The sequence below is a fragment of the Mustela nigripes genome, chromosome 7 (assembly GCF_022355385.1).
Source record: "Mustela nigripes isolate SB6536 chromosome 7, MUSNIG.SB6536, whole genome shotgun sequence".
In the NCBI taxonomy this organism is placed as follows: Eukaryota; Metazoa; Chordata; class Mammalia; order Carnivora; family Mustelidae; genus Mustela; species Mustela nigripes.
The window spans coordinates 13,207,131-13,279,219 of NC_081563.1; the positions used below are offsets into that span (position 1 = coordinate 13,207,131).

The 72,089-nt window shown below is 40.3% G+C and overlaps 1 long non-coding RNA gene across 1 annotated transcript; it reads left to right on the top strand.

Moving 5' to 3' along the window:
- The first annotated feature begins 23,630 nt into the window (after positions 1-23,630).
- On the top strand, positions 23,631-40,848 carry LOC132022220 (uncharacterized). Its single transcript, XR_009405547.1, has 3 exons — positions 23,631-23,695; positions 38,269-38,389; positions 40,333-40,848. It is a non-coding gene; the product is annotated as an uncharacterized LOC132022220 (long non-coding RNA).
- Positions 40,849-72,089: the final 31,241 nt, after the last annotated feature.

Here is a 72,089-nt window from a genome sequence, read left to right on the forward strand (position 1 = left end):
TACAGAAATGTATGATTTTCCAGATCAAAACTTGATAGGGCTAGATAGAACAAGGGCTGGGTCTTTCTAATACCACTTCAGTGTAAAATACTGAGTCACTATTGGAGGAATATGTATGGTAACTCAATTAAGACCATTTATTTGATAGTGATATTTTCTTTCAGTTGGAGGATTAGAGTATAATTTAAACTTTGGAAAGTTTAAATTCCAACTGCTCTATCATTATATGACTTATTTCCTTCCCAAATAATTTTAATTAGAAAATTTCTAAAATTCATCATATAATATCTAGGTTTTTCCCTGTGCCCATCCCATTCTTTCAATACAAGATTGGATCTGCTTTGAAAAAAAAGGGGGGGGGCTCTTTCAGGCCACATTATCACTAGTAAGAACATTTTTAAACAATATAAAGCAATAACAATATAAGGATTATTTAGTGCAAGAATCCAGGCTTGCAATCTTGAAAAGAGCAAGGTCCAACAAGCTATTGAGTTATTTTAAAAATGTTAAATTATATGAGTATCTCTTCCTTATGAAGGAACAAATGCACATAAAGTATTTTCAGATTTAAGTTTGAAGTAATGATTTTTTAAGTTTAAGTGCTTAAAAAGACAAACCCTTAGCTACTGCTTTTTAAATATTTATTCACTTAAGTCCTTTATATATATGATATCATTAAATATGATTTCTATTTTACCAGTTTAGAAATTGAGGCTCAGAGAGGTTAAGAAATTTCCCGAAAAACATATAGCTGGGAAGTGGTAAGAATGATATCTAAAAAATATGCACATCCCCACTATTCTATATTGCTTTTTTTAATCTTTTTTTTTCTTTTTTTCATTCCATTGCCAACATGAATCCTTTAGGACCATAGTGATTGACTCTGTACTTTAGGGGAAATTGCTTTTTCTTGAGGAAGGTGTTTAAATTTTAAAGCAATGAAATTGAATCAAAGAGTTCAGGGGTGCCTGGGTGGCTCAGTTGGTTAAGTGTCTGATCTTGATTTTAGTTTATGTCAGGTCATGATCATCAGGGTCAAGGGACTGAATCCCGCTTCTGGCTCCACACTCAGAGTGAGGGTGTACTTGTCCCTTTCCCTCTGCTCCTCCCCTGCTCTCTCTCTTTCTCTCTCTCTTCCTCCCTACCTCTAAAATAAACATATAAATGATTTAAAAAAAAATAGAGTTTTAATTACTACCCCCCTCCCCACTTTTTAGCTTACTTTTCAATTAGCTTGTCCAGTTTGGTAATCACACAAATGTGTAGATGTGTAGTCTATACTAGAAAAATCTGACTAATCTCTCTCTTCTTTAGAGGAGCATTTCCAGTTCATCATTTTAAAAAGTTAATACATGCTTTTGTTTTACGTTAAAAAATATTTCTGTTTCAAGATATATTGACTTTTCTAATGCAGCTTTGAGCCCTGCTTGAAACAGTCATTGCCTGGAAGCCTTAAGAAGTTTTAATGCAACTTCCAAATGGGTCTCACCCTACTAGGGAGTAGTTTTGGCACTGGGAGAATTTGGCTCAGCAGATTTCATCAGAGTCCCAGCTCAGGAAGTCAATTAGCTTGGAAAGACGAAACATCTGAAAATGTAAATTATTAGTTCAGTTGCAACTCTATGTGTTACATGTGTAGAAATGCAAAAAAAAAAAAAAAAAACATTTGTTCAAAAGATTTATCGTGAGCTGCCACACTGGACAGCATGAACACTTAGATATGCTTACATAAACACATGAGTCACCTTTTATAAAATACAACTTTCCATGTAAGCAAGCTATTGATGAATGTGGAGTCTAAGACACTTTCTCTTTGGCTGTTGTAAAATTTTCTACAAATGATAAGAAAGAACATCTTTAAATGCAATAAGTTCAAGAAAATAACTTGTCACCGAGGGGAGTGGAAGCCAAGGGGTCCCAACATTCTCACTCCCATGTCCTAATGCAGGCACGTTTGCCAGAAAGCCTTCACTGTCTGAGGTGAGTCAAGGGTCTTGAGGGCTGCCTCCAGTTTAGTGAAAGAAAGGCATAGCCTTCTTCCTGACGCCTTCTGAGGTTGGCAGTGTTTAAATATCTTTTATCTTAGAATTTGGAGATTTTTTTTCCCCCCTAAATCAGAATAGATAATGAGATGCAAAGTAGCTGGTGTTTTGGGAATGTCCACTCTGTGGGTCTAATTCCAGGTGACTCATGTTTCTGCCTCTTTCAAAACAAGTTATTAGCTGTACGTATTAGTTGAATTAAGAAAGTTGTTTTTCAAAACCTTTAATCTATGGTTCTTTCTGGAAATTTCTGGAACTAAGGACTCTCCAACAAATATCACTCAAAGCCTGATATCAATTGCAGCTTAAGCGAAAAGCTCTCCGGCCCCACCCTATCCTCTAACCCCTGGAATAATTTATTTTATTTTTTATTTTTTTAAGATTGTATTTATTTATTTGACAGAGAGAGATCACAAGTAGGCAGAGAGGCAGGCAGAGAGAGAGGAGGAAGCAGGCTCCCTGCTGAGCAGAGGGCCCAATGCAGGGCTCAATTTCAGGACCCTGGGATCATAACCCGGGGAAGGCAGAGGCTTTAACCCACTGAGCCACCAGGTGCCCCACCCTGGAATAATTTCTTTACAGTTCTCTCCTCCCCCAAGCTCCGCCCTGCTTGCTTCTTTGTTCCTTCTCTAGTCTCTGTTTAGTATATATTTGCATTTGAGCGTAGTAGTTTGTAATTATTTGTCATTTTATCTGCCCCTTTCCCCCACTGGGCTATGAGGTCCCCAAAGGCATGGACTTTGTCTTAATACATTTTTAAAAAGCCAATCCCTAGTACTAGGATTGCCACAGAGATAGTCACTTAATAAATATTGGTGGAATATTGAAAACCTGAATTAATTAACTAATTAAACATCTAAGGATAACATTAGGGTAATTTATTATACGAATTTGATGATTCTAGACTTCTTTTAGAGTTGAGAATTCTGTATTTTGTTTAGGTAGAATATTTCTAATAAAGATTATCTCCTGGCTAAATGCAATTACCTTTCCAAACACAGACAGTCCTGGACTTAATGGTGGTCCAACTTACTATTTCTTGGCTTCACAGTAGTGTGAAAGCTATACGCATTCGGGAGAAATCGTGTTTTGAATTTTGAATTCGGATCTTTTCCATGGCTGGAGATACATGGTGTAATCCTCTCTCGCGAACCAGGATGGTGGTGGTGGCCGCAGGTCCTGTTGACTATACGATCACAGGGGTGAACAACATATATACTTGCCAATCATTCTGGGCCCATACAACTACTCTGTTCTTCATTTTCAGCACAGTGTTCAATAAACTACACTTTATCATGAATTAGACATTATCTTAGATGATTTTGCCTAACTATGGGCTAATGGAAGTGTTCTGAGCACATTTAAGTTAGTGCCAGGCTAAGCTATGATGTTTAGTAGGTTAGGTATAGGAAAAGCATTTTTTCCACTGATTTATTTTCAACTTATGAAAGGCTTATCCAGACATAAATCCCATCATAAGTCAAGGAAGATCTGTTTTACCATTTTTTTTCCAAATAAAATTTGACTCATTGTAAATGCACAACAACATATAATAAGAATTTTTTAAATAGAGAAAAAGTCACATAATTCAACAACCTAACAGCATTTCTACCAATATCCTTATGGGATATATTCTTGCATTTTTGTCATAAAAATATTTTTATTGAATTACTGCAGACACAAATAACTATAACCATAATTGAATAAATGGTGAGAAAAATGCTAAGCAGTAATTAATAACATTGCCAGAATTGTCCTTTACCATATGGAAATTAACAGTTAAATGTTGACTTTAGTTGATATATGTGTACTTAAGATACACTATTAGGAAATTCTTATTTTTTTTTTAAGCATTGTATTTTTTCCATTCTAAAAGAAATTCATCATTGAAAATGTGAAATGCAACAAATTAGTATAAAAGAAACCAGAAGACACAGAAATGAGTAAGCATGTAGACAGAGACAATTACAATTAATATTGTATAACTTTTCTCCCATACTGTATATGTTTTAAAATAAAAATTGGTATTGTATGGAAAACAAATTTTTTTGTCAGTTAACAGTAAATACTAAACCTTTTTACCATATCATTAAAGATTCTTAGAAAAAACTATGGTTTCATACTATTTTATTATTTTAAAATATTTGTAGTTTTACTACCCTTCTAGTTTAGTCTTTTTTTCAGATCTGAATTTTTACTATACATAAATAGTTTGTAATATATCTTCTATCCTACATAAACCCTTGAATAGATTTGTGACTATTTCCATTATCAATATCCATATATTCCCCAATCTGCCTGATTCTCCACTCTTAGTCTGAAGTTTCAGAGCTGGACATTGTCAGTGCTTATTGATAACAGGTTCTCCTTCCTCTCTGAGCCCATGGAATTCTGGGCTTCTCTGCCTCTATGCAGTTAGGTGGAGCCCTGTGGCCATATCTAGCCAATAACATGGAAGCGAAAGATTTGATTTAGCTTTGCATAGTTCTCTCTTTCTCTTTTTACTCTGCTGTGGCAAATCTTGGAGACTTGTCCTAAAGGAGGGACCGTTTAAGAGAGGGGAGCCTCTGTTACTCTTGTTTCTGAATCACTGTGAGAAGCAGAGCCTTCTGCTAGATCATGCTAAACCTAATATAATGAGAGAGAAATACCCTGGCATTTTCACTGCAGTGTAATTTAGTTTATACTGGTTTATTGTATTTACCAGAAACAGACTCATAAAAATACAACTGTTGAATGAAATAAATAATAATTTGAAAAAGGTTAAAAAGTTGAAGTGATTGATTTTTTTTTTTTTTTAAATGTTGTAGAATACCTTGAAAGAAAGCATAGTAATGGCTGAGGCTTCATTTTATCCAGTGGAGAAATATCTCGAGTATAAGCCAAAGATACACAAAGAAGCTATGCAGGAAAAGACAAGTTTTAAAACAAATCAAAAGCATTAATGTGTGAATATCAGAATTCCTGGAGGGTAATAAATGATGGATAGAAGGAAAAAGTAATTAAACAAAAAAATGGGGAAATCCTTATAGTAAAAATGTTCTTACATCACAGATTAAAAAGAATTAGGGAAAACCATACATGCACAAATAACCATATATATTTTGGTAAAAATGCTGAATTCCAAAATTAAGGATGACGGCCTCAAAAAATTAAAAATAAGATTACTATATAATCCAGAAATTTCACTTCTAGGTAGATTGAAAAGAATTGAGAGCAGAGTCTCAAAGAGATATTTGTACAGCCATGTTCAGAACAGCGTTATTCACAATTGCAAAATGGGGAAGCAACCAAAGTGTCCATCAACAGATGAATGGATGAGGAAAATGTGATATATACATACAATGGAATGTTATTCAGCCTTACAAAGGAAGGAAATTCTGACATATGTTGTAACATGATGAACCTTGAGGACCTTATGCTAAGAGAAGTAAGTCAGTCACAGAAAAACTCAAAAAACAAAAAGCAAATACTCATGATTTCACATATGTGCAATATTTAGAGGAGTCAAAATCATAGAGGCCCAGAGTAGAATAGTGGTTGCCATGGGCAACGGGGAGCTTGGAGGGAGAAATTATTGTTTGATGAGTACAAAGTTTTAGTTTTATAAGATGGAACTTGTCCAGCAGATGGATGGTGATGATGGTTGTGTAGCAATAAGAGTGTACTTATTGTACTGAGCTATATGTACACTTAAACATGGCGAGATAGTAAATTTTAGGCTATACATATTTTATCACAATAAATGAAATGAACATATGGAAATGGTGCCATTCATATAAAATGCATGTATATGTAAAAATTCTAGAAAAAAGTAGCAGTTCTATATTACTGACTTGTAGGAGTAGTTTTGATATATTGTCAAGCAGAAAAAGTAATTGGCTGACTAATACATATAATATAATTGAATTTTAACAAAAAACAATTGGGAGTATTTTAATATATCTATAAATATTAAGGTGGTAAAGGATTGATTTATGTTGCATTTGTATATGTATATAGCATAAGTTTCTTCAACAACAACTAATTACTATCATAATTTTATAAACTAAATACAGAAAGTGTAAAAAATTAATTTGGTAAGGCCATATTACATATTACAGTAAGAGCTGTAAACCACTGCCATTCCCATTTGGTGAATATATTTCCCCAGTTTGAATTATATCTTTTAATTGTGTGATGGTATAGAAGTTATTTAATAAAATTATATGTACTACATATATGTATACATATATCTTAAGTATATATTATTATTGAAAGTCACTTCTATTATGTTACTTCTGTTATTATGTATTATATTAATGTATATAGTAGCACACAGTTGCACAACACACACACACACACGCACACACACACATATATACACACACATATCTTTTTACATTAAGTATTGTCATGTTATCTATGACATTCAGGATTTTTTGGTTTCTTTAAAATGGAACAAGAAATTAAAAAACACCTGTATAATGACTTAAGTGAAGAACTCTTATGATTCTTGCTCTTATGGTGGGATAATTGTGGTTCTATCCCAGATTCATTCTCATTTTTTCAATATTCATGTCTCAAGCTGATGAAAGGCCTAAAATGTATGATTTGGATTGCCCAATGGCACAATAAGCAACGAACATGTGAACAGACTTGAAAGGCACTTGTGCATTAAGGCTTATCTTCCTGATGTTTTTGGTACCCCGAAGCCTCATGTAATACCTTGGGCTAGCACGTGGAGGATAAAAGATCAAGACCATCCAGGGAGGGGATCCCGTCATTTGGACTGTCTTCAGTCAACTCACCAGCAAATTGTGGCTATATAAACAAGCCCACCCATGATCGGTCAGCCTGACCCAGAAGAAATGTTACTTAGACCAAATCAAATTATTGACTTGCAGAATAATTTGCTAAATAATTGGTTGTTGTTTTAATGTATAGCATCTTTGTTGGTCTATTACACAGGGAAATTTAAATGATATAATTCCACCCAACAGACACACCCATGGAGACATACACACATTCTCTTTGACATTTGCCTTAAAGATACCAAATTCAACTAAAGTTTTTTTCAGTAACTTTCTTTTATCTAGTTTTCATTGAAACAAAAATTTGCTTTTTCTATTGCTATTTTACCCTTTTATATAACCCTTAATTACATTATATAATAGTAGCTGTACCTGCTATTACTATTCACAATATAAACAGGTTTGAGAAAAGAAACAACTGATTCGTGGTAATCATAGAACTCATTGAGGGAGGAGAGAAGTATAAGATGAACTACAGAGTCACCTAGGTGTGAGCTTCCCTCATGTTGCTGGCATCAGTATGTGGATGTATCCTGGACTATGGTAACCCTTTAGGAGGTCTAGCGGGCTAGGACAGCATTTCCTGTCCATCTTCACTGTATGCCTTACTTCTTAAAATCTTAAAGTCATTATCTCCCTTTCTCCAACCAGGGAATGGATTTTCTTCATGACTTTAAGGTGATCAGGATCCCATTCATAATATATGTTAAATCAATATGGACTTATGCATATAATGTTAAAATATTAAATTAAAAATTTGAGAGATAACATAATCTTACTGTATTCCAAAACATTTAACAACATGGTTCATTAAGTTGCTATTACTCATAATAATAAGACACTTTCATTGATAATTCTCAATATATCCTGAAATAAAAATATCCATAATCCTAAACACTGAACAGAATCAACCCAAGGAATCCTATTAAGTCCCTTTATTTATATTATTAAGAACATGTACCATAAAGCTGCTATAACAAACAATACCAAAATGTCAGTGACTCAAAATAGTAGAAGTAACTTTAATAATAGAATAATAATATTAGTAGTAATAATAGTATAATAATATTGATAATGGAAGTATTTTTCTTGCCGATGTGAAATAGTCTAATGCTTTTTGGCCTTAGTTTCTGTTCCATGAAGTCATTTTGGGGCCCAGATATCTTCCAACTTAAGGAATGGCAACCATCCACACTTGGTTTCTAAAATCCCTATGGAAAAAAGAAGTAGGAGAGAAGATTTTGCAAAGTCCTTGACTGTCTCAATCTAGAAGTGACACATGACACTTCTACTCACATTCTATGGTCAAAAACTAGTACTGGGGACTGATCTTTTCTAAATTAGAGCCAGGAAATGTGATTTGCCTGTGTGCCCAGAAGGGGAAGCAAGAATGGTGACCATCCATCCAGTCAGTCACATTTTTGTTATTTTTTCATTCTACAAACTTGAGTATATCAAATTTGTCTTCTAATTGAATGGAGAATTGAAACAAAGGATTGAAGTCAGTAGCAAAGTAGTGGTTCTCACAGAAGTTAAAGTGGCCTGGGGATATGGCTACAGCATATGGTCTTATCTTCAATCTGGTGCTTTAAGATATTTGAACATATTGATGGCCTTCTCTAGAGTTCAGATTCCTTTTTATACTAGAAATAAGGAATTAATCAATTTCCAATTTTAAACAGAGATAGGCAAATTGTTCTAGGAATGCTCCGGGATGATGTTGGTGACTGGGAAAGGACTAAGACAGGACCTCAGTTTGGCTCTGTGACCCTCCAGATCACTTTCTCACATATCTCCTGACACCCTGGGCAAAAATTCAATATTCTGGTTTATTAAGAACAGATTTTTTTCCTTTCTGTTCATATTTCTTCCCAACTTCAAAGTCATAAAGGAAGAGACTTACAGGCATGAGATATATATATAAAACATGTTCTTAATTTTATTCATTCAACATCCATGCAGTGTTTATTAGTGAGCCTGCTTAATTTATGTGGCTTTTATTGAGAATCTACTTTGTGATAAGCTCTATATTGAGACAGGGGAATACAGATAAATAAGGTTTAAAGGAGTTAGAGACATACCTATCTATTCATTCATTGAACAAAGATTTAATGAGCTTCTACTTATGAATCAGACACTGCTCTTATGAAACTGGTCAGAGGAGACAGTTCATCAAATAAATACATCAATCACATTGGAGAGTAAAAAGTGCTATGAAGGAAAACAAAAGCAAAAAAGTGGTGGGAGGCTTACTGGATTAGGTGAAAAGTATCACTGGTACTTGAGTTAAAAGAGGAAGGCACCCTTGCCAAGTTCAATAGCCAGAGAGATCATTCCATTAAGGAAAAAAATCAGGAATGGGTTAAATAAGTTCAGGAAAGAAAGGAAGCCAGGGAAGCTGGACATGCATGTTTGAGGGAAGCTGGGAAAATGAATGCTTCAATGAGGGGGTAGGTTCTCTCCCGCCCCTAACTGTGATTTCCTATCCTCTTACTCAGGTCTCCATGGAGACCTGAATGCTTCTGGGTAAGAGTTTTTTTGAGTATATTAGTTTGCTAGGGCTGTGTGATAGTTAATTCTATGTGTCAACCTGAGAGAGCTAAGGGATGCCTAGACAGCTTGTCAAATGATTATTGTTGGGTGTGTGTCTATAAAAGTGTCCCTGGAAGAGATTCATATTTCAATCAGTAGACTGAGTAAAGTAGATTGCTCTCACCATCACTAGAGGGTATCATCCAGTATGTTAAGGGCCTGAATACAACAAAAATGTGGAGGAAGAGAGAATTCACTCTCTCTGCTTTAGTGGAGACACCCATCTTCTCCTTCAGATGTGGGTACTCATGGTTCTCGGGCTTTCACACTCAGGACTTAACACCATCAGCCCTTACTCTCTATTCTCCCAGTCTCAGACATTTGGACTTTGAATGGCACCACTGGCTTTCCCAGTTCTTCAGTTTGTATGTGGCAGATCATGGGACTTCTCATCCTCTAAAATCATGTAAGCCAATTCCTATAATAAATCTCCTCTTATCTATCTCATATTGGTTCTCCCTGTGTCCTCACATAGGAGGACATCATCCTACTGTGTGTGTTCTCTGTACCCTAATCTACTCTTCTTGTAGGGATGCCAGTCGTAGAGAATTATGGAGTATTGGTATGGTCTCATTTTACATTCATTTCCTTGCTAAAGGCCCTCTCTCCAAGTACAGTCACATTCTGAGGTACAGGGTGTTAGGACTTCTACACAAGAATTTAAGGGGAGGGCACAATTCACCCATAACACAAACCATAAATAAAATATACCCATTGAAATTGGGAAACTTATTTTCTATTTTGATACATAACATTTAGGTAAGGGCTGGGTCATCAGGGCATCATAGGCTAGGAGACAAAATGTATAAGACAAAATGAGGAACCATTAGGACTTTGTCATAAGATCTTTTAAGGTCAGTTTATTGTGTAGAGAATGAATTTTCTGACTACATCAAGAAGTGTAGGTGGTTTGGATTAGGATCAGAACAGAGGAGATGGTATGAGATGTTTAGATGCAGGATCTATTTTGAGGTAAAAACCAGAAGAAATAAATGATGGATTAGATGCAGAGAAAGTAGGGTGAAAAGAGGAATCAAGCTGGACACAAGTGGCTTATGCCACTGTGGAGATGATGGATCCCAGCATGGGCTAGATATGTGGTCCCTGGGAAGGAACTTTATCTCTATGACTTTCTACCTCTTCATTTGCAAAATGGAGCTAATAGTCTTTCCTCCATAAATTAGTAATAAGGATCAAATTATATAATGCCTATAAAATACCTTGCAAGTGCTTGGTATGCAGTAGGTAGGTAGTGGATGGTATTGTCAAGTGTCAGCCCTTCTCAGATGAGGAGGATGTGTTTACAGACCACTGGAGAAATATCTGATTAAATGTCTAACTGAAAAGAACTGATGAAGGGTGCTCTACCCATGTTATAAAAAAGGAAAATCAATGTGGACCAGGACAAGACAACCTTTCCTGGTAGGGTCAATGATGGGGGTAAATGCGAAAGACTTGAGAAGAACTCATTTCTGAGGTAAAAGCCCTAATGTTTTAACTGGCTTGCCCAAAGTCAGGGAAAATAGTGTGTCCTACAGTAGAGAATCCCAGATCTGCTTTTCCCTAGTGGGCCTTGAATTGTAAAGTAAGCTTTCTGGGCTATGGTTGTCGTTGTCTTACAATCACAATGGAAGCTTTACTAGTTGGTCTGTAACTTGGAGCCAGATACTCAATATTTTTAAAAATACCAGATCATTAATTCGAAAATGTCGATGTTACTTCATAAGATAATAAAACAAAGTTGCAAATTAATGATGCTAAAGTAAATCATACTTTAAAAATTAATGAATTTCTTAGAACACGACTAATGATTCGTTTACAATTTTGAAAGATGTTTAAAAAGAACTAGGATAAGATCACCATGTTAGTAGCCAACAAATATCACATCATTGCATCTGACGGACTTTATCTACAAATTTAAGTATTGTATAATTAATTATCTAGTTACCAGGACACCATTGTTGGAAATGGTATAATATTAATCACAAATATTTAAGGAAACATAATAATGAAGTACTTACATAAGGATCCAGAACTGTGAAAGAATTAAACTTCACCTACTGCACACATCACCCACCAAAGTACTCTGTTATTTTGTCCCTTCGAAAACGATTTGATTTTTAGCTTCCTTGACAACTCTCAAACCTAAGGGTCTGAGTGTTAGTCTACTCTCCCCAAGTGCTAACCTGGACCGGGTCCCCTTTTTCTCACCTGCCCTTGGCCTGATGATCCAATCAGCCTCCAAATGCAGCGCTGCATCTTCTAAACTCCAAGTCCACACCAGGGGTCCCCCTCCATTCACTGCTCCTTGGTCCCGGGCCAAGTGTGAGCTGGAGCTTCTGGGCACCAGGGTGAGGCGGAGACATGTAATACGAACCAGACTGGAGGTCAAGTCTTATTTTCCTCTGACTACACGCTTGCTGCTTCTCTGGAAACTGCCGCAGGGAGGGTTTTCTCCCTCACCTAATCATTGCTCCCCACCCCTCTCAGCCCAGGTCCCCATGGAGACCTGAATGCTCCTGGCTGAAGCTGGGAAAGCATTTTTCACACCTTAAATAAAATGTGCAGATTGAGGGTGGAAGGATTATTTTCCATTACAATATGAAACATTCTGGCCCTTTTCCCAGAGTTTATAATAGCCCTTGGAAAGGGCCTCACCCCAAAAGTATAGTCCTAGAAACCAGCTAGAAATGAACTGGGAAGTCTGGACTATGGGCTTGCTAAGGAGAGAGAGCCCATGTTGATGGGAAGGTTGGAGCACTGGCGTTGTTACTCCCTAGACTGGAGGGCAAAGAGCTGTTTGTGGGTACAGACTCCATCCATGTCATAGTTCCTACCCTCAGAGCCCCCAGGGGCTAATATGTTCACCGAGGTTTAACTTGAGGATCCTGGAGCTCTCAAAAATGCTACACACAATGATGAGAAAGGTCTCCATCCATCGGTCCTATCTTTTTCATTATCTTTGATACCAGTTAAAATTCAATTTCCCTGTAGACTAACTACAGTAATAAGCAAACCAAATCCCAGTGATTAACACTACACAGGTTTATGTCTTCCTCATCCCATAGTGAGACGGTTGTGTAATGGATGTTCTTCCACAAGGTTAGGGACCCAGGATCCCTCCATCTTCCAGGGCCTTGGAGTCTTCCATCAGATCCTTTTTATTCTGTCTGAAAACCATTCTCTCTGAAGGACTTTGCAGGGGACTTTAGGAACCAGGTGTGGAAGTGTACACTTTACTACACCAACAGAACTATCACAAGGCATATACTCCAACTTCTGGGCAGTCCACAAAATTTCTATACCACCTGCCTAGATATAGGGGAGCACATTTCTGACCATATCTTGCTGAAAATAGAAGTGTCACTCTGGGTTGTCATCAATCCTGACATTTCCATTGGAAGTGTCTGAGAAAGGGGTGAGATATAGGGAAAGGAGCCTTTGAGGACAGGGGACAGGAGAGGGAGTCACTGCTCTTTCTTATCTTTCCTGTTCATGGCCATAAGCTTAAAAAAATGGTATAGAATATATCACCCTGCATTGAGATTAAGGGAGAACATTTCTAGTGTCAGTCTTCTAGCAAGACAGAATCTTATGTGAGTGGCATCTCATCACCTTTACCATATTCTATTGTTCAGAAATAAGTCACAGTTCCCACCCACACTCAAGAGAAGGACATTGCACGAGGGTGTGAATATCAGAGGGGCAGGAAACATGGAGGCATCCTTAAGGTTTGTCCTCCATTGGAGCAGATGTCTAATGAGCAGATAGATGGATGAGGAGGAAAGACCACAAAGGAAGAGGCTTGCTGTAAGACAACATGCACTTTGTTCTGAATCTTGTTCTTATCACTTATCAAATGACAACCTCATAGGACTATCAGGAAATTTAAGATAGAAATGTTGGTAAGGGATCGCCAGGTGCTCAGTCATTAAGCCTCTGCCTCCAGCTCAGGTCATAATCCCAGGGTCCCGGGATCAAGTCCGACATAGGGCCCCCTGCTCTGCAGGAAACCTGCTTCTCCCTCTCCCACTCCCCTTGCTTATGTCCCCTTTCTCACTGTGTCTCTCTCTGTCAAATAGATAAATAAAACCTTAAAAAAAAAAAAAAAGAAAAAAGGATTCTTTAAAAAAGATTAAAAGAAAACGTTGATAAAACATGTAATAAAATATGGGCAAAACAGGGTCCAACAAGCCTTCCTTTGTTTAATTGCTGAGGACTTTGGCAAGTCACTTCTTCAGGCCGAGGCTCAATTGCTGCCTCTGTATATGAGCGATTTGGTTCCAGAAGACATTCTGAGGGGTCACTGCCAACTTGAAGACTCACATCACTGGACAAAACTGACTTGTACAAAGTCTCTCCATAAAAACAAGAACTTGAAAAAATAAACAAAAGACAAAAGATAAGGGAATTCCCTCTTCTCACTTAATCATGGACTTGAGGGCAATGGATGTATTTCTTCTTGGTCATCCAGTTGGAGACCTTTTGGAAGTTGGATATGAAAATATTAGCATTGAAGATCGTGTATGAAATAATCAGAGATTAGATCATCTGGTTCGTTTTATGTATTACTGTCTTTGTCTTATGTCTTTTTTTGAGTAGCTGTTAATAAAATACAAATCCCTTCAACTGCAACAATGGCAACTCTAGATCCATTGAAAATTAGAGGAATTTCTAACTTCGTAAAAAAATCTAGAAATATAGACATTGAAGCTTACTTGTCTGGTTAATTGGCATCAATAGGAATCAGTTACTCTATTTCATTGGGGAGCGGTTGGGGGAAAAACAACTCAGGACCAAGTCACCACTTGGACTGATAACCATGCTGGCCGAGGATATCCTGCATTTGCTGGAATCTTGTCTATAAATTTCTCTTTATCCAACACTTTTCTGGGCTTCTCTTTATCACACTCCGAAATTCCTGCATTTTCCCCAGTTTTCCTTCTTGCCATCTGTGTTTGGCACCCCAGGAGAATCGAGGGGAAGGCTAACAGAATTACCATTCAGCCTGAGATTGTTTCTCTTTATTCCTTTCTCAAAATGAGGTGTCTGAATGATTGGGAATTGTAGCCAACCCTCTGAACAGAGTATCCTGGGGGCTTGTTGTCTCTAACGAGTTCTCTATGAACATTTATTTGTAGGGGCATACTGAAGTGTCTTGATTCTCGTCACAATGCCTCAACCGTCTTAAACTGAAAATATACCCGGAACTTTGTCTTGAATTCTAAACGTCAACACCCCTCCCATGCATAATCCCTGAGGCTGCAGGGGTGGCAGACTGGCACATGCTGGAGTGAGTGCCTCCTTAAATTCTGTGGCCTGGGTGCCTCACTCACCCACTGGGTCCTCATCTTAGCCCTGCTAGACAAGACAGGGAAGCTCCCCACTGAATGCTTCACTGAGCTAGATATAAAGATTGTATATTCATTTCCTAGAGTTGGCATAACAAATGATCACAAACTTGGTGGCTTAAAATAATAGAAACTTATTGTTTCATGGTTCTGGAAGAAAAGGTCCAAAACCAAGGTGTCAGCAGGGCCTTGCTTCCTCCAATGGCTCTAGAAGACAAGCCTTCTTTGTTTCTTCCAGCTTTTAGGTATCGTCTGGCTTCTGGTCTTCCTTGGTTTGTGGCAACGTAAGTCCAACCTCTGCTGCTGTTTTCACATGACCCTCCCTGTCTAGGTCTTCTCCTCTTCTTACAAGGATGCTTGTTTTTGGGTTTAGGGACCTCCCAGACAACCCAGGATGATCACATCTTGAGACCCCTAATTTAATCACATCTGTAAGATCCTTTTTACAAATAGGTTCACATTTACAGGTTAGGAAGAGACATATATTTTGGGGAGTTACCAAATGTAACTCCCATTTGGGGAGTTACAACGGATTGGAATCAAGAGGTTGAAATCCAGAAATCCAAACCATTAGACAATCTTAATAGAGTTATTTGTTCAACAAATCTTTGCTGAGTGCTTCCTCTATGCCTAACACTACCAGCTCCAAGTCAGATGAGGACAAAGTTGGCAAAGAGGAAGGTGACATGGCTCTGTCCCATACCTCCCCAAAACAATAGCAAAACAAGCCAAACAAACAAACAAATGAACAAACAAAAAAATCCATATATATGAGTACACAAAAATACATTGGATATGGCAAAAAAAAAAAATCACTATGGCTGAAGTTGGTGAAGTCACACTCTAACATCAGTCTCAGCAACTCATCATTAAATATATATTCAAATTCTTCCCATTCTTAGAGATCCAGCTCAGGTTCACCTCTTCTCCAAAACTCTTCCAAACTCAACTCTGAGTTCACATGGCTTTCCCGAAATATTACATTTCTAAGTCAGTTCCTTCCCACCACTCCTGTCTCATCAGGTGGCCCCACCACCTGATGTTGCAGCAAGTTGGAGGCTTGTGGTCTCCACTGCCTGGACGCCAAAGGCTTCCCTATTATCATCTAGTCCAGACCGTATGACTTCTTGCCCAAGGCATTCACAACCTCCCGGGTTCTTTCCTCCTCCCACCCTTCTTATTTCTACCATCCATTCTCTGCAAGGCAGTAATTGTGATCTCCACACAAAAACTAAGTCACTTATTTCGCTCAGAAGACCTGTACCCCAGGTGAAATAATACAGTATATGTTAATAATAATAATAAATCACCTATGTCACTCCTGGGCTTCAATCTTTCCAGTGGCTTTTGACTGCACCTGAAATAAAATGGAAAGTTCCTACCCTGGCTAATGGTTTTGTTTTGTTTTGTTTTTTTTGTGGGGGGAGAGTTGGGATAGGGCCAGATGGAGAGGGAGAAGAGGGGGAGAGAGAGACTCTCAGGCAGGTGGCAGAGCCTGGGGTGGAGCTCCATCTCAGAACTCTGTGAGATTATGACCTCAGCCAAAATCAAGAGGCAGACACAAGACACAACTGACTGAGCCATCTAGGCACAATGCCCATCCTCTGTTTTTTTCTGTTTGTTTGTTTGTTTTGTTTTGTTTTGTTTTAAGAGCCAAAAGGTCTTAATATAAGCTTATCTCTACACACCTTTCTGAAGTCATCTTCCACCCTCTCTTCCTGGCAACTTAAGCTCCAGGGACTTTATTTCTGTTTCTTGAAGAAGCAAAGCCAGGCCTTGCCATATGATGTTTGCAGGTGGTTTCCCTGCCTACAAACACTCTCCTGCCTCTCTTTAAGGCTCTTTCCAAACAGTCCTGGCTGGCGTATGTCTTCCTTAGTGGGATTTCTTCCCTGATCACTCAGTCTACATGGCTCCATCTTCACTCACCCTCTGCCAAACCACTCTTCTCATTTCCTTCATTGTTCTAAACAACGGAACCAATTTTCATTTGCTGTTATTTATTTATTGCCTGTCTTCTTACACTTTTCATGAGAAAAGTATACACATTTCATGAGAACTGGGATCTTATCTGTGTTTTTACCATTGTCTCTCCATGCCTAGATGAGCCCCAAACATATAGTAGATGCGCAACAAATACTTGCCCAATGATGAGATGCAAATGTTAGTTGTGTTTTTTAAATAACAAGCTGTATGAGAAAAAGCATCATTTTACGGTTTTCCACAGACAACCTAACACAATTTTTAACACATTTAAACATTTATTTAGCTGTTTTGGAAAAGAGAGCAGGGAATGATGTTCTAGGGTTTCTGCTGAATACCCTTTGGGTCTCTCTTGTGTTTTAGAGATTCCATCTCTGTTCTTTGCTTTGCTGGGCTTTCCATAAGATAAGGCAGCATATTGTGGATAGTTTCTGTTTCTACTTCAGAAATCTCAGATGCAGGAACTATCTAAGAATACTAGGATGAGCAGTTAGTTCCCCCTTTTTCCTTTGTCTCACTGTTTCCTTGGGACCACCTCTGCTTCTGAGTCTGCTATGCATTGCAGAGAAATCCATCCCACAAAGAGCTTCCAAGCTCTTACCTATATAAATAAGAAACAAACCAACAAAAACTCCAATGACTGTTATCAGGAAAAGCACACTATACTTTGCTGAAAGACACCCAACCAGAGTGCTTGAATCTTGACTTTCTAGAAACATTGGCCAACTTTCTTTAATAGCCATTATCTTTGCATTTTATGGTACTTTGGGTTCTGTCCCTTATGTCCACAGAGGTCCTCTCCATATCTCTTTTTGCTGTCAGTATATCCCTGAAACCAACAAGATTTGTGAATGATGTACCTCAGGGGGCCCTGCTGGGGAAGCCTGGGTCAGACAGAGTCTGTTCTGTGTGAAGTAATCCTATCTGTGTGTGCTCAAGTTTTAAAGTTGACCCTCATTAATCATGGCTCTGGTTCTCTTAGACATTCCAGAGCTGATCTATCCCCTTTCCCCCCAAGCAACAATCCATATAGACCCCCAAATAAGTTATTTATTCCTGAAATGACTTGATCTGGCATCGGCCAGCCTTCTATAACCTCCTGTGTATGAAAGAGAGAAATGGATGGCTTGGACAACATCAAAGTGTTGTTTTACTTTCCATATAGTCATTAACTTTAAATGTTCCCAAACTAATAGTCCAAGACATTGTAAAGAGGTAATAAGTTCAAAGGAACATGAAACATAAAGCAGAACTCCAGAGTCATTTGAAAGTATTTTCTGTAAATGTGTGCAAGCTTTCAAGGCTGCTAGGCAAAGGAACCTGGATCGGCATTTTGGCCAGTGCTGAAAAGAATTTTCCCCAAGTGGAGTGTGTAAGTGAGTTGCCAGGCCAACCTCTTTGAGAGCAGAAGCATGTCTTCAGAGGATCTGCTGTTCCAGAGAATGCTGCATGGAGCTGGCTCATTCTTCCTTCAATTAAAGGGCAATTTGTCTCTTTTTAAAAATCTCTCTTTCCTTGTTTGGATCTAGGTGCTGCAGGTCACTTAGGAAGGGTTGGTCTACTGCTCTGCAAAATAGGATGTCTCTGTATAAGAGAAAATTACAAACAGATTAAGTTATATAAACTGAATATCAGAGTTCCTGTTATAAAATCTCTAGTCACTGAGTTAAAGAGAGTGGGTTGGGAGGTCAGAGCCCTACATATTGCTCAAAGACATCAGAGCTAAGGCATTGTTATTTTTATTATAGTTATTATTATTTTTAGTAGACGAAACACAACCTTTGAGAAAGCCACCAGAGAATGGAGTTTTCTGTGAGCAGACTTGCTTAGGACGCCATGCACGGAGATGAAGGGCTTCTGTTCTTCATCTTTAAGAGTCTCCATTTTCCATCACACAGGACAACTGTGGGGCTTGCTTTCTAGCCTTCCATCTGGGGCGGAGATTTGCAACCATTAGCCTAGGTTTCTTTTATTTCAAATTAAAAAACAGCAAAATTCAAGACTATTTTGTTAAGCGTTTCTTTACTATCTCCTTTTCCTCTTTCCCCACATGCAGACTTCTATGTGCTTCTAGTCAAGAGAAGCCAGCTCTGTTGTAATCCACTTACTTTTCACTCACTGTTGTGCCATAAACATTTAAATCCTGCTCTGTAACTTTTCTAAGAATTAAAGTTTTCATTGAGTGCCTATCCCAGAATTTAGTTAACCACTACTTATAACTGAATTTTTAAATTGTTTGCAAACTGTTCCCTACTAATGATAACTCAGCAATGGACATTTTGAAGCATGAATACCTTTTTTTCAGTCAAGGGAAGGATGTCATTTGGACAGAACCCTTCTAATGGGATTATTAGCTTAAAATACATAACCATTTTTATGGCTCTTGAGAGTGGTATGTTTGTTGCTTTCCAAATCACTTTTTTTCAGCTACAGTATTTACCTGGCATTAATTACTCAGACACTGTTTCACTATATCCACACCCACATGGGACCTGGTGAAGAGGGAAATATTAAGCATCCCAGAGACCTTGAACTGTAATAGGCACTGACTCAAACCAAAGAAAGTACGACAAGCTAAATTCAGTTAAATTGAAAATTATGTACTGATACAACCTAATATGGGTCTCGCTTTTATTATTATTAATTTTAAAATATTTTATTTATTTATTTGACAGACAGAGATCACAAGTAGGCAGAGAGGAAGGCAGAGAAAGAGAGAGGAGGAAGCAGGCTCCCTGTTGAGCAGAGAACCTGACGCCGGGCTCCATCTCAGGACCCTGGGATCATGACCTGAGCCAAAGGCAGTGACTTAACCCACTGAGCCACCCAGGCACCCCTCACTTTTATTATTTTTTAATCATCATTTTATTTCTTAAAAATATACTAAGTAGGGGGGCGCCTGGGTGGCTCAGTGGTTAAAGCCTCTGCCTGCAGCTCAGGTCATGATCTCAGGGTCCTGGGATCGAGTCCCGCATCGGGCTCTCTGCTCAGCAGGGAGCCTGCTTCCTCCTCTCTCTCTCTCTCTGCCTGCCTCTCTGCCTATTTGTGATCTCTGTCTGTCAAATAAAAAAAAATAAAAATCTTAAAAAAATATATACTAAGTAGGAAATATATGACTCATTACAAAAGAAAAAGAAAATAAATATCTCTCATATTGCTGCCTCTTGGATAAGACATCACTAATATTTTGGAGCAACCCTGATTATTATTCTATGCACATATTTTAAAAACAAAAATAGACAGAACAAGCAAGGTTTCAGTCTTCCATTTTTTTCACTAAATAAAAGAATAGGAACAGTATATATGTGCTAAACATTTTGTCACATATCAATTGTAATGGCTATTTATATATTTATTTATTTTTTAGAGATTTTATTTATTTATTTGAGAGAGATCACAAGCAGACAGAGAGGCAGGCAGAGAGAGAGGAGGAAGCAGGCTCCCTGCTGAGCAAAGAGCCTGATGTGGGGCTCGATCCCAGGACTCCGAGTTCATGACCTGAGCTGAAGGCAGCAGCTTAACCCGCTGAGCCACCCAGGTGCCCCAATTGTAATGGCTATTTAAATTTACCATATGAATATATCAAATATCCTGTGGTTAGTCATGTGATGCATGACTTTTTATCTATCACAATTAATGTTGCAGTGGTAGTTTTCATTCTAATGGACATAGCTTAGTACAAAAACTGTGATAATATCCTAAAGACATTTTTTGAAGAATTTCTAGATAAAAGTGTAACTGCATTTCTAAAGTTTGTGACAAGTATTCCCAAATTGGCCTGCAGAAATGCTACCCTGCACAGGGGTATGAGATGATCTATTTTCTAAATACTCACCAACATGGCCCAGTGTCATTTTACAACCAGTCGTTTTAAATTTGGTGAACTAACATGATGGTGGTAGATATTAATTTGCACATTTTGATCATTTGTGAATTTAGCCTCTGTTTCTCATATTTATTTTAGTATGTATATCTTGTGTGTGTGTGTTTGTGATTTTTCCTGTTTTCCTATTGCTCACTTTTCTGCTATTTAACCTTCTAACTAACCACAGAGCAGGTCGTTATGAACACGTGGTGTCCTACATAATTCGGTTATTGGATATTGGGACACCCCTTCCCTTCTCACATTTTTCCTACTGGGATTCCGGCCCCGAATCCCTCAACTGCTTTGTGATTCTCCACCGGCTTATTGCATTGAATTAGTGCTGGGCTTGAGATGGAATAGACAGGAAATTTTTTTTTATCCTGGGAAGCGGCGCATACTACCCAGGTAAGGAGTGTCAGGACACCTGAAAATAAACTTGTGCTAGATTGTAAAAGGCCTTGAATGCTAGAAATTTGGGGAAGGGGGGGTTGTACACATTTTTTTAAATTTTTTAAATTTATTTATTTTCAGCATAACAGTATCATTATTTTTTCGCCACACCCAGTGTTAGACTTGTTTCTGTCAGCAATGGGGAGCCATTGAGGGGAGAGAAGTGGGAGAGAAGAAAAGCTGTGTTTCAGAGAGTATCCAGAAGATGGCACCATTGTAACACATCTTTTGCCTGAGAGCTTTTTAGCTGCTTGAGCTTTGCAGGTAAAGTCCACATGTGAAACTGTACCTTTTCTGAAGCATTCAGACTAAAATGGTCTAGATTATTCTAGTGGCCTAGACGGGATGGGCTTTCCTAAAAGGTGGAAAAACTCTTACACAGAAGCCCTGTCCTTTTTTTTTTTTTTATATTACATATTCATTTGACACCACCCTCAGCCCACTTTTCGATTATGTATATCCAGATACTCATTTTCTGCCATTAAATTCTTCCAAATGATTCAGTGGCAATGACAGAATATTGATTATTGAGTATCTTGAGGTATATGAGAAAATTCAATAATTCCTCTGTTACTCTAAGAGGCTTTTAATTTTTTTCGTTCTCTTGGTCATTTGATTCAACTTACTTGAAACATCTCTACTTCCATGAAAAAAAAGAAGACTCAGTACAAAATACGAGAGTCCAAATGTTTTTCACTGAAGCCTCAGTGGCTCCCCTCTGAGAGACAGCAAGGCACATGTTTGTAGTTGGGAATCTGGCAGTAAGGAGCTTGAGGGCTGATGGTCAAGATGTTCTGGTTCAGAAGTTAGAAAATAAATAATTCCTGAGAGGAAGGATTCTTAGGCTCTGGGCAGCTGATACGGCAATAAAATAAATAGGCAGTAAAACACACTTCCTGTTTTGAGAGTTCACATTTCATATTGGCAAAGCGCATCTCTTAAATTCAATCTCATGCTTCCATAAATAAACCTGGCACCTTTTTAAACACTTTTCCATCTGCTTCAGAATGAGGAGTGCATTATTGAATACACCTCAGGGAGTCCCAGAAATGGGAATAGACTACTTGTGAGGAACACACCATTGCAGTTGGCCTTGGCCCAGAGAAGCCATCAGGAGATTGTTTGAGTTCAAACCATTGTAACAAGACCCCGAGGGTGTTTCCCCACCCCCTTTGCTTCTACTTGAGGTTGTCAGGTGAGAGCTTCACACCAGGAGGAGGCAGGAACCATCTCAGGTTGAGTCAGGGTTAGGCACATTTGCAGGATTCTTTTCTATAATACCTGGGCTAGTCCTCATTCAGTTCCTGACACCTAGTTTCAACATATTAATCCAGTTTCCTAAGATGCATGGAAAAGCCCATCATCCACCTTTCTTAGAGCCCAGAGGTCGGGTGTACAGAGCCTGGAAGGATTCTGGGAACTCCTAGGGTTTGTGGTAATCAGGCTTGATGTTGGGAAGCATGGATTGCTGTCATAGAGAAAGGATTCAAGTCCTCATTTTGTCATTAACTGTGGGATCTTGGACAGGTAGGTATGATCTTTGATGTTGTATCCTTGGAGCATGGTCAGACAAAGTGAAGCAAAGCCCATAAAATCAACTAGTACGCTCTCTGACACCAAATCAACAGTCCACAGATACTAGCTATTTTTCTTATTTGACTTTCCCAGGTAAGGTTTTGCACCAGAAACTGGGAACAGACCCTGCCTGGCTCAGGCAGCCAACAGTGTTATCATTTAGCATCTACATTTACCATTGAGGCCACTCTTAGATATTGGATACTTTCCTATTTTTTTTTATATCATATAATCTAACCCTTACATTAAACCTCAAATATTAAAATTTTAATTTAATATTATTTTTATCTTACAAACAGAAGATCAGAAATACTACTAAATGTTATCAAATGTGACATGCCACTAGTCGTAAGGTATGCCATTTTTTACTTACCATCACAAAAGGAAATTAAAAACTTTTGTAATTATAACTGTAAGACTCCACCAGTTGCAAGACACATTGGAATTTCAGAGATTTTTAAAATGGGGGGGGAGGTGTTCCTTTAAAACCAATGAACTATAGTAAGGAACTTGCCTGACCTCACGCAGAGTTGGTGGCAGAACCAGAATTTTAGTGCCAGGAACACCAGTGACTTACAGTGTTTTTCTCTAAGTCAGTGCTTGTTCACCCTTATCAGCCACTCTCCACACCCAGCAGGTCTTGGAGCAGCTCTGCCCTCCTCTGGAAGCCCTGCTCTGCTGGTCCTGGGGAAGCCTTTTATGGTCCTCCAACCTGCACCACGGCTCACTTCAGGACGCTCCTGCTCTGAGCTCCTTGAACATGGAAAGGCAGACACATAGGAGTCTGGCTCACTAGTGCCAGTGGCTGGGCATTTCAGAGGTGAGTAGGAGGCAGAAGCTGCAGAGCACATCATCGGTGCTGCCTAAAGTCCTTGCGGGGGGAGACAGGGAGTGTTCAACAAATGATTTCAGTATTGCATCACTGCTATCATCTCCCAAGCCTGCAATTAGATTGGACTGTGATGAGAGTGGGGTTTTGGCACTATGGGATCACCCTACTCGGGAAGACACAGGCCTGTCTTTCTCTTTTGAATATCTGGGACTGTAAGTACTCTTAAATTCAATGTGACTCTAAGTATTCCAACACTTTGACTTTTGTGCTTCAAGGAAATAAGCTGCTTCTGCCTCCTCATTGATTCTGATAAGATGGTGAGAAGAGTATTAGAACTTGGACTGCAAGTTCCAAAATAAGATGTCTAAGATAAAGAAATTGAAAGCTTTATTCATATAAAAATGTCAATACAGAAACAGGTCATTTGCTTGCATTTCATCTCACTCAAATTTTACTAAAATTGAAATGTGAGTATGAAATTATACTGCCTTTCAGAAAAAATATAGTTAGATTAAAACTGACTTCCTGTTCTACCACTAACCAACCATTGCCTTGGCAAGTCAGTTCTTGCTAAGCCTCAGTCTCACTATCTATCATCCAGAGAGTTGAATTAGATACTCTTTCTAATCCTTCTTGGCCCTGACATTCTGATTCTCTGACATGCTTCTCCTTACTGGGTTGAGCACCAATATTATCGATTGCGTTTGTTTCTGTCCACATAAACAGAAATGCCCTGGGGATCACAACACTTTTACACCTTTCATAGTATCACTGGAATCCTGAAATAGCCCATGATCTCTTTTGAAGCAATGTGCCTTAACGTTTGCTTCAGAGAACCTGGTGAACTGAATTTTTCCTAGATGACCACAAGAGCATTCTCCGTCTGTGCCTACGCAGCCTTGACAAGGATTCTGATCCAGCAGCATAAGAACTGTAGACTAAATCCTCACCATGGCACTCTGAACCAGGTTGGACCTCTGGAGGCAGTAAGACACCTTCCCAGGGGCTTCATGCAAAGTTAGACCATGTCCCCAATGTTCATCTTGCCTCGGGGATCCCGTCACACCTTTGCACGCAGTTCTATCCTGGTGTGTTTGGTTGTCGGTTTGCACATTGTTTTCCCCAAATAGGTGTCAGATACTTGTACGTTCAGAATGTGCCTGATGTATCTGGAGCCACAGAATCTGACATGGCGCCTGGCACTTCAGTGTACAATTGAGTCATGACCTAAACATGCGATTTCCTTTGCATGGATGAGGGGAAGGGGCTTCCTCACGGCAGGTATCATGGGAACACTGCTGTGAGGAGAGAGAAGAAATCTCAGAAGCAATTCCTAGATTATTTTCTACCTTGCTTCTGCCTGTTTTTGGGTCATGTGTGTGTGTGTGAATTTGACTGTGAGGTTTACCTTGCATTTGTGCTTCCAGGATGCCATGAGTGCATGTAATCCGCTTCTCTAGAATTAGTTACCCAGACTGGTGTTTATGTTGTAGCTCAGAACTGGCCTTTTGTTTTACAAAGTATTGACATCATGCTTCCCTGCAAGGAATTATCACTCTCTTTGAGGAGTTGTAGCAAAGGTCTTTTTTTTTTTTTTTCCTAATAGCCTTGGATCTTCCTTTACCTCCTTTCAATTGGCTTCTCAAGCAATGCTTAAGTTATCCCACCATCTCCTTCTTTGACCTCTGCTTGCCTTTGTTTAATTTTTCCCTTAGATTTTCTCTGAGGATAAGGAATCCCCTTGTTTTATCATCAACTTCTTTAAAAGATCTTTTTTGATTAACTTGGTTATTTTAATATCTGAGTCATCTTGGCAATTCATCGTTTATCCATGCTGCAAGTTCTTCTGATTTATTACTAGCCTCCATCAAACACATTTTCCCTTGCTCCCCACCTCCAGATTAATCCAAACTCATCTGTGAAGCTTGTTACCAGAGAGTCGGGTCATTCTTATTTACTTGCTCCCTTTGGGGGCTGTAGGCATTAAGCTCTGGTACCCTGCCAACCTCCCCCAGAGTAGCTGGTCAACCTGCTTTAGCCTTCCTCAGATGCTGGCACTGGCAGGTGAGGGAAATATGAAGAGTGGAAACAGTGAGACTTTTGGGTAGCGTGCAGATTCTCCAAGGTCAAGATTGAGGGCAAGTCTCGTGGTCAGAGATATACCTCAGGCTATTGGATGCAAAGCCTGTATTATGCCAGCATCTGTCCTGTTCTGTGAGCACACCCCGTCCACAGCCATAACATATAAAAATCATCAGCCCTTTTGATCCAAGAACTGCATCAAATCATTTTGACCCTTTAAGGAAGATATGTAACCTGGGCCAAGTGGAGCCAGATGACTTTTTTTTATTACCAGAGCATAAAGCAATATTAAATGATTTCATGAGTTGTAGCCAGAACATCTGTTATTAAACATTAGAAATCTGATTTATTCAATTATAACAAATTGGCACTCAGCCCTCTCTAAAGTAATGCCTTGCCCTTGGGGCAAGAGAGTGTTGTTTGTCAGTTTTCTTTGTGAACATACCATCTTTCCACATGTCATACAACAACTCCTCTTTTCTTTGAGAGATGATGGCCCAACCGAGGACAAGAACTTCCCTGGGCAGAGGGGTGCTAGGGGTGTGTAACATGGTCTGTTGTTTCAAGCACCAATGCACTGGATCTAGAACCATCACACCCCCGAAGGCTCCCAGGTTGTCATATGCGGGAAGGGAGCACAGAGGAGACACTCATATGTACAACTTCAAAGGCTATAAAACTGATGCACAGAATTGTAAAGCAGCTGGGTCCTGTGTCAGTGGCTAACTCCTCTAAATTGGCCCAGTTTTTCCTTTAGCTGCTACTTCTGCAGCCTTATGGGGCACATTGTTTTATTCCATTTGAAGCCATCCCCAGACTTCAGGGAAAATTCTGCTCTCGAGTCCTTCATTTATCACAGATAATATAATATTTGTGGGTATCCGGTCCTTTGGGACATGAGGCTTTTGCATTGATCAGAGTAACGAATGGAGATCATGGCATTCTGTTGGTGGGATGGCAGACTTTAGTGACCAGGTAAGTGTGTGTTGGTGGGCACTGGGATGGGCACAAGAGGTAAAAGGAGAAAACCTCTGGGAATATAGAGGCTTTCCCAAGTTTTCCAAACTAATCCAAAGTTAGCCATTCATTTTATGGTTCATTTACACATCACTCAGTAATCAGTTTTGAGATATTTACCTGTGCTAGTCACTGTGTTAGGTATTGGGAAATGGGCAATAAAAAGTTAAAGAAGAGTTGATCCATTTACTCAAGAAGTCCACAGCCCGATAAGGAAAGTACGATGTTGGCACAAACTGAAGGAGAAAGTTATGAGTCATGGGAGAGTCACAGATAAAGGATTGGGGGAAGTTAAAGGGGAAAGAAAGAATACTGGCATGTTCCAGGAAGGGTTTCATGAGGGATGTGGAATTTGGGCTGGGCCTCAAGGCAGGATAGGGTGCTGAAAGAGAGAAAGGAGAGACAGTAGTTCTTGTAAAAAGAACTTGTGGCTTGAAACAAGGCGTGGGTATAGGGAAGCATGGAGTCATGCTCGAGTATTGGCCAATACTTGGCTCCCTGAAACCCACAGTCCATATATAGGGCTAATGGGAGACAAAGGGGGAGAACAGACTGACACCCTATCTTGAAGGTCTTTACGTGCCTTGGCAAAGGCACATTCAACAGGCTGCAGTGTTCCGAGAGTGCAAATAGCACTTGTAATTCAGGAAGATTAATCTAAGACCATGAATAAATTTCTGTAGGGACACCTGAAAAAAATGCAGCTGAGAGAGAATAAAAACTTGCACTGGAATAGTTGTGCTGGAGATGAGGAGAGGCATAGAGACGTGCCCCAGAGGTACTGGGATGTGTGCAGCAGCTATGTGTTGTTAGAAAAGGAGTGTGGCTTTTGGATTCAGACGGACTCTGGCATGACCTTCCCCTTTTTCTCACTCGGAACTAGCTGGAGGAAGCCACAGCTTCTCCAGGCCCCCTGGTCTTCCTCCCCAGCAATGTCCATTCCTATGTGTTATTGAAGGCTCATCTAATCCCTCCTGGTTTGTGGTGAGGCTCAGGTGAGACAACAGATGTGGGGACACTTCCTCAAGTCTGGAAAAAAACAAAACAAACAAAGAAAAAAAAAAAAAAAACAAAAAACACCAGAAGTCTATTGTGGTTATTTAAGTTACTACCTGGATTTGTGGGATGAATACAAGTGAAGGGTCTCAGATGAAGCTTGGGTTTTATACCAAGATGACTCTGAAGGTCGAGAGTCATGTGCTGGAAAATGAAGAAAAAGGAGGTCCCCACTTACCTGGGGCTTAACATAACCCCCAGTGGGATAAATAAGACACTGTTAACTTGAAACCACTGAAGATGTTTTATAATGTAGCCGCTAAGAAATTCTGTCTAAAAATTCCAAGGAAGCTCAAAACCAAAAAGGAAAAATATGGATACATTGGGCTGCATTAGAAATTGCAACTTCTTCTTATTTATTTATTTATTTATTTTTAGATCTATTTGTTTGTTTGAGAGAGAGTCAGGGGCAGGAGCAGAGGAAGAGAGAATCCTCAAGCTCACTCCCCACTGAACACTGGCCCCTCAAAGGACTCAATCCCAGATACCCGGGATCGTGACCTGAACCTCATGGGAGGCTTGGTGGCTCAGTGAAATGTCCAACTCTTTGATTTTAGTTCAGGTTATGATCTCAAAGTTGTGATACGGAGTCCCACATCGGAGTGGCCGTGGAGCCACTTAAGATTCTCTCTCTCCTTCTAAAAATAAAGAAAAAAGAAATTACAACTTTTACTTAACAAAAAGTAATGAAGAAAATTGGAAGGAAAATAGCCAACAGGAAGTGTCTGGCATGGATGGATTTCTGAACACCTAAAGAGTTTTACACAACAGTTAAAAACACAAATGACTGGCCAGATAGAAAAAGCAGCAAAGAAGATAAATGAATAATTTATACAAGGAGAAATACAAAGGATCAACATACAAAAGAAAACCAATTATTTCCTAATCAAAGATATTCAAATAAAGGAATCTTTTTACCTGCTAGTTTGGTGATTCAATTAAAAAGATTGAGATTAATGTTTTTAATGAAGGGTTGAGAAATGATTACTATTGTGCATTATTGGAGGGGGATGAAATAGAAAATATAGCAGTCTTTGTGGTGTTCAGTTTGATAATTCCTCTAAGTGGGTGTGAGTGATATATCCTTTCAGTTACCAGACTCACATCTGGGACTTTACATGAAGAAAATAGATATATAAATATGAAAATATAAATAAATAAAGATGTTTCATGCATTGTTCAAATTGGCAAAAAAAATATATATGATAAATTAGGTAAATAAACTGTGATATACCTAAAATTTTCTTTAGCTACTAAATCAAATCTAATGACATGGATCTTTATTTATTTAAATGTAAATTTAAATCTATTAATCAGATTTATTATTTATTATTTATTTATTAAAATCCATGCACATATTATTGAGTGAAGATTCATAGTGCTACCCCACTTATTTATAATATTATATATACATAAATACACTTGAATATACATATGCTTGTTTAGGTAATGATACAAGATATATCTAGAGAGATGTTCACCAAAACATCGCCAGTGTTATTCTCTGGACCAAAATATTTCTAGTACATTTTTCTGTGTCGTTTCAATGTTTAAATTTCTAAAGCATTCTTTTCCCAAAACAACCACATTTTAAAATAAAATACATTAAATAAATTAAGAGAAGGACCCAAAGAGGGACAGAGCAAAGAAAAGAAGGAGGTGGAAGTAGGAAGAGAAGGATGGGGAGAGGAAGGTGCATTAAAATGTACCCATGGGGTTTTAATTTATGGAGATGACTAGATGCCTATACAGAGAGACTGATGGCATTGAAAGAAAAGCTTATTATATACAGTTTTCAAGACAAGGGGCGCACCATGCAACACAAGGCCACACAAGGAAACACCAACTTTTTCCTAGAGGCAGATGAAGCAGTGAGGAGAAACCATGATCCAGAGCCTTTCCTGAGCTTTCTGAGAGCAAGGCAAGGCAGGGCATGGGAAGCAGTTCCTAACTGGCTTATTGGACTAATGTCTGCGGACTCTGGGATGTAGAAGCAGTCTCTAGCTACCTATTACCCAGCCTGAAGTTGATTCAGGGCAGGGGAAATGCTGGCTTGCTACATGTTAGCTCCATGAAGGAGGTGGCTGGGGGATGCATGTGAAAAGTGTGTTCGCAGGTGAGTTGTTTATTAGCTCTAAGAATTAACTAGTGCTGGAAGGGCAGTCTCTCCCTGGCCAGCTAGCCACCCTCTACACACACCTAATGTCGCAACATTATAAAATTTCAAACATAATGAACATAGAAAGGAGTGACTGAAGAAAGGGAGAGAGGAAATAGTTGGTGGGGGGAGGCCCTGAGAAGGGGGCAGTGATGGATTCTGAGGGTAATTGGGGGAGTGGGATCTTGCGGTGGTCTGATAGAAAGGCAGAGCTTCTTCCAAGGATGAAGAGAAGAAGATGTGAGAAGCTACACCAAAATCTTCTATATAGAGAGGCAAAAGGAACCCGCTTTCAGATGGCCTTGATCTTAGTAAAAAAAAAAAAAAAAAAAAAAGTGTAGTCTAAGCTATTTCTGGAAAATGACCTGGATAGAGTCTGGAAAAGAATTAGAACAAAACTGAGGTGGTTTAAATCAGTTGTTGCAGAAAGTTGAGCACGAGGTGTTCTAGGTGTAAATAAAAGAGCTTCCATTAGGTCCATAGAAAGTTATTTTCACACACACACACACACACACACACACCCAATGAGTTTGCCTCAGGGTGAAGCTTGGATGTTTGCTCATTATGGAATAGATTTCTAGACTTTTAGCCTTACTCTTAAACCTCAATTCCTTGAATAAAACAGTTTCTGCATCAGGGATTAGCTTCCGTGCCAAGACGATACTAGAACCCATGTTGGATGCCATACTGTCCACCATGGTGGTGGCTCTTAAGTCATCGTTAGTTGGATCACCCACCCTTCTATGTGCCAACTCCTGCCCCATACACACGCAGCATAAAAAATGGTTAATAAAAACCCACCTCACAATTCCTGACATGACAGAAGAGAAGGATAAAAACAAACACGTTGTCTTATTCCTTTCCCAACATTTGATGTCCTGAACATTTTCATAGGTCTGTTCATTTAAATTGTGTTCCTTAATGAAGCCAGCCCCCGTATGAGACTCATGCAGGCAGGAAATAAATTTGCTAATCAATGAATGAATGATTCCATCCTTTATTTCAATAGAGTTTTGTTATGTGCAGTACAATAGAGAAGATGACCTAATTATCACTTCTTTCTCTCTTCATGCTTGGTTTAGTAACTGATGTCTCCAAATGCTTGAGTGAGGGCAGATGAAGGAGAGAAACATGAAACAGCCCCCAGATGTCAACTGATTGCACATGACAGTGCCTGGCTGTGTGAAGCGATAAATATATTCTGCCGACATCAGGCTGAGCAAAGCCAATGTGGACACATATTCAGAAAAACAACAAGCCAACGTGGTCATTTCTCTGGGCCTTGTCTTCGTTTTTTCCAACCCAACTGCATTTTTTACTCCTGATTTGGAGGCTATTTACAGTATATCCCAGGGAGCTAGCCCGCAGTGTTGATCTACTTTCTTTTGGAAATATTAGACTTTGTCTCCTGAGGGAGTCAGAAGGATTGTTTGTTAGTTTAAAAATAAGTCATACATTTGATCGTGATTGTGCAAGTCTCTCTCCTCCTCCATGAAGTGTCCATCTCAGGGATGGTGGAACGGAAGATGTCCACAGGGAGACCAGAGGCAAGACAGTTGTGTATGGGGCATGATGTCTCTTATCTGGAGATGAAAGAGCCAAGAAAAGAAACATAACACTTTTTACCAAGAAATGAACTCAAAAGGGAAAAGAATTCCCTATTAGTAGGAGGGGATTAATACCTAAGCCAACTTTTCTCATAGCTTCTCCAGCGGATTCTTTGAAATAAAAAAGCAGGAGAAGTGAGCAGTAGTTGTACGATACCTACAGAGATCCAAAACAGAGATTTTGAAAGTTGCTGCCCAGCTGAATACCTGTCACATTCTGTGTCATGTCATCCAGACACTGGCTTGGACCATCACTCTGATTGTATGAACATTTCATTTTGAATCATACAGATAATTCCTGTGTTTTGTTTTGTGTTTGTTTGTTTGTTTCTGAACTATACATTCTCTTTCTGTATAATCTTCTTTGAGCTCATAGCCTAACACCACATGTTGGATGATAAAATCTAACTTGTAAACTGTAGACTCATATCCTTTCTGAGCTCTGATCATGTCTACAAAGGCAGTCCTGATTGTCTCAGAGACCTCTTAAGTTTGTTCCCCAAACCAAACCCATCCTGTCGTCCCAAAACCAGTGTCTCCGTCATCCTGATATCTTAGTAAATTGTTCCCTATGCCTAATCTTTCAAAGGCAAAAGAATACCTGTACCATTAACCAGAGTTGTGGTCCCAGAGGCTTGATCATATCAGGTCTCTTAGGGGAAAAAAAAAAAAAAAAAAGAAATAACACATCTGAACTTAGAATGAAGTCACAAGCTGTGCAGATTGTCTTTATTATCTCATTTGCATCTCCAGGGCATTCAATGCCTTTGGCTGCTGCCTCTTTCTTGGACTGCCTCCTTCATTCCTGTAACTTCCTACTCCTTCATCCATTCTCTTTGTGAGTTTCTTGTTTTGGCTCTTCTGCCTACTTCTCTGTAGTGATATTATTCCCTACTAAAGATATTAGGTAATCTCTTTTATCATTCTATATTAGAGTACTTAAAAAAAAAAAAACACACCCTGAGGGCTTCCTATTCAGTAGATTCAGGATCTGTGTTTTCAAGAAGTTCTCCAGGTAATTCTAAGTGATTTGTATAACATCCTTTTATATATAATTTGCAAGGTAAACAAATGCAGGGTGGTGCTATCTTTAGAGACAGAATGTGTATTATGGCTATAACCTGTATTTCTCCTTGTGGGGCCAAGTGGCTGAGACTGGCTAGATGGTCACCAAACCTATTTCTTCTCCTTCCAAGATATTCGGCTCCCTTGCAGTTCCTTGAGGTCATGCGTCTGAATTCTGGCTTGTGAATAGAAGTTAATATGCCCATAAAACCCTTCCATTTGTACTTCTCCATGCTCATTTCCTCTTCCAGTTGTCTGACTCAATAGCCATGGAAAACTTGAAAGTTTTGAATTGAAAGTGACCCAGGCTCTGTTATTCTGAGTCATTGACGTACTGTGTGGAAGAGGGTTTCCCTACTGACCTGTTCACTTCTCCTGGTACTGGGAGATAACCAAGAAGAAAACTTATACTGTGTTAAGCCATTGGCACTTAGGGGATATTTGTTATAACACTTGACACATTACTAACTAATACAGTTAGTTAAAAGGTAATGCTGAATTAGCCATTCCCATGGTGTATCTCAGGAACACCTAGGTACTCTTTGGTTTTCTATGCCTCATGGCTTCCTAGTTACTGTAACATTGCCTAGCTGATAGGTTCTTAACTTTTCTTGTGTGATAGATACATTTGGCAGCCTGGTGAATCCTATGGATAGATTTCAGAAGAAAATATTTTTTAATGCTTTAAAATATTAATGCAGTGCTACAAAAGAAACTCGTTGATTGGAATCATTGCTATACCATTAAAAAAATGATGGGTGCCTGGGTGGCTGTCAGTTGAGTATTCAAGTCTTGGTTTCAGCTCACTTCATGATCTCAGGGTCATGAGATTGAGCCCCAAGTGGAGTTCCACAGCCGGTGGAGAGTCTGCTTGAGATTCTCTCCCTCTGCCCCCACCTTGCATGTGTTATCTCTAAAAATAAATAAATAAATACATCCTTAAAAAATAAATAAAATGAACTCCCTTTCAAGAAAATTTTTTTTTTATTGTGTTCAGTTAGCCAACATATAGTATATCACTAGTTTTTGGTGCATCATTCAATGATTCATTAGTTGTGTGTAACATCCAGTGCTCATCTGACAGCTACCCAGTGATAGGCAAAAATAATTAAAATTTATGGTACTGTTAAGAACATGTTAGAGAGCAAAATAAAATATTAAACACATAAGCAAGCTAGAAGGGGAGTTTTTACAGAACCATCAATATGTGTAGTTTGGCTAGTGTCACTTGCTTGAATAAGAATATTGAACTGTGGGGTGGTCTTTGTCAAGGCAACACACATGTCATATTTAGTCAATGTTGATTTTTTTGTTTGTTTTATTTTGATGGTTACAAGTGTAGAAATCCCAATTCACAGAGATATATTGAGGCATTTGAAATGAAAACTTCCATAGATGGTATTTAAAGGCCAGGAGAGTCTTCTCTTAAGGAATACCAGAACTCTCCAAGGACTTTTGAGTTAGACTCTGATGTAGTGAGATTTCACTTTTGCGATCAATGAGCTCATATTTGGCTAGATCAACATCTTTGATACAGTTTGTATCCGAAACTGTTCAGTAACACATAATGAAAATGACTCATCCTTTTCCACATATTGATCAACAAACAATTGTAGAGAGAGAATGTATTGCAGATGTCTGGGCAACTAGTAGTTGGTGGCTGAATGATACCTGGATTGGGGTTACCCGAAAGCAATCTGGCAACATTCTCCAGGAAACTGATCATGTGAGATCTTGGGTCTAAGAGCTCCAACAGTTTTAAAGAATTTTGATTTTTTTTTCTCCCCTCAAACAAGTTTAAGAATCCACTGAATTCTGCCCATGGATCTCTTTGGGAGAGGTATGGGCCCCAGGTACAAACCCCCAGTCCAGCCCTTTGAGTTAATATTGTGTAGATACAGAAATCTTCCTTCTTGCCAAAGGGTGTTCATGTGGTCATGGCCTTTTGTGAGTAAGCATATGTCCTGAAATGAGACATAGTTCACTCTTCCTTTTCTTCCACTCAGTTGACACCTTCTCTATTTTTCCTTGCCCTTTCTTGTGGCTAGAAACCCTCACCAAAGGGATAGATTTCCAGAACCCAGGCTGTAAGCCAGGCCACACACACTACAGTGTTCAGTGGTGGCACTGGGAAAGCATCTTTAATTTTCTATCTTATTTTTTCCCTGAAAACTGCCCTGTTTTCTCATAGTTTTATATGAGTGCCATATAAAATATAAAGGGAAATATATAAAAGTGAGATGGAAGTAACCTTTATAGATACAAAAATACAAATAAGCACATGTGTTCACTGTGTTTAACTTTCCTTTGTTCAGATAATTCTCTTAAGCATTAGGTTTAGCACACACACATGCACACACACATGCAGTAAGAAAGAGAGAGAGGAGGGAGAGAGAGAAATCGGCATTATCAGTGAATCAGATTTCTCATCGAAGACATCCCCTAGAGGAGTAGAACTGAGTCCTAGCATCTGTGAATTTCTGCTACCTGGCTCGATGAATGACACAGGTACATAAACAGGTAAATAAATGTCTGTTAAAGTGAGCTAAAGCCTGCTAGCTTAGGGATGGTTTGTAACTATCTTGGATAGACAATTATCTTAAATAACTAGCACAGTCTGTTTTTGTTTTTTAATTTAAATTCAATTAACTAATATATAGTAAATTCTTAGTTTCAGATGTAGAGTTCAGTTATACCTCGGTTGGATATAATACCCAATAGCACTATCTGTTTTCAGCCAAAGTGGGTTTATTTGAACGTAATATAGTTTTTCAGGAATCCTATAATCTTGAGAGAGTTACTTAAACTCTCCTTAGCTCACTTACCAAGTTGGTAAAACAAGGATAATAATGCCTACCCCTTAGAAATACAGGATTAAATGAGTTAGCACAAGATAAGAGCTTCGAGAATAATACTTGGCACATAGTAGGCACTCTGTGTGAGCTATTGTAATTATTGCTAGATGTAGCAGTATTCATGGTAGCAATTTCGTCACTATAAGAAGTGCCAGGGAGTATTGAAATGCTCAGAATTTAATGTTCTGCTACAAACTCTAGATCTTACTGCTTATTCAGCTCTTGTATCTGCATTTAAGTCTTCATTGTCCTTCACGTCATTGCCAGCCAGTTAGCTGTCACCCTGAGTCACTCAAAAACTCCCTACCCCTAAAGATCCCCTCTAAATTGCACTTTGTAATTGACTATGAACTTGGAATCAAGATAGCACAAGACTATTTGGATTGTGTGCAAAATAGTATTAAATAGATGGGTCTGTGTGCATCTCATAAATGCTTCTGTTTACCTGATTGACTTCTATGATAACTATATCTAGAGATCCAGAAGGATTCATTCTTTGGTAAATGGATGTGTCCACCTCCTAAGTCAGGTACTGCTGTATGCTTTCCTGTGTACTGGCATCACCTTCATTTTCTTTCCTTTATCCTAATCATCTCATCCATCCTCACCCCTGGTTATAGGCAATAAATTCTCTCAAAGCACCACCAGGTCATGAATGGAAAACAGTAAACTGGGTGAATTTCAGGGTCAGTGGCTACTAAAATGTTGTATGATTTATGTACATGACCAACTCTAGGCCTCACATATATTTAAAGATGAGCAGGATTGTCTAGACACCACAAAGGTATTTCTTCTCATGCCTTAGATTCCAACTTTAAAAAAATGATTATATTTCTTCTTGTCAACACACTGACATGCCTGGTGTGACTGCGGGTTCCTGCTGGTGGGCAGAGGCCGAGATGTGCATTGGCCACTTGGTGGATGTGCCTTCAGCTCCTGTTTCCGTGGAGGAGCAAATACCAGAATTTTGAGCTCTGTAGGTGGTTGTGTCATTCTTGATGTATTTCTTGCTGTCTAACCAGTTGGTAATATAAAGTTTATAAATCTAATCCTCTAGTGGAGACAAGTTGGATGGGAGATTTTGTGTTTAGGAAGAATGTACCTATGGGGCTTTTAAACTGAACAATATTGAGTTGTTTGTGTCACTGTTTTATGGTTCTGGATCATCCATTCTAGCTGGACAAGATTTCAGGATTTATGGTACCATCAGGCTAAAGACTGGTGTATTTTTAACATGCTCATGTATCACCTTGCCGCCGAGGGAGACTTACCATGGCTCCTACTGCTTTGGCTGGACCAGTTTTCCTTCTGGCTTCTTGATCAGGTCTCTGTCTTGGGAATGAAAGCCTTCCCAGGATAAAGCTTAGCCTTCTCAATGCACGTCAATGGAATGGCCAAACAAGAAGCAGATTCCAAAGCAATGGGAGCACCTGCTTTGGGAAAGTAGGGTACGGTGGGAAGTTCAAGTACCCAGGAGTGGAACATGTTGACTTCCGCTCTCAGCTCCATTATTGAGCTAGCCATGTGATTCGCCTTCAGCAGGTGCCAGGATCACTGGCATTAGTGTGGTCACCACGGCTGCGCATGACTCAGATCTTTCTCAGGGAGAAAATCTCCTGTGAGGATTGTGCTCAGCTGATACCCCTGGCTGCCACACTCTCAAGGGCTACCATAGCAGTCCTGCCAAGGCCACACTCTTCTTGGGATGCTGCCAGATAACTGAGCACAGCAGAGATAGAGAGCGTGGCCATCCTGCTTCACACAAGACTGGTCTAATGGGCAGTGAGTTCCTGGGTTCCTTCTTGCCTGGCCAGCCTGCCCAGAGATGCACTGGAGACTGAGCTTCTTCCTGCACAGGCGTCTTCCATCTTCTTTAGAAGTGTCAGACCAGCATCCCACTCTGAAGGAGCCTCTACTTGTTCATGCTTCCTCTCCCCTTTTTCTTCACAGGAAGTGTTCCCCGTAAATCTCTTGCATCCTGACTTCCATTTCGGCATTTGCTTCTCAGAGGACCTGAACTGACAGGCAGTATGTGGGCATGTGCTATTTTTGCCTACACTGTACATTTTACCCTTTCTCATCTAAAACAATCCCCACATAAACCCAACCACCTTAGCAATAACCTGCTCTTCTCCAGCCCCAAACATGAAGTTACAGTAGACTATTAAGCAAATACCCTGCTTTCTTGTTCTTCTGCCCCTGGGCCTGGTGCATGAACCAGGTCAGATTAATTAGTGTCCTCACCTCTGGTATAAGTGATTCAAGTGACAAAATGATGAAAACAATCCTGTCATGGGCTCCCCCGCAGATGACGCACGGACACCTAGGGAATTTCTCTCCTCCCTATTAGAGATGAGCTAAGGGTGTGAACAGGAAGTCTAACAATAATACAACTCACTACAGAAAGGAGACTAAACAAGGAATCCAATGGTCAGGGAAGAGTAGAGGCAACAGCCTCGAGGTCCAGAGTCTCGAGTCTGGAGACGTTGAGAGCCATCCTCCTTCCTGTCGTCTTCCCTTTGGTCTGAAACCGACTTCCGAATTCTTCTATTCTCTTCTAATTTTTTTTAACTTAAGTTGGTTGAATTGGGTTCTGTCGCTTATACTTCTAGTTTTCCATAACAGAATCAGTTGCTTGTAAACTAAATCTATAAACTAGTTCTATACATGGAGGGTGATCCTGCCATGGGAATAGAATAAAATGTGGAATCATAGAAAATTTCTGCCAGCGTGTCGAATGGAACAGTCCACTGATAGATCATTTTAAATGATACTGTAGAAACATAAGAAAATGAGAGAAAAAGGAAATTCCAGGATCAGGAAAAAGGGTATAATTTTCAAAAAGTTATGATAGTACACATGGTAAGCACCCAAAATATTTATTTTTGTTGAATGAATCTAAGAAAAGAAGAATACTTGGCTCACCTATAAATTTGATTTTTTAGGTTATCTGTGCCTCTTAATGGAGACTCAGGTGCCTGAGATTGACATCCCTTCGGAGACTATGATTCATATTCTGCGTCCAAATCAGTATTCACCAGCTGGAGTGGGACTGTGGAGAGAAAGGTGATGAGCAAAGGGGCCTGGAGGTATTCAGGGTCAGTGGCAAGGGAAAGAGGAGTGATCACGTGGGAGGTAAAGAGCAGGGCATTTGGAGAAGTTGGAGATCCTGGGCCTTTTCTATTATTTTAGTGAAAGGATCCTCTACTCAGGACCAGTCAGAGACCCATGGCTTCTCCAGGAAGATCAATTTTCTGGATCCCCACCAAACCAGTATTCTTTCAATATTTGTTCAGCACTTACTTAGTGGGGAGTGAATTAGTATTAGCAGGGAATTTTGTTGCTATTTATCGTTACCATCCCAGACTGCTTCCAGGTTTGACAAACTAAATTTAATGTACACGTGATCGAGATGTTAGGAGTCCCACAGGCAGGGAAATTGGCAGCACGTTCGTAACTTTGTTGGTTTGGCGTATCTAGAGGCAGGAAATATGAGACTAATCTGTGGGTTCATCAGGGTCTGCCCATACAAGCAGTAGTAACTGGAGAGGAGGCTGGAGGAAATATTTCTCAGACTGACTGCTTGAAGACAACCCAGTGCAGAGGGAAGAATAGTCTGGAAAGCATGGGCAGGAGGGCTAGTTCCCTGGTATATATGATATATTTCTCCATCACAGGTCATTCAGCCTTTATCCACTTTACATGGAAATATCTACACAAAACTGTCTTTATTTCTAGTCAGTGAGTAAACAGATATCATGTAACACAACCCTGAACTCACAAATGCTCTAAGTTTGTTTTTTTTTTTTTCTTTTTTTAAGTTTATGGAAGCATTTCACGGAAACATTTGGGTGGGTAACTTACTGTAGTAAGTAACAATCAAGTAGGAAAGAGGAGAACATGATGGAAAGACCTGCGAATGTGGTGATAGAGCCGAGCATGCGTGGCCTGGAAGATCACACGGGTAAAATGGATCCCATAGATTCCACCATGGGCACCAGGAAGGGTGGAGAAGCAGCTCCTCAGAGCCATGGAGTGTCTTCTGGGCCATGACCAAGGGGAGGAGAGCAATCCCTGAGCTAAGCCCATTGGGCATTTCCAGACCCCTTCTTAGAACCCACAGGCTCATTTACCTCATTTACCTGAAGAGTCTGTTTGTCCATATTAGTAGAAACTTGGCTATTTGCTCAGGGAAGTAATATTGTTTTGAGGCAGGTTTGTAAGATGGCATTCACAACAGAACATTTCATCCCATTGCCTTCCCACTGTGTTCCAGACTTAAATTTTTGATGGTCACCTTTGTCGTTCCTGCTTTTGACTTGTCTAGAGTCACCAGGCTCAGACTTGAGACCTCACTTTCCTGTCCCAACACATGTTTTTTATTCCTACTCCCTACTCCCTCTTTGAGACGATCTATCCCTCACAGCCAGTATTGTCCTATCTTTCATGCTCTGGCGACCTAACTCCAAGATTCTTAGCTAACACCAAAACGCTTGTCTTTCTACCTCTCCCCAAAGTGGGGGGGGGCACTTCTTTCTTTCAGAATAAATGCAATCAATAGTCATTAACTGAGCTTTGACTAGTAGCACGTGGTATGTAAAAATAATACAAACAGGGCTCACAGGCCCTTCTCCAAAGGAGCACACATCCTAGTGGGATTCGATGGAGGAACACTGACACAGTCAAGGCAGAAGGAATGCAAGAAGGGGTCAAAGAATCTGACTCAGGAAGCCAAGGGAAATGTTGTGGAAGAGTGGACACCAGGGGCAGTGATCAACAAGTGAAGTTTCAACACATAGGAGACTAGGGAGCGCTGTCCACACTGAAGGACCAGCAGATGCAGAAGCCAGAGGACCGTGACAAAGAACAGGGGCTTAAACCCCACAGGCTGGAGCTAGGGAAGCAGGAACTATACCAGCAGACCTCCCGCTTATTGCTACATGATTTGATGATGGGGCCTGGAGATTGTATGTCTGTTTGCAAACTTTCTCCCCATCTGTCCCTTATAGCAGGAAGCTGTCACCTTCTCCACTACCTGGGGCAAAGACAGGAGCCTAGAAGGTGCTCAGGAAAAGCCTGATCTGTTGAGTGTCTGTTCACCTGCAGAAGAAAAAGCAGCAACAACTTCATCCAGCTAGTATGAGACTACTCTAAGCAATCAGAGTTTTCCTCAAAGGAGGTCCTGGTCTGAGAAGCGAGGAGAGACTGTGTGGTACAAAACTTTGGGAACCAGCCTCATGGCTGCCCTATGTCTGTTGGCCCTTTGACTTGGAGCAAGCTTCTACTTTTCGGTTTACTTTTAGTCTGCGGACACAGAACCAGAGTTTGATTGGTGGAATCACCACAGTTCGCACTGACTCTTCCCAGTTGAATGGTTATTGACTCCGGCAAGCCCAGACCATTTAACATGAATGGAACCTGATTCTTTTTCTTTCTTTTCTTTTTCTTTTTTTTTTTTTTTTTTGCTCAAGTAAGCTCTTGGTCACTTTCATAACCTTTAGGTTGTGTGAACTTTGAGTTTGGAAGGAAACTGTCTTGTCTTTCTTCTCTGGAGAAATGTGCAGTTCTTTGAATAAATTACCAAGGGAGTTTTTACAGACAATTCTATCCTCTAGTTGAAAATGGCCTCTAACTCAGTCAGAAAAAATCCTGATATCTTACATCATCATTTTCGGTCAGTTGATATGTGTCAGCTTAATACTGACACATATTAAGTAATGCATATACGTTGACAAGTGATTGCTTAACTGATGGGCAATGGAGTTGTTCTAGGATTTGCTTTCATTTATCTTCAAAGCCACTCCCTTATTCCAAATGCCCCAGATGCCCACCCCAAGTGCAGCGCCACTTCAGTGTCCTTTGAGGTCCCACTGTCTGTCACCCATGTCCCCTCCATGGAGAGAGAGTAGGGAGACTGTATTCTCTGCTGTTCCCTCTGACTGGAGTGGTGTTTACTTTGTCCCTGCCAAAGAGTTATGTTTCAGTCAGCTGCTTTTCTTCATTTTGGCAAATCCTGCTTGATATTTCTCAATTACAAACTAATGACTCATATTGCAGCATCTTCTGATTTAAAATTAGCACAGCAGATTGGATTTGTTAAATCGAAAAGAGCTGGAAAAGCAAGCTAATCGTTCATAGCAGTGACAATCTCTGTAGCCTGTGGTGCCATTGGCAAACTGAAAGACAGAGGGACCTAGAATAAAAGTGTTTTTAATCCATTTGGAACTTGACAGGTTAGCCTGAGTTGGGTGAGTAATTGTGCTCTAAAGATTCTGTGGGACTGTCATGGCACTTGTCAAAGTAGCTTTCCATTATGTGACAGTAACAGACTAATTCCCCAAATCTCTCGGCTTACACAAGGGTATGTTTCTCTGCTCACATGGCGTGTCCAACATAGTTCAAGGGGGACCTCCAACTGCACAATGGCCCAGGTGGACAGAGACTCCCTTCTCTGGTCTTTGTGACAGTGAAGAAAGAAAGTAGATGATTTCACATGGGCTTTTTACTGCTTCGGCCAAGAAATGACAATTGTTACTTCTGCTTGTATTTCTTTGGTCAGAAGCAGTCTCGTGGTCCATCCTAGCTGAGCAGAGGAGAAATACAATTCCCTGTGAACCTGGAAGTAGAAAAGACCAAATATTGGTCAATACCGACAATGTCAATAACATCTGCCCTCTGGTCATCAAATGACTGCTTTACTTTTGTAAAAAATTTAAAAAAAAAAAAAAAAAAGCCCTTATCCTGCCCCCAGTGAAAAACCCAAAGACTCCTTCATTCAACACAAATCTGCCAACATCCAAGATGTCAGGGGCATGAACAGAAGTTTCTACATTAGGTTTGGGCATTTTTGTCTTCTTGATCCGAAGACTTAGGTTCCAAAAAGGCGATATGCAATCACAGAATAGGGACAGGGTTACCATAATAAATACTACCACACAGAAAGGTAAAGAATGAGAGCACTCACCAGGCACAGAACTGACAATTCTCAAATCCAGTTGGGGAATATGCTGGAGCCCCCTACCCTGAGGAAGGAGAATATTCCTTAATTGGGTTCTGATTCTGCTTTCTGCAGGGGCACACCCTAACTTTCTTCTCTTTGGCCTCTGGATCTACCCTCTGGAAAGGTCTTTTCCATTTTTAGCTTTCTTGGGCACTCTTGACATGGGCACTGGGTGACCCACCCTCTTTGTTAACTTAGTTCTTCCCATCACTTCTGCCTTTAAACTAGTCAACTCTTTCTTGTGCTGTCTTTCCGATAGCACCTTGCCAAATGCTACCATTTTAGACTCACTATTGACATTTTTCTTTTTTGTTTCTTCCCTTAGAGCCATGGTTTCATTAATTCACGTCATAATTGTTAATTATTTTAACATTTCCATGTGGCATGCCATGAATCACCATTTTTTATCCACCTTCAATATCAGTATCATCGGGGCCTCTTCCTACCATCTGGTGTGTAAAACAATGCTGCATATTTGCAGTTTTCTTTTTTATTGATTCTACTTCTTTTGCTAATTTTATAATAACCATATTAGAGTAGATTATGCTGCAATATAATTTGGCCCTATAATCTTAAAAGTTTGATACATGAATGTTTGTTTCTTTGCCCAAGATAAATACCAGTAACTACTCATGAAATGTTATGCAGACTGTTTATCCCAAGGCACATTGTGTTAGTATCCCTGGATTTAGGTGAAAATGAGGAAAAACAAAGCTAACATTTATGTAACACCTCCTATGCTCCAGAAATTGATCAATGTTTACATATGTCAACATACATAACTTACTCAATGTCACTGAATCAGAATTGGAACCCAGTTCTACCTGCTTGCAAGGCTCATGACTTTTATCCTTCTTTTCATTCCTTTAAATTTCCACATTTGCCTTTTTGTAGTGGTTGGCACAGAAGCAATGGTGCCTTAAATAAGTGCTTCTAGAACTTTTATGTGCATACATATCCCCTGAGGAACTAATTAAGGTAAATTCTGATTTCTGGTGATAGGCCAGAGATTCTGTGTTTCCAGTAGGATCTCAGATGATGCCAAAACAGCTGATCTGTGCTCCATTCTTTGAATAGCAAGATTCTAGATCATTTTAGTAATAACCAGGGACAATCTTGTGGGATACCTTTGCGGACATGAATAGCTAGGCAAAGCAATGCAATGTCTTTTCTGATGATCTAGAAAGATATTGTCTCAATCCAATCCCTGTATGTCTATTAGATTCCTGTCACTTGCTACCACAAGTGTTACAAGTAACAATCTCCATTACTTCTCAATAACACAACTTATACTCAACTGGAAGATGTAAATAAGGTCTTTCTAAGAGTTAAAGGACTATCTTCCCCCTTTGCAAAGGGTTAAAGGAAATTAAATGAAGAACAATATGTAATTAAATAGTCTGGCTTACATATCATAACTCCCTCATATTTATTCTGCTATCAATTGTATCTCCTTGATCAGAGTTCATATATCATAGGAAAATAGTCATCCCTCCATCAGACAACCCCAAAGAACCTTCCCAATGCTGGACTCTAATGACATCTCTGGCTTCATCTCCTGCACCAACCCTCTCCTACCTGTACCTCTATTTCATGCACCTGAGGCCTAATTGTCCCTTTCACCTGTAACTCACCACATGTGCTATACACTGCCAAGTTTCAATACCTCAGTTCATTTTGTTCCTTGACAAAGTTCTCTCCTTGACCAAGCTCTAGCTAGGCTCTTCTGAACCCTTTCGGATGAAGCCTTAATCTTGGCTTGTAGGAACTTGAGCAAAACCCTGACGTAGTTTGTAACAGCTCAAGGCCACATGCCTAGCATGACTCTGGCCTCCATTAAAGTGCCTGCTTGCGAAAACTCAAGACTATCAAAAGAATTCACTGTTCCAGCCAATACCCAATGATGTGTCTCCCATATCCCAGCATTTGTGGGAAAGTAGGAGTCTAACTTCAATAAGCAACCAAGCTTTCCTTTCCACTATTTTTTTTTTTAATTCTTCACTTCCCTGACTCTATTGAGCCTCCACTCACCCCTTTCCTTAATCCCTCAGTCTGCCTTTAAAAATTCTGGGTGCTGCTGTGCAGATGGAAGTAGGTTCAGTTCACTCTGGACACTTTTTCCTATTGCAATAGTATGTTACTGATTGAGAGTATTTACTGAGCCCACCTTCACTAGTGTCTGCCTTTGTTTATCCCTGACACCCTCATCCTGGAAATCTTTCTTCACCTCATCTTTTCCCCAACTTTAAGATCTTATAAATACAGCTTAAAAACTCTCACATCAGTTTCCCTAAGTCTCCAGGCTGTGTCTTTCTTTATTACCAGAGGATAGAGATGATACTTTATCTCAGCCCTCACTTATCCCCTGTGTTTCACTAGGGTTTGTTTTGTCTGCTCCAGTGGTCAGTTAGCTTTTGGGGAGTAGGAACTATATGGGATAATCTCAGGATCCAAAGCACAACTCAGCTCTGTCTTTTTGTTGGTAGTGACTAGAAGGCCCACAGGGCGGGGCTCAGTGACAGGAAAATTTTGATACATTTCTGCCTAGCACAGTTAAGTTCCCTCCACCTAAAATATATATATCCAAGCACAACACATATTTCATGATTGCATCCCACCACACCCTCATGTACATATCATATACCAAACACCTGTCATCTATGCGCAGTTAGTCATACACAATGCATAATGCATATGCATACATACTGGTAGAGGAATAAATTTCAATATATTTGAGACTCATTGTCAATAATTATTAACAAGGATGTTCACTACTTAAGTCAATGTATTAGTTAAGTAGAAATATTGAGGTAGAATAAAATCAGCAAATCTGCCTTTTCATCCTGAATTCCTCTGGTCCACTCCAAATCCTGCCCCTCTAACCATTCTTTCCCCTTTTTGTGCTTGAAAGTAATTTGAATTCTCCCATATATATTACTTCATTCATATGTTTACTCAAATATTTTTATTAATTTTTAAATTCCTAACAAACAAATCTAATATTCAGGGCCCTTCCCAAAATATACTAAGTTCAGAAATTTCTAAGAATCTCAGTCCACTAGGAACTGAAATCTTAGTGTGTAAATTAAATATTCATTTAAATGATTCATGATGTATTCATGTTAAAGCAGTTTGATTATAAGTCCTTGAGTTTAGGACCTGTGTCTCGTATGTATACACTCATTGCTTAATGCGGTGCTGCCCACAGACTAGTTGCTCAGGACATCTGTAAGGACTAGCCATCTATGGGAGAGGAATGTGTGGCCTCCCCCTCTATCATGGTGTGTAATTCACTGGCCCTTCGCCATAGGGCCTTCCTTCTTCAGACACCCTCTTGGAAGAATAGGTTATTAAAGCCATAAAGCCAAGATCATAAATAACTTGCCCGAGTCCTAATAAATCTGTATTTCATATGAAGCATGTTATTTTTGACAACAGGCCCAATTCTTTTGGAAATCACGTAGTAAGAAATAAGGGAGGTATCTTCCACAGAATCACATAAGGGTTTCACATAAGGCTCTTGTCAGTCCTCACTCAAAATATAACATATATAGCCAATCAGATACCACAATGCTTGGTGGCTTCAACCCTTGCTAGAGAAAGCTCATTTTCTTCCTCTCTCTTGAGGCTGGAATTTCCATTGCTCAAAAGCCATTTGTCTTAAAGATTTCATTTTCAACATCAGCATAGGAATTAAAAAATAATGTCATTTTAGCCCTGAGCAAGATTGAGATAAATCAGGCTCTTTTTAAATGTCTTTGGGACTTTCTGGCCCTGGTGACCCTATAATGGTGGGGTAGGGGGAGGACAGCCTTTTCAAGATGCTAGGTTTCCCATGACTGAGGAATATAGGCACATTTAATGGTTTTCTGGGCTTTCCGAATGGACCACTTGGTATTGACTGTTCCCAGAGTTAAGCTGACTCTGGGAACAATTCACTGGACTCTAATACTGGAGTGAGTTTTATATACTTTGTCTTTGGAAAATGACCTTTAATGCCAACTCCAGAGTCAGGAAAAAATCCAGGTGTTCCTAATTTATTTTGAAGTATCGCAGACCATTTATCCACTCATCCATTGATTGAGCAAGTATTTACTGAGCAGATACTTTGTGCCAGGGGGGTATAGATTCAGATACAGATCAAGGTTGCCTTTTGGGTATATGGGGCTCCAGATAAGTAATTTTCTTTATGACCATTTAAGTCACAAATATTAGCATGGAAGCCGCACCTGGCAATTTCATGCCCTTCCTTGAGATAAATACTATGCTGGCCAATGAGAGGTACTTCTCCCCAGTTTCCTTCCCAGAAATCTTGAACCAGGGCCTGGCCATGTGACCCTAGCACAATTCCATTCATTGAAATGGGACTGCTGGTCTGACCTGGCCTTTGGTATTAAGTCTCCAAGGGAGACTTAGAAAATATCCAGGAAGCTACTCTGAAGTCTGAGGCTGCTTGATCTACAGGGCCATACCTGGGTCTGGGGGTGGTGTTGATATCCACTGGCCATTAAGTTATGATTCCTGATCTCAAGGAGATCTCCTGTTTTGTGAAATGTTCTTCTAACTCCACTTGTCATGTAATATCATAAGTGTTATAGATGGCCACGTTAATGACATATGGATGATGTAGTGGAAAGTCCAAAGAAAAAATGGTCCCTATTTGATCAACCTAAAGAGAATGAAGTCTAGATATATTGATGTGATTATACATTTGAGGATTTATTGTCTGAGATGTCATTTAAGAATGACTCAGGGATGGGGCGCCTGGGTGGCTCAGTGGTTTAAAGCTTCTGCCTTCAGCTCAGGTCATGATCCTAGGGTCCTGGGATCGAGCCCCACATTGGCTTCTCTGCTCAGCGGGGAGACTGCTTCCTCCTCTCTCTCTGCCTGTCTCTCTGCCTATCTGTGATCTCTGTCTGTCAAATAAATAAATAAATAAAATCTTTAAAAAAAAAAAAGAATGATTCAGGGAATTCTTTTGTTTGATTCGTCATGCTAATCTAATGTCTATAGAAACTTCCGCATTCTGAATTGACAATCTGAAATGGATGGCATTGGAAATAGAAATTTGGATGTAGAGAAAATTGCACTTGTCTCATCAGACCACTTCCTAGCTGTATGGTGCTGGAGGAAGTAATTCCTCTAAATATCAGTTTCCCTACCCATAAAATGGAAACTGTCATATATATTTCAGTGGGCTATTTTGAGGTTTAAATTACCAATTTATTTGTAAAATCATGCCCATGGCACATGGCACATGGGTTCATTTGTTCCTAGAGTAAAAGCAACTGCAGAAAATAGACCACAAAACAAAACAGGTTTCTAGAGAGAAGATCAGCTCAGTCTAGGATAGGAGACTTTGCTACAAGCTTACTATTCAAGAAGCACAGCCCCAGAATGTTAGGTTCTAGGCCCTGCTGTAGAGTCAGGGCATATCAAATAGTTTGGATTTCCAAGCTGGATATGCATTTTTTTAAAAGCATATTGGGATATCGATGTCCTCTGAATTTTCTCTGTGTCTCAGTTCAGGCCATGTTATAAACTGAATATTTGTGTCCCCTCACACTTCATACATGGAAATCCTAACCCACGATGGGATGGTATTAGGAGGTGAGCCCTTTGGAGGTGATTACATTGTCAAGGTGGAGAGCTCATGAATGGGAATAGTGCCCTTATAAGAAGATCCACAGACTTGCCCTTTCTCTTTGTTCTCTGCCATGTGAGGATACAATTAAAAGGTGAATGTGTGCAGCCCGGAAATCCTCACCAGATGGGGGATCTGCCTTCATCTTAGACTTCCTAGCCTTTAGAAATGTGAGATACCAGTGTTTGTTGAATAGGCCACACAGTCTATGGCCATTTATTATAGCAATCTGAACTGAGACCTCATGACCTCATCTAAACCTAATGATCTCCCAAAGGTCCCATCTCCTAATATCATCACACTGGGGGTTAGGGCTTTAACATATGAATTTGGTGGGGGGGATATATTCCTTCCATAACAGTTTCTGAGTACAGACTCAGACCTGTGGGAATGAAGGTTCCTGGGAATCATAGGGGTTGCAGGAAGGCTGGCCCATCTGACTTCTTTCATGAGATCCTAGCAAAGCTCCCTCCATGTCTGCCTCTGCCTGTGGAAAGGCTCTGCTTCCCATTGAGCAATGCTTGAAGCCCCAGTCCTCTCAGACTAGCCTAAGAACATAACCTACCACTCTCCTAACTCTTTTTTAAAATTTTTGAAGATTTATTTATCTGAAGGAAAGAGATACAGAGAGAGAGAGAGAGAGCATGAGCAGGAGGAAGAACTGAGGGAGAGTGAGAGGAGAGAGAGAATTTCAAGCAGACTCCCCACTGAGTGCAGAGCCTGACAAGGGGCTCAATCTCGGGACCATAGATCATGACCTGAGCCCCCAAAAAGAGTTTGACACTTAACCAAATAAACCCCCCAGACCCCCCAGTGATTATTTATTCACTTTTCTAGAGAGAGAGAGAGAGAGAGAGAAAGAGAGAGAGCATGCATGAATGATCACATAAGTGTGTGGAGGGACAGGGTTGGGGGAGCAGATCTTGAGCAGGCTTCATGCCTGGTGCAGAGCCCTCTGAAGGGCTCGATCTCACAACCCTGAGATCGTGACCTGAGCCAAAGCCCAAAATCAAGATCAACCCAATGAGCCACCCAGGCAGCCCGTCCCACCCACACTCTTCCAACTGTTAAAGCAAAGCACAAACCAACCTTGGGGGTGGGGTGGGGGTTAAGGTGTGGGAGGTTTAGGTAAGAAACAGGACTTTGGGTAAAGGTTGAAAATGGGCAAAGGACAGAAAGAATAGATCAGAACCAGCAAAGTGGGGAAAAAAGTCTATGTTTGAGGAACATGGAAGAAACTAATCTGACTCAAACTAAGGGTTTACTCAAAGAGGGTTGAAGGGATATTGGGAAACTTGGGGGAAAAGAGAGGTCTCTGGAGATAACATTGCCCCCTCAGAGTTGGCCTCATGGCCCTCTTCTCCCCAAGGACTGCTTATTGGCAGAGAAGTCAGGAGGAAGCCATCTTTTTAGCACCTCTTGGTTTTGCAGTTGGAAGCCTGAGAGCAAAACACAAGGAAATTAAAAGAAATGTTTTGCACATTTGTATAGAAGGGGCCACTGTTTTGGAATAGAAACATCCGTTATAATAAGTCTGCACACAGAAACAGATGGAAGAAGATAAGTATCAGGCTCTTGCCTCCAATTCTGTCAGCCAAGAGAAAAGGAAATTTGTGCTGTTAGTTATGGAAGCTTCCTCAAATTCAGGCCAGCTCTGAGTTTCTGCAACTGAGTTACTTCCCCTTTAATCAGAGACCCTCCATTTCCTAGGATGCAAATATTTTGGAAGAGAAAACCCTTTTAAAGGAAAAGAAAGGGAACTATCCTTCTTACTGAAAGGCTCTGCCAAGCTTATTTGCATTTAAATGCTCATGTTCATAAAAACCTTGAGGCAGGGATTATTAAGGGCTCTGTTTTTATAAGAAGCAGGCTCAACACTGAAGTGACTTATCTCATATCATACAACTTTATAAGGGTCTGGCTCAGAGCTGCTGAAGGTCTGGATCCACATACAGCGCTTAGACAATACAACCTTTCAGGCTGTGGGCTCAGTCTTTCCAAGTAGAAAGATGCAGTAGCAAGAATAAAGAGAAAGGACATAAATCTGTAAATAAAGCTACAAGTTAGACCAGATCAGCAAAGTCCATGACCAAAATCAAGTCTGGGGTCAACTCAGCATATGTGGAAAGTACCAGGTCCAGAAGAGGCCTGGGGGCCCTAACTTTGTCATTCAGCCTCATGGCGGTTACTACAGTGTCCTAATAGACCTGTCCCATGGGAAGGCTGCATTTCTTGCAAACTAAAAGCTATGAGGGATGGCTTGTCTCAGAACACCTTATGGTACCTTTAAGCCCCGGGTCTCTGGGGTCCCTACCCATAATCCAAACCATATCTGTGTGTGAGTGTGTGTGTGTGTGTGTGTGTGTGTGTGTGCATGCACGCACACGTATGTGTGTTGAGGGATTAGAAAGACCTGATGAGTCCAAGGACAGCAAAAATTATTTTGTACAATGCTGGTAACTAATGAGAGTGGATGGATCTAACTACATTCTTTTGTACAATGTCATGCTCCACATTCAGGATGGTATTGAAGAAATACCGAGGTTGGTGGCATGGGTGAGTTAATGATGACAAAGATAAGCACAAAAGAAGACACTTATTAATCCTTAGGACTATTGAATAGCATGAGGCCTGTGGGGTTTGTTGCTCATGCCTGTATTACAACATGAAGTGGTGATGGCTGGGGGTCTATGAATCATTTGGGTCATAAGGACAAAAGCACACCCTGGATACTGCAGAATGTTCTTTGGGATCTTTTGGGATAGAGTCTAGTTCCCACAGGATTATGGCATAGTCAGGCCACCCCAGACTGCCCTAGACTCTCCTTCTACTCACCATCCACTTTCTGATTAGGTTCAGTGTAGCTCCCTCAGCACTCGGCTGGATCACATCTTCCAGTCATACTAAATTGAAATCATCTGTTGACTTGCCCAGCTGCCCCACCAAACTGCACTGTCCCAGAAGGCTGGGACCTTCAAGGCTAGACACATATGTTGTCTAGCAAGTTACCTGTCACCCAACTGTGTTTATTGAACAAGTGAACGAGTGACTTTTTGATTGAATTAACAAAGGGTTTGTTTGCTTATTTGTTTTCTGTTTTGTTTTTTTTAGGAGAACATCAGGGGTGCCATCGCATGGGAGGTGTTCTAGCTAATAGAATCCCAAGGTTGTGGACAGCTGCAAAGAACAGACATTTTGGGTGCATTCTGGGCCAAACTCATGCTTTGAGGAGCCTTCTTTGTCCACCAGGGCCCTTCCCTCCACCCCTAGAAAACACAGCAGGAATCAAAGATGACACTGACTCATTCTGGAATGTGAGGTTTGTGGGGAGGCTGATCAGGGACTTGCAGTTGGTGAGGTCACCGGCTGGGGCTCTTTCTATCTCCCTTTGCTTCCCATGGATTCTGCCCAGGGGCTGCCCTCCCTGATCTCATCTTGCCCTCTCTGGTCACGACCGATGATCACACAGCCTCCCTCCTTCTTCCTTCTTGAAGGCCTGGGGAAGAGTCTGTTTGTGGCTTTCTTCCACTCTGCCACCTCCTCCGAGGGCCTTAGTCAGCAGCGTGGGTGTTGGTCATCTTCTCATCTACCACCTAGCCCAGGACAAAGTCTGTGAAGTGAAACTCATCAGTTAACACAGGGGCTACTGCTGTGGATGGAGTATTTTCTTTCCTTCACAGCTCTTTCTCTTTAACCTCTGGCCTTTGGCCTTCTCCACCTGTCTTGCCATAGACCTCTCAACGTGTGTCTCTGTTTCCCTTTCTGCTCCCTGAGAGTTCTAAGCAATGAAGAATTCTTTGGTGGATTCCTAGGGGAATGGCTGTGACTCCTGTCTTCCGTTCTGACAAGTGGGACGCAAGAACCTTCTTCCCCTCATTAGTTAGGTGACTCCAGGGACTCCTAAATGTTTCTGAGCCTCAACATACTCATTCATCAAATGGGATTGCAAAGGCTGACTGTACAGTGGGCTGATTGTGAAGAATAAATAATGGAGAAAGTAGAATGAAAGGTCTGGGAAACTGTACCTCATGGCAAGCAGGTCGTGACAGTGTGCTTGCTATTTACAGGTCCAGGAGAGAAGAGGCAGGGAGGGCTGAGATACACACACATCTGTTTTCTTCACTCACCACTACCTTCAACTCTTCTCCCTCATCTCCCTCTCTTCTCCTTCCATTTGTCTATTCCTTTCCATTTGTAGCCATCCACAGGTATTCTGGGAGGGCTGACCTTGCATATTCTGCCCTGGGTGTGCTGTACTAGCCTCTTCTCTTCCAGAGGCCAGACCTGCCTGCAGTTCCCAGTGAGATCCAGAGACCTGGAGCAGCCTCCCATCCCAACCTCACTTCCCCCACACATTGCAATGACCCTGAGGACATTGTCACTCCGGAGGTAGAAGCCAACCAGAGGCAGTGCAATGAACTACTGACCTCCGAATTCTTCTAGCTGCAGTAATGTGATGGCTCCAGTTTGTTTTTCCTAAACAATCTGCTGATACTTAATTTTCTCACCTTCCTTTCTGGCTTACAGAGGAGTCTCCTGACCTGCACCCAGCAGAGACTGAGGGAATGACCATAGTCTCCATCCAGTTGTGCCCTCTAGGTCCTTTGCTTTGTCCAGCCATGGCTCCATGGCAGAGTGGATTTGGGACCGTTTTTGGAGGTGGATTCTGATCCATCAGGGGAAACTAATATCATTAGGTGATGGCATTGGAGGGAAGCAGGTGGGGGAACAAATCCCTCCTATGAGCCAAGCTAGCCTTCAATCATGTTATTTCTCTTTCCCAGTCTGATCTAGTTTTTCAGAATACCTGACTACTTCCAGTTACTCACAGAGGCCCCACACTGGGGAACACACCATTCAGTCTTGTCCTTCAAGGACATTCAAGGTAGGACAGGATTTTGTCTACAACCTTCCTGTCCTCACTTTTCCACCAATGAAAGAGTGACCTATGGCTGGAGATATATCCAAGATATTCTGAAGCCAAATGCTAGGCAGCTTTTTCCTGAAAGCCAAGCCCCCCTTCCATCTTAGACCACAAAGGCTAGGAGCTAGGGTAAGGGGAAAAAAACTCTTCGGTAGGGAAACCCATGGCTTGTGGCTCCTAAGAGTCCAACAGTATGTCTTTATGCTGGACATCTTTTTTTCCTGTTTGGCGTATTTCCAATTCCTCAAGGTATTTTCTTCAAATAAATTGTGAGAAAAAAATCACTTTGCAAATTTTAACAACTAAATATTGAATCCTTAGTGTGTTTGAAAGCAAATGTTTTAAATCAAGGTTTTGAGTGGATAATGGTTTATAGACTCACCTTTTCCCCACTTGCCTTCCACAAAACCATCTTCAATTTCCTATGAAGAGCTGGGAAAGTAAACATCAGCATATTCATTTAATTTCCCTTTGGCTCACCAGACCTTGTTTCTAGAAATATCTTTGATTCCCTCTGACAACTCTACTATCTTTCTATTTCCCTAATCTGACATCATCCCTGAATGTTCCCTCTTAGCCCTCTTGGCTTACATCATTACATTTTTCAACTTGTCTCTACTGGTATCTTAACTCTTCTTCTGATAGTTTTCTGAATGTTTATGTGTTAGGATGATGAGGATGATAATGATGGTGAGGGGGTGGAGTGGGGGTGGAGAGAGAAAGAAGAGAGGGGGGCGGAAGGAAGAGAGAGAGAGACAGAGGGAACTTGTTTTGTCCTTTCAACCTAGGGATACATGTGGCCCCTTTCACTCATTTGGCATACTCACTACTGCATAAATTTACATGAGTCATAAGTAAATCTATGAGTTGCTATGTTTTGGACATTTATGTAGCCTCCAGATTCTTCCTTAAGATCTTCCTTCTCCTTTTCCTTTTATATTTTCATAAAGTAGAGGTTTCTCACATTTCTGGTGAGAGAAGTCCTATCGTTAGGTTAGTTCTGGGCATCCACTCTTCTGTCAAATATTCATCTGTGAGTTGAAGGATTGCATGTGATGGTCTCTGAGGTCCCCTGTATGAGACTTTGAAAGACTAAATGAGATTGTAGTTCATTAACAGAGTAGTGAAAGGGAAGATCAAAGAGAAATTAAGCTCTAACAGACATTCATGATAGAGTCATAGATGGTTTAGGGGAGGAAACATCAGAGCATAGAGAAAGAGGGTTAGACTCTTAGGCAAGGCATTAAAATATGTCTTAAGATACTGCTGTCTCTCCTTTTCTCAATGACCTTGAATGTGTCCTTGGCATCTAATATGGTATGTCCTGTGCTCTTTAATGTATATTGCACGGTGGGAGCAGCTATAACACCAGCACTGGGGGTTAGCATATGTCTTGAAAACAGCCCTTGTTTTTGGTCATGGCATTAATTCCACTGGAATTTGGCTTCAATAGCTTTTGAGGATCTAGTGTCTCTGAGGTTAAAGAAGTATTTGGTAAGAGGCAGGGTGCTGACTTTGCAATATTGGCAGATGAAGAGGAAAAAATACACTCTTCTCTGCTAATAACAGCCTTCCTTCCCTCATTAAAAGAAGACTACAGAACTCCAAAACAAGATTCTAGAAACCCTATGCTTTCCTTCAGGCTTACCCATTGATCTGGAAACCTCTGATATTCATGTTGGATCATCTGATGTAAATTTGTGATTAAAAGGGCAAAATTTACCTTTTTTATACTAGGTCATCAGCTAACCATCTTCCCCTTCACCCTCCTTCTCCTTGTCATCACACACGGGATAGAATAGGTGCCACAGCTTGTATTACTGGGAGCATTTGTATCCAGGTTTGTATCCTAGATATGAACCAACATACCACACTAAAAGTGGCTTTCAGGTGTCACTTAAATTGTCACGTAAAAATATGAAAATTGAAAACTTTTTAAAAAAGATTTTATTTATTTATTTGACAGAGATCACAAGCAAGCAGGGAGAGAGAGAGAGGGGAGGAAGCAGGCTCCCGGCTGAGCAGAGTCTGACTCGGGGCTAGATTCCAGGACCCTGTGATCATGACCCGAGCTGAAGGCAGACTCTTTAACCCACTGAGCCACCCAGGCACCCCTGAAAATTGAAAATATAACCACATTTGGAATACAGTAAATATCAAACAATCTTTTAGTCATGTCTGTGCCTCAGCAGTGACTAGTACAGAATTTTGTAGGAAGCAGTCACTCAGGAAATCATGTGTTAGTTTTAATGATCATGATCATGATGAAAAGAAATGATTTAAAATGTAAAATGTTTTTCAAATGGCTTCTATATATTGATGGTTATGTAAAGGTAGCTGTATATGACCTTAGAACCACGTTAAGGAAATAAAACTTTTCAGTGCCAGAGTATGGACTTGCTTATGGTGAGCAGAGACTGTGTTTTATTCATTTTTGCATTTCTAGCCCTTATTCTAGGACCTGGCAAGAGATAAGTGCTTCACATTATTGTTACACACTTATTTTGTGCACAAAGAACTTACTAAGCATCCATCGTGGAACAACAAGGCTGCCATATATGTCACTGGAAAGACTGCATCATTCAGTGTAAGGAGAGGCTATTAACATTCAGTGCATTGGGAAGAGTGTTCCCGTAATTAGTATCTAACTATATTGTAGTATCCATGAGAAACAGTCAAGACATGAGTCAAGTTCCTACTCTTTTGGAACCTGTAATTTTAAAAAAAGGCAAATGATAAACTCATTAACAAATAAATAGGGGCGCTTGGGTGGCTTAGTGGGTTAAAGCCTCTGCCTTCATGATCCCAGGGTCCTGGGATAGAGCCTTGCATTGGGCTTCCTGCTCAGTGGGGATCCTGTTTCCTCCTCTCTCTCTCTGCCTGCCTCTCTGCCTACTTGTGATCTGTCTGTCAAATTAATAAATAAAATCTTAAAAAACAAACAAATAAAGAAATCATATAAATTCAAATAATGAGAAGTGCTCCAAGAAAGAAAACGGGATGATGGCATCATCAATAACAATGGATGCCGGGGAGGGGGAGGGGCAGACTATGTATCTACTAGAGTCTGAAAAGACCTCTCTTGCAGAGGGAAACTTGGAGTTGAGACAGATCAATAGGCAGAGGCAGGCATACATTAGCTGTTTCATCCACACAACAAGATATATATATATATATATATATATATATATATATATCTTGTTGGGAAAAGACTGTATGGAAAAAGACCAGACCCAGAAAGATTTTTGCTTTAAGTTATACAAAGTAGTAAATGGGCCCACAAGAGTTTGTCACTGGGAGAAGAAAAAGTGAGTGGGACAAGGATCTTATGCATCTATAAGTCATTTTTAAAATTATTTATTTATTTGATAGATCACAAGAAGACAGAGAGGCAGGCAGAGAGAGAGGAGGAAGCAGGCTCCCCCGCTGAACAGGAAGCCCGATGTGAGGCTCTATCCCAGGACCCTGGGATCATGAGCCGAAGGCAGAGGCTTTAACCCACTGAGCCACCCAGGTGCCCCTCTATAGTCATTTTTATGAGCATATTTCTAGATACATGGTACTGGTCTACACACTGGGTGATTTGATACATTTTTGTGACATTCATAGGGTGAAATTCTTAGCTATATTTTTTAAGATTTTATTTATTTATTTGACAGACAGAGATCACGAGTAGGCAGAGAAAGGGGGAAGCAGGCTCGATCTCAGGACCCTGAGATCATGACCTGAGCCAAAGGCAGTGGCTTAACCCACTGAGCCACCCAGGTGCCCCAGTAGCTCAACTTTTTAAATAAGTTTCCCATTTATTGGCCAAATGTAGCTCTGTTATGAGTCTTGCCTTGGAAATAAAGATCTTATCTCCATCAAGATTTTTGTCCTAGAAGAGAGTTTAGTGTTGGCTGAGGTCATGACATTTGCTTTTCTAATGGCCCTCACTCAGAACTTTCTACCATAAGAGCCAGTCCCATTTTTTCATGCTCCTTAGTAAATACCTTATTACTAATAGTACAAATGATAATGATCTGACTTATTCATGTTCAAGTGATCTTGCAGCAGAGAAACTGTCAGTCATGTACATTTTCTTCATTTATCTTTTTCACAAAGGTAATGGAGGTTTTAATTCTCATTTTCAGGATAGCAGAAGGAAGTTCAGAGATGTAAAACGGTGGAGGTAGGGTAGCACAGCTAGAATGGGGGGAACATGGAGTCAGACAAAAGGCTACCCGTTCTGAGTCCAGCCCCCTACCCCCATACATACTCATGTTGAAAGAGCTTGGCCCAGGCTGGATTTTAAACAGACCTTATTACATTAATATCTTTAAGTATCTTAATTAGGTCTTTCAGGAAGGAAAAGAAATTATTTGGTCACCGAAAACAGCCTGAGGATTCCAACTCAGAAGACAGAGTCTGTTTCAGATCACTCGATAGGGTGGTGGCTCCGCTTGGCCAGGAAACTTTAACATCAACGATGAACCATGTGTGGCAGGGGATGCTTGGACACAGCCCCTGGCCTATGAGGAAATGTGACTGTTCATGGTATGTGCACCCAACACCTACAGCAAACACTCCCACGGCCACCAGTGTTGGATTCAATTAAACATTAAATTCATCATCTTTAGCAAGGAAAGAGAACAGCAAACAGTTGCTCTCTCATGGCTAAACACCCCTCGGATTTGCTGGCCTTTGATTTATTGGAAGAAACCTGCTGGGAAGAACATACTGTGTAGCTGATTAATGTCAGCTTCTGTCATCAGTTTCCACTTAGATTCTTGGCCAGCCCTGACATCTCCTCCCTTAAGGATCCAGAAGAATTTGAGGGCTGATCCAAGAGCTTTACTGGCATGGGATTTGCAGAATGTGGTGTTTGCAAAATAGGGAAGATGAATGGAAGTGGAATCCCATGTTCTCCACTGGACTTGTTTCTTTAATTCATTTCTCCAGAGGCTCCGCTCCATGCCAGGACCACACTAGCAAGGGGACTGAGGAAAGTGTGTTCCCAGGCCCCAGTACAGATGTCTTGCATTTCCTGTGCTGCTTTATGTGCTGGCTTCTTGGAGCTTGTCAAACTGGGAAGGGGTCCGAGGAGGAATGTAGTACACATTCACCATCAGAACCTTCGCCGGGACCCTTAGACAAAGCCTGTGGAACATGAGCCCATGAGGAGCAGGCCCCATCCACTGAGCAGCTAAGGCCGAGGGAAGACGCACTGGTCCACTGTTCCTGGGGCCAGGCCTACAAGCCTGACGTTTCCCAGGGTCATGCGGCACCATCTCGCTTCCCCTAGGGACAAACCATGGTGCAATGGCATTATATTTAAAGCAAGCTTATGTTGCCTAATTGAATTTAAATTTTAAAAAACTTAAAAAAATAAATAAAGCAACCAGAATTTCCTATATGTGTTCTCAGTTTTCTGTTGGAGGGAGTGCCCATTATTTGATTTTTTAAAAATAATTTTACCTTTTTCCCTTTCCTCTAGTCTGCAAAGGATCTAGAAAGAAGTGGTAATTTTGACAAGACTCTAAACCCTCTCCTTCCTGAACTCATCGCTGCATTCAGGAAGAAAGATAGAAAGAGAAAGAGAAAGGAAGGGACGAAGGGAGGAAGGGAAGGGTGAGGGAGGGAAACAATTTCAATTGAGAAAGAAAAATCCGTTCTGATCATCTGCTCATATGTGATAAATCATCACAAAACCTGGTGGCGTAAAATCATTCATTTTATTATATCTCACAGTTCTTAAGAGTCAGAAATTTGGGAGAAGATGGGCTAGACAGTTCTGGCATGAGGTATCACCTGTAGTTGTCATCAAGAGATAAAAAAGCTGAAGAAAATCCAGTGGGGGCTTGCCGGGGGCATCCCTCTCCCCCTCCCTTTATTTCTCCCTCTCCCTCATCATATGGTCTCAAGGACTTTCAATGTGGTCTTTCCACCTGAGATAATTTGGGGCTCACAGCATGAGAGTCTCCGGGAAGTCAAAGTGATTACATGGTGACTGAAGGCTGTGTATTTGGGTGGGTGCGAGTGCTGTGCTCTTTTTACTATACTTGTGTTTGAAGATGCACAGAGGCCTTCAAGATTATTTTTAATGGCTTAGAATTACTTCCTTATCCTTTTACTAACCAGTCATAAAGATCTGGTAGGAAGTTGGGCCAAATTACTTCTATGTTCCTCTTCAAATCTATTTGTCTACTGTTGTTGATTTTAACTTTTCTGACAGGTGTGAAGTAATATCTCATTGTAGTTTTAATTTGCATTTCCCTGCTGTTAAATGACATTGAGCATCTTCTTATGTGCCTGTTGGCCATCTGTATGTCTTCTTTGGAAAAACGTCTATTCATGTCTTCTGCTTATTTTTTAAATGGATTATTCATTTTTTGAATGTTGAGTTTTGTAAGTTCTTTATAGATTTTGGATACTAGCTCTTTATCATTTGCGAATATCTTCTCCCATTCGGCAGGTTGCCTTTTAGTTTTATTGATTGTTTCCTTCATTGTGCAAAAGCTTTTGTTTTTGATATGGTTCCAATAGTTTATTTTTGCTTTTGTTTCCTTTGCTTCAAGAGTCAATGCTAGAAAGAAGCTACCAGAGAGCAAATGTCAAAGAAGTCATCGCCTGTGCCCTTTTCTAGGATTTTTATGGTTTCAGATCTCACATTGAGGTCTTTCATCCATTTTGAATTTATTTTTGTGTATGATGTAAGAAGGGGGTTCAGTTTCATTCTTTTGCATGTAGCTGTTTATCCCAACACCATTTGTTGAAGAGACATTCTTTTTCCCATTGGATATTTTCTCCTGCTTTGTCAAAGATTAATTGACCATATAATTCATTTGGGGGTGGGTTCATTTCTGGGTTTTCTATTCTGTTGTATTGATCTATGTGTCTATTTTTGTGCCAGTACCATACTTTTTTGATTACTACAGCTTTGTAGTATAACTTGAAGTCTAGAATTGTGATCCCTCTGGTTTTACTTTTCTTTTTCAAAGTTGCTCTGGTTATTTGGAGTCTCCTAGTTCCATACATATTTTAGGATTTTTTTTCTAGCTTTGTGAAAAATGCTATTGGTATTTGGATGGGGATTGCAGTAAATGTTTAGATTGCTTTGGATAGTATAGACATTTTAACAATATTTATTCTTCCAATCCATGAGCATGGAAATTCTTTCCATTTCTTTCTGTCATATTCAATTTCTTTCATTAGTGTTTTACACTTTTCAGAGTACAGAGTGGTTAAAATCAACAACATAAGAAACAATAGGTATTGGCAAGGATGTGAAAAGGGGAACCCTCTTGCATTATGGGTGGGAATGCAAACTGGGTGAAGTCACTCAGGAAAACTGCATAGAGTTTCCTCAAAAAGGTAAAAATAGAAATAAACTATGATCCAGTAATTGCACTAGTAGGTATTTACCCAAAGAATAAAAAAATATTAATTCATAAAGATACACGCTCCCTGATATTTAGAGTAGTATTATCTACAATACCTAAACTATGGAAACAACTCAAGTGTCCATTGACTGACGAATGGATAAAGGTGTGAGATATACACAAACGATGGAATATTACTAAGCCATAAAAAAGAATGATATCTTGCCCTTGCAATGACATGGATGGAGCTAGAGTGTATTATGCTACATGAAATAAGTCATTCAGAGAAAGACACCATATGATTTCACTCATATGCAGAATTTAAGAAACAAAACAAATGAATGAAGAGGGGGGAAAAGGGAAAGAGGCAAACCAAGAAACAGACTCTTAACTATAGAGAAAAGCTGATGGTTACCAAAGGGGAAGGTTAGGGGTGTGAATTAAATAGGTGATGGGGATTAAGGAGTGCACTTGTTGTTGTGATGAGTACCGGCTGTTGTATGGAAGTGTTGAATCACTATATTGTACATCTGAAACTAATATTACACTGTATGTAAACTAACTGGTTTAAATAAAACTGAAAATAAAAAAGCAACTACTTGTCTGGAATCCTATGGGGTATTGTTAGTAGGTGCCTCATTCTTAAAAGTAAGGCAATAGTAGCTTTACTAATCCTCACTGAAGTGTCAGGTACTATTCTCCATACTTTTCATGCATTGAATAATTTAGCTATTGCAAATATGCTAGAGATTGACACTATTTTTTTTTCTTTTGTAGATGAGAAAAAAAAGGAAGTGCAGAACATTTGAGCAACTTGGGAAAACCAATATAGCTAGTAAGAGAATTTAAACCCAGGTGATCTGATTTTAGAGGTCATCTGCTTAAACCTTATACTAACTTGTCTGCCCCAAAGAAATCAGTCAGTTGGCTTCACTTATAAGTCTCAAAGAATTTTTGGCATGCTTGTACTTTACTTGCACAAGGGATAAGACCCCTGAGACAACCATCTGGCATTCTAACTAAAGAAACAAGCAGTGTGTGACAGATCCTAATGAGGACCCCAGGCAAAGGCTATAGGAGTCTTAATAAGAGTAGAGAACTGGGCGTGAGCTGGGTGTGGCGAAGGACTTCCCTTTGGAGGAAGGAATGTGAATGGGTTGTTAAGAATAGATAGAAGTTAGAGCAAAAGAAAGATGGATTTGACACTTTATATGGTAGAAGGAATTTTCTTTGCCATATAGCTGGTCATATTGCCAGTTCCAGGCTTAAATAAGGGGTTCCTCTTCTAACATGATTGCATTGGGTTTCTTTAGGTCCTGACCATTAGACTGTCACCTTAAGGGAGAAAAGAAGACAGGGCTTCTCCTTAAGGATGCATCAGGAATGAGAAACCTCTGACACCTAAAATATCCAGTCTCTTTCTGGACTCCTCCAACCCCACAGAACTCTAGAGATCAGACGAGATCTGGTTTCCACTGGAGACAGTGTTTGTAGAGTAAGAACCTCAAAAATAAATTAATTTCCACTAATTCTCTGTCTTCACCTTCACCTGCCAGGAACTGAAGACCTTCTTTTCCCAGCCAGGAATAAGAAAATGGAGAAAGACTCCATTGCCCTCAGACCCACCTTGTGGTCCAGTTGATGCTAGGTGCACCTTGAGCTTCAGGAGGCAAGGATCATGCCCACCTTCTTCACTGATGTGTCCCCAGTAAGTGACATGTGATCTGTGTTCAGTAAATATGTGCTAAAGAAATGAATGAGTATGGGGCGCCTGAGTGGCTCAGTGGGATAAAGCCTCTGCCTTCAGCTCAGGTCATGATCCCAGTGTCCTGGGATCTAGCCCCGCATCAGGCTCTCTGCTCAGCAGGTAGCCTGCTTCCCTTCCTCTCTCTCCGCCTGCCTCTCTGCCTACTTGTGATCTCTGCCTGTCAAATAAATAAGCAAAATCTTAAAAAAAAAAAAAGGAAAGAAAGAAAAAAAAAGAAAAGAAAGGAATGAGTAAAGTAGTTGATGACTAAATGAACAAATAGGGATTTTTTTGCATCTATTTTCATCAGAGATATTGACTATAGTTTTCTTCTTTGTAGTGTCTTTGACTGGTTTTGGTATTAGGGTAATGCTGGCCTCATAGAATGAATTTGGTGGCTTTCTTTCCTTTTATTATTATTTTTTTTTGGATTGGTTTGAGAAGAATAGACATCTCTTCTTTAAATATTTGGTAGAATCTTCTTGTGAAGTTATCTGGTCCTGGACTTTTGTTTCTTGGGAGTTTTTTGATTACTGACTCAATTTCATTGGTAGCAATCTATTTCAGTGTCTCCACCCATAGATGAATGGATAAAGAAGAGGTGATACATATACACATATATATGATCAAATATTACTCAGTCATAAAAATGAATGTGTTCTTGCCATTTGCAAAAACATGGATAGACCTAGCGGATACAATGCTAAATGAAATAAGATGGAAAGAGAGGAACAAATACCATATGGTTTCACTTATTTGTGGAATTGTAAGAAACAAAATGAACAAAAAAATAGACAAACAAATAGAACAGACTTGTAGAACAAACCGGTGATTATCAAAGGAAAGGTGGGTGGGGGGTGGCTGAAATAAATAAAGAGGATTGAGAGTACATTTATTGTGATGAACACTGAGTAATGACAAAACAAAAGAAAAGAAGAAAGAGAAAAGAAGAGGAAAGAAGAGGAGAGGAGAAGAGAGGAAAGGAAATGAAAGGAAAAGAAAGGAAAAAGAAAAAAAGAAAAGAGAAGAGAAGAAAAGAAAAGGAAAGGAAAGAAGAGAAAAAGAAAACAAGACAAGTCAATTTGTTTGGGTGGTTTTGGAAAACAACAGGATTCCGGAACATTGGAATGGATATTAGATTGTCCCTCCCTGCTACCTAAAAGGGCAGGTAGTCTTAGGTGACAGTCCTCTGTCTATCTATAGACCTGGCTTTCTCCTGGGTGACAGAAGTCATACTCGAGTCTAGAAGCATTGAAAAAGTGTGTTGGAACACTTAAAAGACCAACCAATGTAAAATTGACCATACTTAATTCTGAAACCTTTTTCCAGGTGCTTATAACTCAGGTTTAATCTATTTGGGGGTAAACTGAACTCTAGAATGACCACAAATAAACAGCTCTGGATGCTTCTATTTAAAGCATTCTTTTGTGGTACCAAAATCAACTCAATATGATGTTATCTCTCCTAGCAGGTGGCTCAGTCTGAGTGACCTAATAAACAGAAAGCTCATTATCCTTGTGATAAACTGCTCCCTTGCTGTATAATAACATTTGTTATAAGAAAGGATTTCCCCAAAAGGAAACAAGCTGTGATCTCCTGGTGTGAAACATTAAAGCAAACTTTAGCCATCTCAAAATAACTCTTCCAAGTGAATTAAGATTCTGGATGAAAAAGCTGGTTTGCCCCAACTACCTATAAATGATAATTTTTTGGTGAGTTGGGTTTGCATATGGTCTGGATATTAGATTTGCTGAATTTACTGAAAAAAAAAAAAAGGCGGGGGTAAATAATTTACTGGAAAATAAATGTTTCCAAAACAGAGTGTATGGTGTATAGAAAGCAAGATCTTGTTTTTACAAATATAAATACTGTTAATATAATAATAAATTATAATATAAAGCATACCTGATAACAGATATGTTATATGTATAACAATTTATATATATTAATACTTATGTAATACACATATATACATATGACTCTGGAAGCCTACCAGGGCCCCAGTGAAATGGACAGTCACAGATCATTTCCTCTTTAGATTTTAAAGTCAGGACAGGTATCAAAAGCAAATACTGAGAAAAACCTCTCTTATAAAAGAAAAGTGTTTAGTTTTTAAAAAGTCCTGGTTGGGATTATAATTTTCTATTTCCCAGCATATAGGCACTGTGCTAGAAGCTATAGACTGAGAGACACCTAAGGCTTTGAGGGGCCCAAGCTAATGGGGAAGAAAACTTTGTACTTGATAGGCCATAAAACCAGTGAGAATTTAGAGGACCAGAGACAGATTTGGCTGGATATTCTATTTGGTTACTAAGTGTTGAACTGAATGGAATGAACGAAGGCTTACAGATGACCTTCTCATGTCATCATGGCTTCCATGTTATGACCATGGCAGCAGGCTCTGTGCTGAGTGGTTTGCCTATGTGACCTTATTTAATTTTTTACAAACATCCTTGCAAAGTAGCTTCATAATCCCTGTCTAAAGTTGAGAATCAGGTGGCTCAGAGAAGTAGAGCAACCTGTTTCTGGTTACACAGAGAGAAACATTTCCCAGTCACTTCACTTCTTGCTGGCCTGTTGTCTCCAAGTCCTTTATCCTCATCCATCCTGGCTCTTCCCCCCACCCCCCGGAGGCCAAAAGATTGCCCAGTGATTCTGTCTTGGGAAGGACACTGGGGTTTAATTCTGTCTTACCCCTGATAACTCTGGGCACTACTACTCTAGTAAGACTTAGAAAAGATGAGCCTAGCTGGGGTATGGGCCAGTCCAATAGTTTTACTATCCTTGGTTTCACATTTGGTATTGTTTTCTCAGAAGAAAATCAGGAAAACAGACTCAGAGCCACAGAACTGAAATGAAGGCAGGATGCCCCATGTTCACTGTACCAGCTTCTTGACCAAGGTGCCTACCACCATGGCCATTTTTACTCAATATAGAAACATGGAAGGCAGATGATAAGGTGGCTTGTGGCTGGCCCAGGAGAGTGGTATCTCCTAGAACAACTTACCAAAAAATAACAGACCGGGGTCTCCATCCCACTTCCACCTCAGCCACACCCGAGGCCTGGGAAGAGGATGAGAGACAACATCTCTGACTTCAAGGACCTCACTTGCTAAAGAGATGCAGATAGTACTGGAGGTATGAACAGTAAGTCCCCTAAGCAAACCAGGCCTTTGCTTGTGAATTCTCTGAGGGCTCATGCATTCACCATAGTCCCAGCCCATCCCTACCACCTCTCCTTTGTACACCACCACTCACCCTCCAGGGCCAGCTTCAAGTCTGCCTCTTACAAAGGGGTGCCAGAGCCCCACAGAGTGTCTAAATAGGCAGCCCTGCCTCCTAGACCCTCCCAAGACAGGAGGGAGACACAGTCCAGGGCTGTAGACCCGTGACCCCATGTTGCCTCATGGACTCATGGAGTGTGCAGGCTGGGCCATTCAGGAGCCCCCAGCAAGAGCTGGTTCCCTGAACCATGAGGAAATGGGCAAGCAGGAAAGGTGTCCAAGTCAGGGGCAGTGGTGGGAAGATGGGCTGGAGGCACTGGATGTTGAGACAAGCATGGGGCTCTGTCCCCTACCCTTAAAGCTGCTGGCCACCCAGAAGAAGTGAGAACAGAGAGCAGAAGGCGATATGCCCTGACAGTGGGGCAAACTCTAGGGACGAGCTCAGTTTCTGTTACTATTTAGTGGTCTTCCTTGTTGGCACTGGGAGAACATTTTGTTCAGGTCTACTTAAGTTTCTGTTAAAAGCCATGTGGAATGCCTTAAATGTTCTTTAAGTCACCAAGTAGAAGGAGACTAGGCAGAGGCAGAATTGGAGTATAGTGGCCCCAGCTTTCTCTCTGAGGCTGTCTTGAAGCAGCAGATGAGGCAGCAAGTAGTTCTCAAAGGATATGACCCAGAAGGGTCCAGAGGCCTGCCTGCCAGGCCTCTATGTTAACCCTTTGTCCTGCTGCTCATCAGTCATTGTGCCTCAGTTTCCCTCAATTTGGGGATGGAATGTGGAATTGAGTTAGATCTATTGTAAATCCTGAAACATCCTTCTAAACTGGAATGGAGACTCTGAAGAGTAATGAATAAGATTTTTTGGTATCAACCTCCAAATGGCCGATTTTCTCATTAAAAGCAGAGAATGGATAATTTTAAAGAGATTATTTCCCCCAAAGATAGTAATCTTCAATTTAATATTATGATATCATTTCTTGAAGTCAGTGGTTAGAACAGCTGCTCAGAGAAATTATTCATTTCCTGCAGTGAGCCGTGATCAGGAACTCACTGGCCGGAATGTCATTATTTTTTAAGATGTGCATTATGCACAGAAATATTGCCTAGAAACTCAAATGCATTGCAAGTGATAGTGCTTAACTGTGGGCCACGCTGAAGAGGAGTGATTTAGCGGAGTTAGATTTTATTGTGTTGCAGAAACACATGGAGATTGATCAGAGGTCAGGCTGAAGCACGCAGGGTAACATGCACATAGTGGTTTAGGTTAAGCAGTAGCTTGGTCACTTCCTTGGCTGACTCTATTAAATCTGAAAAGTAATAGTGGCTAGCTTTGGGGTCATTGGGTGTCTGCATCCTACTCATCTACTTCAAGGGAGGCCTTCTGTGTTTTCTTTCAATGAGGCAGGCTGTCTCAGCCTGGGCACTTGGTATTTCGAGCCAGATAATTCTTTGTTGTGGAGACCTATGCATGGTCAGATGGTTAATGGCATCTCTGAGCTCCACCCACCAGATGACAGAACATGCTCCAGTTATGACAACTAAAAATGTCTTCCTACCTTCCTTGCCAAATATGCTCTGGAGGTTGGGGGCTGGAGCAAAATGACCCCCAGTCAAGAACCACTTCAGGAAAGGAGATCTGTATCTGTTTAACTGGAGGTCCTTCCAGAGGACAGGTTTGAGCCCAACAGCCTCCCACCTATTTCCTAGCGCCAGCATCCCAAAGTTCATCTAAAATAAATGTATTTCATTGTTTATTGAGTTTAGTTACAAGCTGATTTCCAAATGAAAAATTGTTCCACACTTTTCCTTTTTGCAATTTACCATGAGTAATGGACAATTTTTAAACTTCCTCATAACTTACGAGAACAACAAAATGTACACAATTTCATTCTTATGGGGTGACTAGTTGGCTCTAACAGGATAATGTTTAACAATTTGCTGAAAAGTGTGCTATTAAGCAGTGAAATAAATACCCGTGCAAATTACTTTTGATGTCACTATAAAATAACCATTTTAGCCATTTTCTTGGATATCCTCACCCTCATATTCAATTTTTCCATCTCCTTCAGCTCCACAGAGGCCCCACTAAGCCTAAAATACTATGTTCAGATGAAAAACATTCTCTCAATAGAGATGCTAGGTCTATCCTCACCATGGCCCTAACCATTACTCTATATTGCCTCCCATTCAGCTCCAAATGAGTCAGCTGTCTATCAGCTTCATATTGAGACAGACCTGGTCTCTAAGGGCAATTCCGTCATTCACAGGTTGTGTGGTTTTTTGATAAGATACTTAAACTTCCTGGGTCCAGTTTCCCCCTACCTTAAGTGCACTGGCAATATCTACTTCCTGGATTTGTGAGAAGTTAATGAAATATTGAATAAGAAGGCCCTAAACATGTGCCTGGTACACACACACACACACACACACACACACACACTGTGTTTGTTTCATTCAAAGAGTGGTCACACTTGTATAGTCTGGACCACATCTGTGGGGCATTTCCTTCAGTGTGATGATGTCCAGCCATGATTCCCAGGTCCATTTTCTTAGCTTCTCACTTCACTTAGATCTGTACCTGGGTTCTTTCACTCCAAGGTTCCATTTGGAAAAACAACATCTCCAAGCTGGGTTCAGCTTGGGACCACTCGGGACAGCTGGAGGGAGTCCAACTGGACAGAGCAATCTTTCTCTAGGAGTTGCCCACTCTGTAGCCAGGTTGAGTGGTAATTCCAAAACTAGTGTCTATGTGATGGATGATGTTGCTTAGTAGGCTAACACCCAAGGCCTTCCCTGGGTAAGAATGGCTAAAATGTTACTCACTGTGAGCCCCCATGACCACCTGGCCTACCATCCTTCTAGATTCTAAAAGAACACTGGAAATGTTCTTTAAATTGGGATACAGTGAAGATGACAAGAGCATTGTGAAGAACTGAGTGCTTGCCACAAATGGGATGGGACAAGACTCACAAACAGGGACAACGCATGCATCACTTTTGGAGTAAAACATCAGGAATTCTAGTATGAGCTTTAAGATACTGCTTATTGCAATTCTTATGGGAACTCCTTGTCAGAGAGTTGGAGGAGCTGGGACTTATCTGCTTGGATCCCTCTTGCTTATCCTAGGTTTTCTGCTCTCTGTGATGTTATTTTATCATTTCTTTGTTATTGCTTGCAGAAAATCTTAATTTTTTATTCATTCCTCCCCACCCCAAGAACTGTCTTTCTACACTGATTCCCATAGGTACACACTGCCCTCTTTTTTGGTTTAGTCTCAGCATGGCCTTCTTTTAATTACTTGGTTCCGTAATTCCCTCTCAAATCTGACCATTTTGCTCCATAACTGGGTTCCCTTTCTCACTCTTTCTCTTCCTCTCTTACCTAGTATTCTTCACATTTTCTGTCCCTTTTAAATTTGGTAAATGATTTTAAGATACAGAAAATAATAGAAAATTCACTGATATACTTAGGACTCAGAATTAAGCAGGGCGGATATTAGATTTCCTTCGGAATTTTTAATTTTTAATTTTTTTGTTTTTTAAAAATTTTTAATAAAAGAAAAAATACTAGGAAGTAATATGAAAACTTAAACTTACATCCTTCTAGCAAACCCTAGAACTAATATCTCATTCTCCTAAGTAAAACAGCAACCTTAGAAAGGTTCAATTTCTCTCTCAATATCCTTCTTTTGGCCTCTGTGTGTTCACTTCCTTATAATCACACCACATTCTGATGTTAACTTCCCCAAATATTACTGATATTTGTGACTGATAAAATCCTGATGTGCCGCGCTATATTTTTACCATCAAGTCTTCTCCTATTACTTCTTGTTCAGTCCCATTCTTTCCTTTTGGGTTTATTTTTCTCCTTGCTTTAAGTACATGATTTAATACTTCTTGAGAGAGAATTGGTGAGCAGTGACCTTGTTCTTACTTCCGGGTCCCTTTTAACCATTTAGTTCTTTGACACTTTCATCTGGGTGAGGTCAGCGCCTGTATCTGACCTCTAGCATGTTCATTTTCTACAACTGCTCTTGCATGAGCCTCAAAGTTGGAATACTACTCAGTGAAGGCAAGTGATGATTAACTATTCCCAAAGCTGTTTCTCCCAGTATTGTCTTAAGGATTTATGACTTGTTTGGAATTAGATCTCCTTTGATTTGAATAACATTTTATGCAACACATTTAAAAAGGAGTACAATCACATTACATTACAGAAAGAGTCCTACTAAGTGCATCTTGTAGGATCTTACAGGATCTCAGCATGATTCCCAGATCTCTCCTGTGTTCCTGCCCCCACAGGGCTGGAACAGGACATTCCGCTTCCCTGGCAGTCTCCACCGCCCTCCACACTCTCCGGTTATTGCTTGCCTGTAGACTACTCCCTGTCCCCAGGGAGGCTGATCATTTGAGTTAGTTTGTCTCTTTCTTCTGATGTCCTTGGAAAGCCTCTTCCCTCTGCTAGCAGTTTCAGGGATCAATTGTTCTTTGGCAAAGGAAGAGGCTCGATGACAATGAAGAGTTTCCATTTCTTCCTCCTGCAGCTGCTGACCCAAGAGAGCAAAGCCAAACCATGCACCTCATCACAGGAGAGGAAGCAGAGTGAGCCCTGGAGGTTAAACAGATTAACTCCCCCACTCACCTGAGTTAAAGAGACCAGGATGCCTTCTTCTACTAGGGCCACTGAAAAAAACAGATGACCTGTCTTCTTGTGTGTATGGATATTAGGCTACACAATTCTCTACTTCTGTGCAAGTATGGGGAAGTGAACCCATTTACTAATAAGCCAGTAATATATGCTCTTTCTCGATTTGACAATTTTCCCCTATTTACCAATGTATTTCACAGTTCTTTCAAAGCTTTGAACCAGACATTGAAGCGTTTTGTAACATCTCTTCTTTTTCAGGTATTTTGTTGACTGTTCTTTCCTTCAAAGAGTAACTTGTGCCAGATGAGGTGAATTAAAACCAAATTTGCTGTACGTGGGCTGTGACAAAGACTGCAATTGGAATGCATCTCCTTTGAAAGGAGAGATGGTCATATTGTCTCTGTCTTGACCCCGAAGGATTTCACCTGCTCCCTCTTCTAACTGTATCTTCTTCAGAACGTGATGGAGGTACAGGTACAGGAGGGTATGGTATACTTCCAACTAAGTGGTAAGGTGCAAGCGATTAGATGGGCCTGCCAAGCTCTTTCTTCCCTTGGGGCAATGGTGCTTAAGACTAAACCTAAAACTGAAAAGGAGAGGAAATTCTAACATAAATATCACCTCTCAATTATAGTTTATTTTCCTCTCCCTACTTCTCTCTCATTAACACGTGCATATTCGGTTAAAGCAGTTTTACATTTCAGAAGTGAAGACATTCTTAAGAAAGTTTGATAATTCAACATTCGGTTACCTTTGCCCTGATTGCTGTGTAAGTCCTGGTGAGTCATTGTTCTTTAAAAAATGGGGGTGAGCATCTCAATGATTAATGAAGATTTTCTAGACTGGCAGAGGGCCTTACCCAGATGCTAATAAAATTTTCCACCTACGCCTTGGTTTTAGAATAAATAGTAGAAAAAGACAAAAAAAAATATGCAATTGCATGCAGATTTTTTAAAGCTCACTGCTTTTGGACACATTAAGGATTTGTGTAATCATGGTGATTACCGCTTTTCACTTGACTGTTTTTTAGTTACTAAATCAAATTTTTCCTTTTGAACTTGGATTTGACCTCTCTGACATTTGTAAATGAGTTGCAAAGTAGGAATCTTATTTTTCAGAGTGCTAGACCTTATATTTTTAAGGACTGATTTGTACAGTGCCAGTCTCTCATGCTAAATTACAAACTACCACCATTCCTGGAAACACCCTGGATTGGCAACGGATGTCTTCTTTTATGGGTCCCATGATGAAGGTTACCTAGATGGCAAAAGCAACTCTGTTTTCTAATTTATTGCAAGGGAAACCCCACACTATATGACCCTCAGAGAGAAAGAAAACAGTTGCATTCACAGCTTTGGGACAATGATGAGAACCCTAGAGTCTGTGCTAACTTTCCAGCTGATGATCAGATGTATGAAAAGATGGCAAAGATGCAAAGTCTCTTTCACCTTTAATAGAAATTTGCTTATTGTGGTGGATTCACTAGCTGTGTGCCAATATTTATTCTCCCCATTTTTCCTGAGCACAGAGCTAGACTACATTTCCCAGATTCCCTTACTTTAGCTGTGACCATGTGATTGAGCTCTAGCCCATGAAATCATGAGTGCCTTTTTAGGCATGGCCCATTAAATTTCTCACATTTGCTCTTTCATGCATTTCTACCGTTAAGGCTGAGTGGAGTCAGGACTTTGTATCCCTTCAGTTTTGTAACCACCATGTTCACAGTTGGGTAGCTGCTGTCATTCTGAAGTTTCTTGACCTGCCACGTGGAGCACAGCTCCCTCACCAGCCACAGACCTGGAGCCATCCCAGGATGTTAAGTGATTTAGAAATAAAGTGCTCTTATGTTGAATGATACATATATGGATTATTTTTTTTCCCTCAGCCTGATCTACACAATAAGTTCATGCTTTATTGCTCCCTTCAGGTGGACTTGGATTTTGTAATGCATTTTTTTGAAAGTTTGCAAGACACAATAAAAGTGGTTATTCAGTAGTGGGACTCTGATGATTGATAAAAGGGAGGTTCTGGGCTTGAAGTTTTGTGCTCAGCAGTAACTTCTTCAATATTGGCCACAGCAACTTCTTTCAAGACATGTGTCCAAAGGCAAGAGAAACAAAAGTGAAAAAGGACTTTTGGGACTTCATCAAGATAAAAAGCCTCTGCACAGCAAAGGAAACAGTCAACAAAATAGAGAGGCAACTCATGGAATGGGAGAA